Source organism: Pelodiscus sinensis, chromosome 29 (genome assembly GCF_052426305.1).
Source record: "Pelodiscus sinensis isolate ZL-2025 chromosome 29, ASM5242630v1, whole genome shotgun sequence".
Taxonomy (NCBI): Eukaryota; Metazoa; Chordata; order Testudines; family Trionychidae; genus Pelodiscus; species Pelodiscus sinensis.
The window spans coordinates 11,882,806-11,954,894 of record NC_143080.1 but is presented as its reverse complement, the minus strand read 5'-3'; positions in this window follow the sequence as shown (position 1 = coordinate 11,954,894).

Here is a 72,089-nt window from a genome sequence, read left to right as displayed (position 1 = left end):
TTCTGATGAAAATATTTCAGGTTCTAGCAGGCTGGGGGCCAAAAATGTTCCAGTTTGGAGGGTTTTGCTGAAAAGCCTTTCCATGTAATTCTCCCTCTTCCCTTATTTTCTGACCGGCTTTAATAGTTATATTTGGTCTTGCTGGGTACTCAATCAGGTACTTTTAGTTAAGGATCTCTTGAGGGCAGGGATCTATGATGTTTGTATGGAACTAAACCCATTATGGGGTGCTGTGCCCTGGTTATGAAATGACTAGCAGGAGCATCCACAATTACACTAAATAGAACTAAAAATGGACTAAGATGTAAACCTTCAAGCAGCAGGGCACCAATCAGTCATTGAGTGTCTGGGATCAGAAGGAGACATCCCTTAAGGGCAAATGATTGCACAATAAAAATAATGTTTAAAATATATCAATTAAAAGGTCACAAATCCCCATTTCAACGGGGATGAGAATGAAGAACAGCTCCGTGCTTTACTGCAGGGAAATGTTAGCTGGAGCGGTGAACGGGTCATAGCAAATTCCAGCTGCTGAGCTCGCAGGCGTCTGAGCCCAGAGCTCCTTGATGAGCTCCTTAGGCCCTTGTCCAGATATCTCAGTGTTTGCCTGTGGGAGTCTGTCAGAGGGCCGAGCAGCTGGGGCTGGCCTTGCTGCTGCCTTGTGGAGTGTTGTGTATCTCATGTTCGCTTGGTCTTGGCTTCGTACTGTGCTCCATGTACGAGCACAGTACGAAGAGACTGATGTCCAGGGCTGTGGTAGTGTGGAAGGATTCCCTTTGGCCTTGTGTGTCATCTGTGCCAGCAGTAGATTACAGTCAAGTGACATCTGCATCTTGACAATTAGGACCTCTCGCCACAGCGCGCTGGCTCTGTAATGTAGGAGTGCCCCTAGACAGCCTTATACAAATGTACACTGCACATGTAAACTGAGGCCAGTGCAAACAACACTACCCCCAGATGCCCTCTATGCGCACCCCCACACTCACCATACTTAACACACAGATACACACACTGCATACACACGTGCATTCCCATAGTCCCTTATACATATTCCTCTCACTACACAGCCGGGGGGGGGGGACGACAACACAGTCCTCTGCTGTGCCATTCTCGTGGTCAGTTCTGTCACTTGTTGTGTCTTTTTTGAAAGAATTGATGTTAAATACGAATCAGGGCTTGATATGAAAAAAAAACCCTGGTGGGACTTTTATAAGCTTCTCCCACAGTTCAAGTTATGCCCACTTGAGATGCCAGAAATGAGATGCCACTCACAACAAATTGTGCAGAGGTCCAAAATATGGGCTCTACAGCTCTTCTCAAACTTGGCTTCCCTTTGGCAGGTTCCAGTACAATCTAGGCACAGTAAACACATACCTAAGGGCAAGGTCCTGGCATGTTCAGACCTGAGAATCTCAGCTTTTGTGCATTTTATTTCTAGCCTTCAGAATTGTGAAGGAGGACTTGGAAATGTGAGCTGAAGCAGCATATCAGCCTGACTGTGCAGAAACCCAAACCCATCACCCTAAAAGGGCTGGGGGGTGACTCTGAGTGTGACTGAAGCTGTGACATTTGCCTGACTCTGCAGAAAAATGGAACCAATGGCTCTGAAAGGAAGAACTGACCTGTTTCTTCAATACAGTGAGGACTTCCTGAGTCTGCAGGCAAGTTCTAGTAGAGGGAGGAGCAGCAGCCCTGGCTGATGTCATCAGCTCCCAAGGTCTTTGCTTTGTCACTCCTTCCCTGTCGACCCCCATCCATGCTCTCCTTTATTCCTGTCTTTCCAGCTTCTCCCCCTTCTGTCTCAGCTTAAATATGGCTAAACTTGAACTTCTCATCTTTTCTCATGAATAGTCTCCCCTGCTCGATTTCTTTGGGTGAAAACCTCGTTCGTGGCAAGCTGGGGTGTGAAACTACTGCACAGTAGCCTGCCATGCCTAAGTGCCCCTGTAGCCCCCTTCATTAAATGTTTCCTCGTGAACTTTAATCTACCCCCATTTTAAAGCAGGATAGATTAAGAGCCCTACAGAAAGTTTAGTGCATAGTGGCGAGGTCTACACGGACATTTAATGCACACACACTAGGGCAGGGTACATATACCTTGAGCTTCCTATGAACTAGGTGTTAGACAAGCCTTTACCCATTGTTCACAACTCTACCGCCCCCTGGCCATGTGAGCTCACATCTGGGAGATACCTTTGAACTCTCCCCTCACCACCTTAGTTATTTCCTGACTCGGTTCTTTCTTGCACTGGGACAACTGTAACCTCCTCCTTTCAGTCTTCCCCCGTCTATCAGCGCCACCTCTGCCTCCTCCAGAGACTGCGCTCACCAGCTCATGGGCATCCCCCTCCCCACCCTTGCCAGCCCCTGGGGGAGCAGAAGGGATAGAGACACCCTGCTGTGTAACATCTGGACACCAGTGGTAGCATAGCACCAGAGCTAGCTCCCTGTGTTCCCAGAAGGAGGATGAAAGAGGAGACTGCAGACCCAAGCACAGCAGAATGCTGGGGAAGATGGGCAATCACACAATCTCCCCCTCTGGGAGCTCGCCAAGAGGACAACTTAGAACCGGATCTTGTCCCACTGCCAGGGTCCATGGGCAACTCAACAGAACCTCCTGGCCAATGGAGTGGCTGTTTTCAGTCACAAGATCCCAGACGGCTACATCTCTATCAAGATCCCAGACCTCTGCCCATTGTTGGATACCGTCTGTAAAATGGTTTATTGTTGCCTCCAGTCCATGCGTAGGCTGCGGTCAGACCGAATGGATCCAAAGAAGCCCAAAGTGGACACCAACGATTCCTCAGCCACCTTCACCCGACATGGAAGGTTAGAGCTATAGAAAGGTTGCCAGCACCAAGAGGTTGGTTCTTCATCAGGGGCCTGGCCACAACTCATTGGGGGGAAGCTGGCACTTTGCCATCTTTACAGAAGTGGTTATCAAACTTTTTGGCCCATGGCCCACCTGGCTCAATGGAAATCTTTCTGCAGAACACCAGTTGCTAAAGGAGACTCACCGTTAATGACATAACTACTCCCAAGTTATTTTGATAGTGCTGCAGCTAGGGAGAATGGTTTAATGTAAATTATTAAACAGATTAAGCGTTTTAATTTTCTCATGTTCGTTTATCAAACTTCATTTTAAATAAAGTAAAATATTCATTTATGTACAACACAAAAGGTTTCAATGTTTTCTTTATTTATGGCGGGGTGGAGAACCTTTTCGGATGTGGGGCCACTGACCCACAGAAAGATCAGTCAGGGACCACACAAGTGAGAAGCAAAAACACACCTCCAAAACCCCCCAACCCTCAATGATGTGTCCCCAACTGAGACACCTCACTCCTCTGGTGCTCCGGCTCTAAGGGGCGAGGGGAAGGGACAGGGAAGACTGAAGTTCAGGGCTTCTCTAGGCCAGATTTACTCTTCTGGGTTCCAGAGTTAGTGGATTTTTGGACTCCCTTAGGCTCTAGAGTGGGGACAAAAATGAGGGGTTCAGTGTGTGGGACAGGGCTGCCAGTGAGTGGGATAGGGATGGGGTACAGGATCTAGGAGGGAGTAGAGCATCTGGCTAGGCAGAGGGACCATTAGCAAGGGAGGGTGCAGTGTGTGGCCAGGAGGGAGGGTGCAAGGAGCATGGTGGGGGTAGGTGTCTGGCTGGGGAGCATGGGAGGGTGCAGGAGCAGGCTGAGGGTAGGGTGTCTGGCCAGGAGGAAGGGTGCAAGAGATGGCTTAGGGTAGGGTGTCTGGCCAGGAGGAAGGGTTCAGGAGCAGACTGAGGGTAGGGTATCCGGCCGGGGGCAGGGAGATCGGGGCAGGGGATGCCTGGGGATAAAGCTGGGGGGCAGAGTGGCTGAGGGGATCCAGGGAGATGGGGGGCAGGGTGTTCCTGGGAAGAGGGCTGGGGTCAGGATGTCTGACGGTTCAGGGAAATGCAAAACCCGGAAGGGCCCAGAGCCCCCACCTGCATCCTGCAGGTGTGGGCTTATGGCAGGCCCCTCTCGCCTGACCTCTTAAGTCCAAGGCCCTCCGCCCTGAGTCCAAAACATGCTTTAAGTCTGGTAGCGGGGACGCACCCCCAGGTAGGGGGATCTGAACCCATCCTACTCCACTGGGTCCCAGCCCAGGGCCCTGTGAGCGACCGGATAGCAGGTCACTCCCTCAGCGGGGCAATCTGGCCGAAACGCGCTGAGGTTCTTGGGGACGGAGAGGCGGTTCCCGCTCCTGCCTGGGCCGGCGTCTCCTCGGCGGGTAGTCCCTGGGTTGCACCAGCTCGCCTCCGTGTCCCCTCCAGCCTCTCCTGGAGTCTCCGGTGACAGCTGTACGGGAGTCCCCTTCACCGGTCCTTCTCCTCCGGCTGTCTTCCCCGACTGAGTCCTTCCCCAGGCTTTTATGGTGGAGCTACAGCCCGGGCATGCTCAGTAGGGCTGCAGGGGAGGGGCCTCTGCAGGCAGGTAACCCTGGCTGGGCCCTGCAGGCTCAGTGTGGGGCTGCCTCGCCCCGTCACAGGGCTCCTCAACCCAGCGCTGCCGTGTGCCGGGGAAGAGCAAGGCCCCCAGCTGCTCGCTCTCCATGAGAGCCTGCGGGAGCAACTGAGGGAAGCACCACCATTACCAAGGTGACCACAAGCTCAGTGGGACCTGGGTGAGGTAGACAACCATGGAGCTGGGCGAGGTGACTCTCCTCTACCTGTAGCTCTGCAGCCTGTGCAGGGCGGGGAGGGGGAGGGGGAGATTTTGGTTTCTTTTTCCACTTCTCAGTTGGATCAAAATGGTTTTGATCTTCCCAGAAACAAACATTTTCTAACCTTTCAAAACTGCCAATAAACAGAAAAATCCATTATTTGTTTCACTCACTCGATGACCCATAAAGCACTAAGGGAATATCTACACAGCAAAGAAAAAGCCATAGCACCAAGTCTCAGACCACAGGTCAGTTGCCTCAGCTCAGTCAGCTGAGGGGCTAAAAATATCAGTGTAGCCATTTCCACTGGGGCTGGTGTCCCAGCTCTGAGACACTCCTGCTCCAAGTGGAACGAGGTGTACCGGTAGTTCGAATTAGAGATCCGAATTCAAACTATCTACTCCGTGCCGCGTGTAGCCACGGGCATGGAGTTCGGACTAAGGGGGATTTAAAAATGGTGGCGCCTGGGAAGATGCAAATGAAGCCCAGGATATTTAAATCCCGGGCTTCATTTGCAACTCCGGTTGCCCTCATTTGCCTACCTAGCTCGAACTACCGAGCTAGTGTAGACATACCCCTAGAGCTTAGTGTAGGAGTCTCTACCGCTTGAACTAAAAGCCAACTAGCTCTCATCTTAGGCTGTAGGCTCCCTTGTTCTTATCTCTCACTGTAAGTGGTCTAACCATACTAGGTGTAAACTTAAAAAACAACAAATGGTCTGGTAGCACTTTATAGACTAACAAAACATGTAGATGGTATCGTGAGCTTCTTGGGCACAGCCCACTTCTTCAGATGTTTGGATCTGTGCGAGTTTCTTGTGAAGTTGAAACAAAAAACAGGACTATGTAGCACTTTACAGACTAACAAGATGGTTTATTAGATGATGAGCTTTCGTGGGCCAGACCCACCCTTGTGAAGTTGATGGATTTCCACTACATACAGCTAAATGCAGTGCCTTGCATGTTTAGAAACTTCAAAGGGTAGCTGATTTAGACTGTACAGGATGAACTTTTAAAACAACAAACAGTCCAGTCGCACTTTTTAGACTAACAAAACACACAGACGATATCATGAGCTTTCGTGGGCACAGCCTACTTCTCCAGATGTGGTGTAACATATTTCCCCTAACTGAGGACACACATCCCAAGAGCTTCAGAGACCCCTGTTGGGATCCCAGATGAGCCCCCACTTGTAACTGCCACCGGGCAGAGAAATTGAACCTAGTCCCTCTGGAGTTTAGTGTAGAAGCCTCTACTGCTTGAGTTAAAAGCTAGCTGCTTTTCTTTGCAGCAAAGACTTACCGGAAGTGGCCTGGGCCCATACTATTTGAGATCACTGAAGTATCTCTATGTCAACAAACAGGGATGTCCGAGCAGAAAGATGGAATGGTTGGGGGACAGGGCCGTCCTTAGGATTTATGGTGCCCTAGGTGGGATTATTAAACTGGCACCCCTATGCCTGACTTGCTCTTAGCAACACAAACATAAACTTACGGTATTGGTGCCCCAAAAATACGGGTGCCCCAGGCAACTGCCTATTCTGCCTATGGCTAAGGACGGCCCTGTTGGGAGATCATTCTCTGCAAGGGCTCTGGGACTCAGGAATTTGCTTGGTCTGAAATAGCCCAAATCTTGGTGACTTTCCAGGCATGCTGCAAAAGACAGGTCTTTGAGAAGACTTTTGGAGATGGGTAAGGGGTTGCTTTCCACAAGTGAGGGGCGGAAGAGAATTCTGTAGGTGGTGGCTCATGAGCTTCCTGTTGAAATAATCACGTTAATGCTACTGGGATTCTATTGAATTGTGTGTCAGCACGCCAAGAGTCTTGAACTGGTGTCTTTGTTGTCATCTTAAATCCAAATAGATTAATTAAAAATAAATAGTTTTTACTAGCCATGCTGGTCACATGGTCCCATTCACAGGTTGCAGGCTGTAGCTTAGCAGCTGCATTGCCCCCAGTAAATATGCAAGTATAGCAATCAGCGAGTATTTAATTAACCATAATTAGCAGCTCATTAGTTGTAAATGAAATCCTTATCCTGGGCCCTCCTATTGATCAATGATGCAGTTTTCTGGCAGTTTTTGCTGTTTGAACTGAAGAGTCAAAGGCATCTCAGTTCCAGCCTCTCAGGGCTCTGACTCCCCTGGCCAGGCTCATGTTAATGCTAATTTTTTCCATCTTTTGCTTGGAGATATTTGGTAATTGGCATTGCGGGAGTTATATTTTAAATTGTGTCCGCAGTGCTGTGTGTGTGAGTGTCTGAAACGTGCTCAGCACCACAAATCTTTCATTTTTTGAGCACTTGGGGTACTGTATTTTTAATTGTCATGTTGTTACTTTAATCATTTCAACTTCCGGACGACAATGCCAACAGGGGCTGAAGTTTGGATTAAACCCAATATACTGATCAGGTCATTTCTGATATCCACAGAATAGCAAGTTTCATTTTACTGGCAACTGTCTTGCCACTAGCTGGGGAAAAAAATCTCTTCCAAACAAGCTTTGTGCTAGTGATTTACATTTCCTTCTTTCTTTTCCTACAGTAAAAATAACAGTGAACGTCCTCTGGAATCACATGAGCCTGTCGTAAATCTAGTACATATGTATGTGAGCCATGTCCTCTTGGTGCGGAGTGCTGTCCCCCCTAGCAGTGGCTGAGCCTTGGCTAAGAAAAGAAAGAGGAAGGGGCATGAAATCATCTCAGAGGACTCATCCAAACATTTGCACAGCTCAGAGGCAGGTGCTGCTCAGGGTTAACAACTTGCCCCCAAGCAGGAGCTTTCATGAGGTGTTATCCTGCTTCCAGTCACACAAACGGTTGGAAAGAGAGCTCTGAAATGACAGGGTTGGGTGCTGGGATGAATCTCCCTCTCTCTGCAACAAAAAACAGGACTATGTAGCACTTTAAAGACTAACAAGGTGGTTTATTAGGTGATGAGCTTTCGTGGGCCAGACCCACTTCCTCAGATCAAATAGTGGAAGAAAATGTTCTTCCACTATTTGATCTGAGGAAGTGGGTCTGGCCCACGAAAGCTCATCACCTATTAAACCATCTTGTTAGTCTTTAAAGTGCTACATAGTCCTGTTTCTTGTTGCAGCTAGACCAGACTAACACGGCTACATTTCTATCAGTATTCCTCTCTCTGCAGTGCTGCCAGCTCTCATTATTTCCTCATGAATCTCCCGAGAATTGGATTTTTTTCTTAAAGCACCAGCTCCTGGAGTCATTCGAGAATGCCATTTTTAAATGGCAGTCAGTTTGTAGCCCTCTTGGTTTCAGAGGAAAGCTTGAACAGTGTGATCCACCCCCCAACTGAAAAAGCAGAAGGTGAATAAAAAATGCTGGGACCCTCAGGGTATGTCTAGTCTATATCCCTCTGTCGCCTTATGTACAAGGCATAAGGGATCTGTCGTCAAAGGCTTTAGTGAGTGACAGATCCGTGTCTAGACTGCCGCTTTTCGTTGCCAAAGCTCCGTGGCAACAAAAAGCGGTGGCCATTTTTATGCTAATGATATTTAAATCCCTGCTTCATTAGCAATTCCGGTATGCCTAATTTACATCCCTCTGTCGCCAGAGGGATGTAGTCTAGACATACCCTCAGGCACACAGCTGTCAGGGTTTAAAGCGCATTCCCTGTGGCTCTCTGCTCGGCAAGGAGGGGGAGGCTCCATGTAATCTCCCTGCCCCCAGCCCAATCCTCAGTTTGTATTGGCTGGAAACAACCACCCAATAGGACCTAACCCCAGCCAATGTCTCGAAACAACCAGCCAATAAGAGCTGAGAGATTGGCCTAGAGGAAGGGGCAGCACAAGCCTCTTCCCACTCCTGGAACTGAGAGATACATGGAAGGGGGAGCGTTCAGTTTAAAGTGATCTGGGGCTGCAGCAGAAAGGGGGCTCTGCCTTGAGGGTGCTGCAGGGCTGCTGGCCGGGAGCTGCTTAGATAAGCATCGCTCAGACAGACCCTGCCTCTGACACCCCAGCCCCTCCTGCACCCCAACGCCCTCCCCCAGGTCACCATCCAAACCCTCTGTACCCCCTGCCCCAAGTCACAAATCCCTTCCAGACCCTGTACCCCCTCCTACACACCTCCCTCAGGCCAGAATCATCTCTTGCACCCCAACATCCTCCCAGACCCTCCACCCCAATCCCCTGCCCCAAGTCACCACCCAAGCCCTTTGCCGTCTGCACCCCCTTTTCCCCTTCTCCCGCATCACAATTCCCTCTCAAACTTTGCACCTCCTCCTACAGCCCCTCCCCAGGCCAGAATCCTATCCTGCACCCATACTCCCTCCCTTACCTTACACCCCAATATCCTGACCCAGGTCACAACCCCCTCATAGAATCCAAGGGCTGGAAGAGACCTCAGGAGTCATCAAGTCCTGTGCCCTGCCCAAAGCAGGACCAACCCCAGCTGAATCATCCCTACCAGAGTTTTGTCAAGCCAAGAATTAAAAACCTCTAGGGATGGAGATTTCACCACGGCCCTAGATAACCCATCCCAGCGCTTCACCACCCTCCTAGGGAAAGAGTTTTTCCTAATATCCAACCTAGATCTCCCCCACTGTAACTTGAAACCATTGCTCCTTGTTCTGCCATCCATTACCACTGAGAACAGCCTCTCTCTATCCTCTTTGGAACCTCCCTTCAGGAAGTTGAAGGCTGCTCTCAAATCCCCCCTCACTCTTCCCTTCTGTAGACTAAACAAATGCAACTCCCTCAGGGTATGTCTACACTAGAAAGTTAGTTCGAATTAACTTTGATAGGCGCTACACTAGCGCTCCGTTAGTTCGAACTTAATTCGAACTAACAGAGCGCTTAGTTCGAACTAGGTAAACCTCATTTTACGAGGACTAACGCCTAGTTCGAACTAGCTAGTTCGAACTAAGGGCTGTGTAGCCCTTTAGTTCGAACTAGTGGGAGGCTAAGGCTTCCCAGGTTTCCCTGGTGGCCACTCTGGCCAACACCAGGGAAACTCTATTGCCCCCCTCCCGGCCCCGGAGCCCTTAAAGGGCCACGGGCTGGCTACTCACTTTGTGCCAGTTGCAAGGCTGCAAGCACCCGTGCCCGCACAGCCTGCACCTGCCACAGGATGAGCCAGCCATCCGAGGGCTCCCAGCCCTCCACTGCTCCCCAGGACCAGCCTGGCGGCTCCCGGGAGCCTGCCCGGGGGCGCAAAAGGCGGGCGCCCGCCTGGTCAAGTGCGGAGATCGTGGACCTCATCGAGGTTTGGGGGGAAGCCTCCAATGTCCACGAGCTCCGCACTAGCCACCGGAACGCAGCCGTCTACGGACGCATGGCTGCCAGCCTGGCCGCCAGGGGCCACCAGCGCAGCCGGGAGCAGGTGCGCTGCAAAATAAAGGACTTGCGGCAGTCCTACTCCCGGGCTTGCCTGCCAGAGGCCGACCTGGAGGCCTGCCCCCACTTCCATGCCCTGGACCGCATCCTGGGGCCTCATGCCGTCCCTGCCCCCCCGGGACGTAATTGACCCCAGGGCAGAGGGACCGCTCCTGGAGACAGAGGAGGAGGAAGAGGGCTCTGAGAGCCAGGAGCCTGCCGCCAGCCTGCCCAGGACCCGGGACCCCCGAGGCACCCCACAGAGCCGCTCGCCTGCATCGTCAGAGGCCGGGGAGGCGTCCACCTGTGAGTACCCTCGTGTTCCCCTTATGTGTACGGGGGGCTGGGGCAAGAGGGAGCCCCGGGACCGTGCGCCTGGGCCTTGCCCACCACGGAGCAGCAGCTGGGGATCCTGCAGGGGCCCTGGCCTCGCAGAGGGGAGCTGGGTTTCACACACCTGGGCCCCTGGGGAAATTGACCGCTGGTCTTCTTGCACCACAGCTGCAGCACCTGGGCCTGCAGGGCGCACCACACCGCCTGCAGCAGCCGCCCGCGCCCGGGCAAGCAGGACAGCCAGGAACCAGGAGGACTACCAGAGGCAGCATCTCTGGTTCCTGGACCGACAGCTCCGTCTCCAGGACCACTGGGTCCAGGAGGACCTCAGGCTGCGCCGGAGGAGTCTGGAGGCCCTGGAGGAGCAGGGCCGTGCCCTGCGAGGCCACCTCCAGAGCCTGCTGGACCGCTTTCCATTTCCTCCTCCCTCTGCTCCCCCTCTTGCTCCCCCTCTTGCTCCCCCTGCTCCTCCTGCTTCCGCTCCTGCTTCCGCTCCTGCTTCCTCCACACCCCCTGTCCCCTCTGCCCCCCCCTCCACAACCATTCCCCACCGACGCCCCCGGACCCGCAGTGTGGCGAGACGGGAGAGGCAGCCGGACTCCCACCCCTGAGCTTTCCTTTCCCTTCCTCCCTTCCCTCCCCTCCCCTTCCAGCTCCCTCGTCCCAGGTTTCCCCCTCCCTCCCCCCACCCCAGTTCTGTGAAATAAACAGATGTTTTTGTTGGAAAAACAGGTGTCTTTATTTGACAGTAGGTAGGGAAGGGAAAGGGGAAGGGGGGGGTAGGGTGGAAGAAGGCCCCAGTGGGGCATGCAAGGGAGAGGTCAGTCCTCCTCCTCCTCCACCTGGAAGCTCTCCCGCAGGGCTTCCCGGATCCGGATGGCCCCCCGCTGGGCTTCCCGGACGGCGGTGGTGCGGGGCTGACCGTAGTGTCCAGCCATGCGGTCAGCCTCAGCCATCCAGGCTGGCAGGAAAGCCTCCCCCTTCCGCTCACACAAATTGTGGAGCACACAACATGCCGCCACCACGGGAGGGATGTTGTGCTCGGCCAGGTCCAGACGGGTGAGGAGGCATCGAAAGCGGGCTTTCAGTCGCCCGAAGGCCCCCTCCACCACGATGCGGGCCCTGGTGAGCCTGGCATTGAAGGCCTGGCGGGAGGGATTGAGGTGCCCCGTGTAGGGCTTCATGAGCCACGGCTGCAGTGGGTAGGCAGCATCCCCCACCAGGCAGACGGGCATGTCCACGTCCCCGACCCTGATGTGGCGGTCGGGGAAGAAGGTCCCGTCCTGCAGCCGCTGGCACACGGAGGAGTTGCGGTACACCCGTGCGTCGTGTGCTTTGCCGGACCAGCCCACATTTATGTCCGTGAACTGTCCCCGGTGGTCACACACGGCCTGCAGGATGACGGAGAAGTACCCCTTGCGGTTCACGTAACGGGACGCCTGGTGTTCCGGGGCACGGATGGGGATGTGCGTCCCGTCGATGGCCCCCCCACAGTTGGGGAAGCCGAGGGCGCCGAATCCCCGGATGACGGCGTCCGGGTCGGCGAGGCGGACCACCCTGCGGAGCAGCACCCGGTTGATGGCCTTGACCACCTGCGGAGAGAGACACAGCAAAGCGCCAATCAGTGGGGTGCCCGGGTGGCTGGGAGCGTGCGTGTCCTGGCAGTGCCCCGCGCCCCACTCCCGGAAGCAACCCCCCTGGCGGCGTGTAGTACGGCCGGGACAGCCCGACCCCTCCGGTGCGGGGCGCTTTCGCCTCCTCCCGCCCCCCCTTTGTCCCTGGGGTGGCCCATCCCCTCCTCGCAGCCCCCCTCCCCCCCGGCTCGGTGGGCGACGAGTGCCGTACCTGCATGAGCACCGCTCCGACGGTGGATCTCCCCACGCCGAACTGGTTCCCGACGGATCGGTAGCTGTCCGGCGTGGAGAGCTTCCATAGGGCAATGGCCACCCACTTCTGGAGGGGGATGGCGGGTCTCAGGCGAGTGTCCCTTCTTTGCAGGGCAGGGGCGAGCCACTCGCAGAGCTCCAGGAAGGTGTCCCTCCTCATCCTAAAGTTCTGGGTCCACTGTCGGTCGTCCCAGCGCTCCAGGACGATGCAGTCCCACCAGTCGCTGCTGGTGTCCAGACGCCAGATGCGGCGGGGCACTCCAGTGCTGGGGCGCCGCCGCGGCTCCTCCATGGCCCCCAGGGCGGCCAGGCGGAAAGGCAGGGGGCTGACGTTCCCCAGGTGGTGCCAGGCAGCCTCGAGCCATTGCTGGCAGGCTTGCAGCAGCAAGTCCAGAACGTTCACCAGAAGGTGCAGGGCGAGCCGTGGCTCCATGTTGCCACCTGCGGCGGCCCCCCCGAAGGGAAGCACCGACACAGACGGGCACAGAGACCGACGCTTTGCTGTCCCTCGGCGAGGTTGGCAAGCAAGCAGGAAAAGCTGAGAACCGGCTGTCCAGGGGGGTCCCTTTAAGCACGAGCCTCAGATAGCCTCAGACAGCAGCCACACAAAGCAACTGCTGACCTGATGCCCTGCCGGAACCAGTTTCAGCTGCCCTTAAATGCCCCCCTGCGTCCAATCAGTGTGGACGCGCTAGTTCGAACTAGCAAAACGCTAGTTCGAACTAGTTTTTAGTTCTAGATGCGTTAGTTCGAACTAGCTTAGTTCGAATTAACTAATTCGAACTAAGTTAGTTCGAACTAGCGCTGTAGTGTAGACGTACCCTCAGCCTCTCCTCGTAGGTCATTTGCTCCATCCCCCTAATCATTTTGGTCGCCCTCCGCTGGACCCTCTCCAATGCTTCCACATCCTTTTTGTAGTGGGGAGCCCAGAACTGGACACAACACTCCAGATGTGGTCTCACCAGTGCCAAATAAAGGGGAATAATCACGTCTCTGGATCTGCTGGCAATGCTCCTCCTAATGCATCCTAATGTGCCATTAGCCTTCTTGGCTACAAGCACACGCTGTTGACTCATATTCAGCTTCTCATCTATTGTAACCCCCAGGTCCTTTTCTACTGAACTGCTACTTAGCCAGTCGGTCCCCAGCCTGTTTCAATACTTGGGTTTCTTCCATCCCAAGTGCAGGATTCTGCTCTTGTCCTTGTTGAACCTCATCAGATTTCTTTTGGCCGAATCCTTTAATTTGTCTAGGTAACTCTGGACCCTGTCCCTGCCCTCCAGCGTATCTACCTCTCCCCCTAGCTTAGTGTCATCCGCAAACTTGCTGAGGGTGCAATCCATCCCCTCATCCAGGTCATTAATAAAGATTCAGAACAAAGCTGGCCCCAGAACTGATCCCTGGGGCACTCCACTTGAAACTGACCACCAACCAGACATCAAGCCGTTGATCACTACCCATTGGGCCTGACAGTCTAGCCAGCTTTCTGTCTACCTTACAGCCCATTTATCCAATCCATACTTCCTTAACTTTCTGGCCAGAATACTATGGGAGACCGTATCAAAAGCTTTGCTAAAGTCAAGGTATATCACATCCACTGACATCCCCATGTCCACAGAGCCAGTTACCTCATTATAGAAGCTAATCAGATTGGTCAGGCACGACTTGCCCTTTGTGAATCCATATTGACTTTTCCTGATCACTTTCCCCTCTTCCAAGTGCTTCAGAATGGATTCCTTGAGGCTCCCCTCCATGATTTTTCCAGGGACCGAGGTAAGGCTGACTGGTATGTAGCTCCCTGGATGATCTCCTGCTCAGGGTTTAGCTGATCGCCATATTTGGGGTCGGGAAGGAATTTTCCTCCAGGGTAGATTGGCAGAGGCCCTGGAGGTTTTTCGCCTTCTTCTGTAGCATGGGGCATGGATCACAGCTGGAGGATTCTCTGCATCTTGGGGTCTTTAAGCCATTTGAGGACTTCAATATCTGAGATATAGGTGAGAGGGTTATTCCAGGAGGGGGTGGGTGAGATTCTGTGGCCTGCACTGTGCAGGGGGTCAGACTAGATGGTCATAATGGTCCCTTCTGAGCTTAAAGTCTATGAGTCTATGAGTCTCTTCATACCCTAATATTCTATGATTCTATTACCAGGTTTTCTATGACCTCATCTAGTCCCTATCTAGTCCATGCAGGATGATTTATTGCAGTATAATCTCCATTGTTTCACCCACAGTTCTAAGTGACAGGGCTTTGGTTTCCATTACTTGCCCCAGGAATTGTTAGCGGAAGGGTGCAAAAGCCGAGGGGATGAAGACTTGAACTCACAGCTGGAATTCTACCCTTCTTGCAGGGTACGCTGAGAGCTGTTGAGTTGGGCAGGAGAAGTGAGAGCTCTAGGCAGGATCGTCTCAACACACCCATCGACGACCACACAAAAGCTCTTAGCAGAGATTCCCTGCTTCCTTTGCACACCCTTGTCTTGGCTTAACTGGCATGCAAAGGTCTGTGTGGTTGATGTGTGTTTGCCCAGCACATCAGGTCCTAGGCTACTGCAAAATAAATAAGGAATGATGCAGAGTGATATCCATCAGCCACCATGCAGGGTGTATATCCAAGGCCTCTTGTCCTGCCTGCACCTCAGTGGTGTAGCAGAAGAGCAGCACTGAATTATGGGTCACTCAATTGATCATGAAACCACTCAGCCCCCCAGAGCAGTCAAGAAATTCACTGCATGCCGTGAGCACATATCAAAAGAATTTGGCTGTTTGTGTGGGAGCAGGCGGCTCTCCTGCCATTTCCTGCCATTTTTGCAATGGGCAAGAATGGAATAAAGAAAAGGAGCAATGGAGGGAGGACTGCTCTTCGTGCCCCTGTGTACAAGGGAGCTAGGGATGGCAGCTACAGTGCCGAGCTTGAAATCCTCCCACAAGACTTCCAGTCTCTGTAAACATAGGGCCCCAATCTATCACTGGCTGCCCCTCCTCAAGGCTATGTCTACACTGCCGGCTTTTGCCAGCAGAGAGTATGCAAATGAAGCACTGATTAGCCTATTTGTCATGTTCATTTGCATAATCTATTTGAGCCGTTTTTGCGCAAAACCAAGCAGTGTGGATGTTTCCTAGAGTGACGCAGCTTGGTGTGGCACTAAGAGCCATGGCGAGGGCTCCCGCATTTCCTAGCTGTGCCCACGTGCCAGCTTTGCAAAGTGGATGCTCACACCTGGGATGGGCTAGCCTGGGTGTGTAGCGCCAGGTTGGCTGCTGTGAAGATCAACTCTCAGAGACAGTCCAGGAAGGCTGGTGAAAGTGGGCCAAGGAGTCACGTGAGCCATCCACTCCCCTGGCCCACCTATCCCTGATGCCCCACTAAGGGTATGTTTACACTACCCTCCTAGTTCGAACGAGGAGGGTAATGTATGCATACCGCACTTGCAAATGAAGCCTGGGATTTGAATTTCCCGGGCTTCATTTGCATAAGCGGGGAGCCGCCATTTTTAAAACCCCGCTGGTTCGAACCCCGTGCAGCGCGGCTACATGGGGCACGAACTAGGTAGTTCGAACTAGGAAGCCTAGTTCGAACTACCTAGTTCATGCCCCGTGTAGCCGCGCTGCACGGGGTTCGAACGAGCGGGGTAGTGTAGACATACCCTAAAGGACGGGTTATTCCCTGTGGGAGTCCTGTGGCAGGCTGCTGCCACATGTGGGTCGAACTCAGCCAGACCCAGTTATGCATTTTAACAACATCTCTGCCCTTTGCATGTGAGCGTGCTGCATGTTTTCCTGAGATGCTCTAGACCTCTAAGCACAACGGGAGCAGGCAGAGCCTCGCGCTTCATTAATTCTCACATCAGCACATGGGGCCGTGCTCGCCTCCATTATCATTCATTTGTGTTCAGCCTGGCGTATTGTACAGCAGCAGAGATGCTCTCCAGGCAGGCCAGGAAGACCAGCACAGCTCCTTGGTAATTAATGTGACTCTGCCTTCAGCCTTAAGATGGGCTACAAGGCTAAGAGAATAATTAATCATAAAATTTGTATTTAAAACAGCCCCCTCCCCAAAGCATTTAAGTGATCTTTATGGATAAAGATGAGCACATGCCTCAACCGAGTAATGGATCAGTGCAACCCCAGCTCTTTGCCTTGATTGCATTCTAGCTAGGACTGCACCGCAAGTGCTGGGGCCAAGGGCCACCTGGTGAAAGCGTATTGGACTAGGTGCTGTGCCTTTCCAAACGCTGTGAGCTGGTGTGTCTATCCAGCAAGGAAAACTCGCAGCCAGCCTGTGCCAGCCAACCTGGACTCACGGGGCTCAGGCAGGGGGGCTGTTTTATTGCTGTGTAGACTTCTGTAGTCTGGGCCCTTGGACCCTCCCCCCTCTCAGAGTCCTCGGCACCAGCCCAAGCCCAGACTTGGACACATCAAGGGAAAAGCCCCACAGCCCAATCTCCTCAAGACAGGGCCAGTCACAGGTCTCTAGTTGTTGGGTAGACATACCCAGGGTGCTGGATCTAGCTGGGCCTGTGTGTGTGTATAGTCAATGCTGTTATTTGGGACCCATCTGTATCGTTTTTTGTTTTTGTTTTTTGTCGCATAAAGAGGAAAAGACGTGACTGGTTTTAAACTGCCTGGCATGTTTTGTTACTAGTTAATGGGAGGCCACATGGCTTAATGGACAGAGCACTGGGGCAGGGTTCCGTCTCATTTTTTTCCATCCATGTGCAGAATAAATGTTGTTATGTGTACTGAGACATGTGCACTCATTCACCACCAGTAGAAATACACGCTGCCAGCTGTGGGCACTGTGGCCTCTCTGCTAATCAGCTGAGTGTCATTTGGATCTGATGGGTGGCCAAATGGTTCAAACTTTCAGCCCTAAAGTTATGTCTATATGGGTATGTCTACACTACCCTCCTAGTTCGAACTAGGAGGGTAATGTATGCATACCGCACTTGCTAATGAAGCCCGGGATTTGAATTTCCCGGGCTTCATTAGCATAAGCGGGGAGCCGCCATTTTTAAATCCCCGCTGCTTCGAACCCCGTGTAGCGCGGCTACACGGGGCTCGAACTAGGTAGTTCGGACTAGGGTGCCTATTCCGAACTACCGGTACTCCTCGTTTCACGAGGAGTAACGGTAGTTCGGAATAGGCACCCTAGTCCGAACTACCTAGTTCGAGCCCCGTGTAGCCGCGCTACACGGGGTTCGAAGCAGCGGGGATTTAAAAATGGCGGCTCCCCGCTTATGCTAATGAAGCCCGGGAAATTCAAATCCCGGGCTTCATTAGCAAGTGCGGTATGCATACATTACCCCGCTAGTTCGAACTAGCGGGGTAGTGTAGACATACCCTGGATTCCTAAGTGGCCATATGTATTACTCAGTGTCAAGTGCTGAGCACCTAGATCTCTCATTGTCTTCTGTGGGAATTCAAAGGCATCCATCCTCCTCTGAAAAATGAGTCTGATTTTTAGGTGCTTCGGTGTGGATTGATGGAAAGGCGCCTGAGTGGGAATATTTTTGGTCTAGAATTTTACTATATGTTTTGTTTGGGATTTGTCTTGTCCATTTAACTTGAACCTGGATTTCGTTTTCCTGACCAGACAGGTGCCCCTGCTATAAAAATGATAAAGAGTCTGGTGTGCAAATCATTATTCCTCCTATGCCTGGTATTCCTAGGGGATCAAAGCGAACAGCAGCTTGGAACTTGTCCCAAGTCAGAGCTCCAGCATCTCCTGTTCTCATCCGTGTCCAGATGGCCCAAGATCTTTGGCTGAGTTGTACACTGCCCCCTAGCACCTTCCTGAACTGTTGCACCTCAGAACTGGCCAGGCTCTCGGGTAGTGCTGAGGAAAGGGCAACGCAAGATCTGTGCTTCTAACGTGGCTACAGAGAGATCAGTCAGTGCCATGTATCAGGCCGCCCACACAGCAGCAAGAAATAACGTGAGAGCCATGAGATCCTTGAACATCAGCCTGCATGGCTCCGGGCTGTCAGCCTTTCCCTCTATCTCTGAATCTGGCTGTGATTCTGAATCTGGGAGAGGGCTGTGAGAGCAAAGCCCCACAGAAGTGGCAGGTACTGGCTAATTAGGGAATGGAAGGAATTAGCTGAGGGAAGTATAAATAAAGGCTCCTGGCAGGGAGGAGACTCAGGCTATGTCTAGACTACATTCCTCTGTCAACAGAGTAATGTAATTGAGGCAAATCGAAAGTGCAAATGAAGCACAGATTTAAATATCCCACGCTTCATTTGCATATTCGCGTCCAAGCGCTTTTTTGAAAAAGGGTTTTTCGAAAGTGAAAGCGCAGTCCGGATGGGGCTCTTTCAAAAAAAAAAAAAAACCCTTTTTTTCAAAAGAACCAGAACCCCAACTACACTTTCAAAAAACCCTTTTTTGAAAAAGCGCTTGAACACAAATATGCAAATGAAGCACGGGATATTTAAATCAGCACTTCATTTGCACTTTCGATTCGCTTCCTTTACAGTCTTCTTTCGACAGAGGAATGTGGTTTAGACGTGCCCTGAGACTCACTCTTGCTCTATGGGTGGAGCAGAAGGAATCTAGCTGCCAGGGATGCTGGTGGCTTCCTGACTAAGAGCAGGGCTGCAGAAAGGCAGGCAGGGCTGGGGAGCTCCGGCCAGGAAAACATCCAGGCTGCAGGGCCTGAAGCAATTCCTCAAGGTGCTAAGGCTGCAGAGACATAGCCAGGACAGCAAAAGGCAGCCGGCCACACCCCCTTGCCAGTGATGAGTGGCCATGTCAGACTGCAGTGTGCCCCTGAGGTAAGGAGCTAGATGCTAATCCGCAGTGGGTCACTGAGGCAAGATGGGCATAGGGGGTTGGGGGTTTCCTGAGGGGGAGGATCCCAGAACATGGGGGCACTGTGTTAGGGCAGTACCCAGAAGTGGAGAAAAATAGGTAACCGTAGATGATACACTGGCCAAAAGGGGGTGCTCCAGGGCCGAATGAGCTAATTCCTGGGTGCCGGCAGGAGGTGACTATGGCGGTGAAGCATGCCCAGTTGCATTGCAGAAAAGGGGCGTCTGCATGGGGCATGGGGAGGTGGGGCCTAGAAGGGTGCCACTGATTGCAGCAGGTTGGAAAATTTTTATCCTAAGTTTTCCAACTCTTTTTGTTAAAATCAATGTGTTTTGAAAAACACATCAATTCCAGCTAGCCTTTGTTTGGGGGGGAAGAGAGAAGAAAAAACTAATTTGTCATTTCAAGCCAGTCAAAAGGTCCTGATTTGTCATTTTCAGACAGGAACCTTTGCGGGGAAAGGGATAGCTCAGTGGTTTGAGTATTGGCCTGCTAAACCCAAAGTTGTGAGCTCAGTCCTTGAGAAGGCCATTTAGGGATCTGAGGCAAAATCTGTCAGGGATGGTACTTGGTCCTGCTGTGAAGGCAGGGGACTGGAGTCAATGACCTTTCAAGGTCCCTTCCAATTCTAGGTGTCGTACCTTGGTGTTCTAGTACCTTTGATGGTCTGGACTGTCAGTGTCAGCATCGTCTGGTCAGGGTTGTCCTGGCGTGCTCCTGACAGGACCTCTACTCCGTTGATAAACTTTCGGCTGCATGCGTAACAATCGGTACTCCCTTTATCTAGAGTGTTAGACCCCGTGTAGAGTGTTAGACCCCGTGCACTTGGGTCAACACAAGAGATCTCTGAGAGGCCCCGGAAACGACAGATGCAGGCAAGGTTTGAAATCAATCGAGCAGGTTTATTGTCAAATGCGAAGCTCTACCAGTTGGTAACAGAGATCGGTACAACGTTACACCACTGGGCACTATGGCCCACGTTGACAAGGTACCAACACCAGGCAGGCCTATTGCCATATATCAGATATTAACAGCAGTTAGTCAAAGTTAAGCTACTGTGCGTTCTATAAGTTCAGGCAATGACACCTGCCGTTCAGGCGCCTAGAGCGCCCCGCCGAAGGTCGGCCGGAGAGCACCCTCTGCGGTGTCCTTTTATAGACAGGTACAAACAACTTACATCATTTCTTTACGTACCAGGTTACCACCCTCTGTTGCCTAGTTACCACCTCTCACCTTATGAAAGGGGGGCTTATTTACTATCCTTCATGCTGTCAATCTTGACCCGGTCCTGAACCTAGGTCGGTCTGTGCATTAGTTTTTAGGGAGTTTTTGTACCAAGACATTTCTTATTAAGATGTTCCATTATTCCCCTTTGGCTTACAGTCTGTACCCAGTGCCTCCCTGTGTCCTTCCATGCTCGACCTAACTTACACAATCACACAATTATCAATAGGGCTTCTTTCTTGGCTCCTGTGCTTCTTTCTTGGCTCCTGTGTTACTGAACCAAAGTCTTGCTCACTAGATTGCAAGCCGGTTGCTGTTTCCATGTTGCAGGCCTCTATTTAGGCCTGCTGACCCCATGTTATTGACCTTCAACTTACTACACTAGGAGATAGGTATCTCCATTCATATAATGAACAAAAAAATTAACCCAATGTGGGTTTGTTTGTAGAAAAAGACGCTTCAAGTAGGCTAAAAGCCCAAAAGAGAATATTGCAATATACTTGAAACAATCTGTTTAGGGATTTCATTTAGCTGGAAATTTCCGTGTTTTCTTTCCTTCCATTTTGGATGTATTATGGAAATAATGGAATTTCCTTAAAACAGAAATGAAATTCTTGCCCAATGGCAACCTTGATACCCAGGACTTACATAACATCCACCTGTGGAGCTTTTAGCGTTAGCTAAGCATCAGCTACCTACCTCTAGCATCACCCATAACAGAACAGAGTTCCCTCTGAGTACACACACATGGATTGTGCATCCCATGGCTGTGCAGCTCCACACACCTGAGCTCATAGCTGTGGGCTATGGACACATCCAAGCCTTTTATTACTTGTGTGTCAGGAAACACTTAAGTGTTTTACTGAGCTCTTTTTAGAAGTAACACAAATCTATGTATCAGTTCAAAAATAAACCCGGCAGCCCAACCTTTTAAATAATTTGGAGCTCCCAGAAGAGTCTTCTCCACAAAGAAGCCGGAAGTTCATGTAGGGAAAGATGAAATTATAACCCCAAAGCCCCTGCTGGAGAAGAGAGGCTCATACTTCAATTATTTATGTTGGCTTTAAATATTTAGCTTGGCACTTATACCCTTAAGGAAACCATAGTTACCACTTCATCATTACAAGCCGCCTATCATTTATTTATGGAATCAATAGAAGAACAGAACAACAGTAACGTTTCATTCTGCTGCATGTGTCAGGAAGTGGGGGCACTTACCACATCTCTCCATCTGTTCAGAAGGGGCAAGAGGGTTTTAAGGTCAGACTAGATGCTTGGGAGCTGGTGCCTTGTCTTCAGGGGTTTTTACTGAGAAGGATATGTTCATAAGAGGACAAATAAGCAACAGTACAGAGAAGCCATGACGTGGATCTGCAACATGCACTGGGATTATATATTTCATTGGTTTATTTTATGTACCTTGGGAAGGTTCTGGGCTGACAGTCGTGTGGGCTGGAATGCTGTATTTATCCACACATTGGTCTGACCAATGAACTCTGGTTCTAAAAGCACCGACTCTTTTAGCCAAGGCTGTAGCTATCTCATTGACTGCTCTATGTGGTCCAGCCACCAGTAGAGGGGGACAGAGCCACATGCAAACTTCCCCTAACAACGATAGGGCTCTGCCCGGAAGCAATCACCCATAGCTGTAAAATGGGTATGTCCACTCTCACTGGTCCTTTGCTTGCTCGCTCTCTTTTTGATGAAACTCTTAGAATAATAATACCTGGCACTCTCAAATTCCTTACCAGGAGGTCAGCATCATTGTCCCCATTCTACAGAAGAGGCAACTAAGGTGCAGAGAAGCAACTAGACCATAGTGACCTAGCAGCAGAGCTGAGACGATAACCTAAGATTTACTGACTGTTAGGACGTGCTGTTGGCCACTGGGCCCAGCAGACACCAGGGGAGCTCAGTCTTGTTGAACGATTCTCTGAAAAATAGAGGAAGTTGCTAGTCATAAATATAAATCCAGACATTGGGAATTGTAGAAAATTGGTAAGAGAAGCAAAGAGAGAAAAGATGAATTTATGGCCTGCAGAAGTAAGGACAACAAGAAATAGATTTTAAAAATATATTAGGAATAAAAATAATCCTGACAATGATATTTTTCAGTAACGGATGGAAAGGGTAGAATTATCAACAATAATTCAGAAAAAGCTGAAGTGTCCAACCAATGTGTCTGTTATATATTTGGGAAAAAACAGATGATGTAGACCCGTGGTCGCTAACCGGTCGATCGTTAACTTGCAGCCCCTCTTTGTTAACTTGCCAGCTGGGAGGGAGGAAGAGGTACTAGGAGCATCCCTGCTCTTGCCTCCTGCTCCAGGAGAGGGCTGGCGGCTGACACACGTGGTACGCTGGGGACAAGGCTACCCCATGCTGTTCCCCACAGGCTGTGTGCGGGGTCTGAGAGCCACCTTCCCCATGACCCCACTGCGCCCAGCTGGGCTGTGTGCAGGTTCAGAGGGCTCCTTGCCCAGCACCTTGCTGCATCTGGCCCAGCTGAAGCCAGCCCTGGGTTCTGCTGCCCCAGCCCCAGAGCCGCAACCTGCAGGCATAGGGCTGGGCTGGGCTGAGCCAGGAGAAAACTCTTTCCCCTCCCCCTCACCCCAGGGCTGCTGCTCCCTGGAGGCTGCAATTCCCAATGCTGCTGTCCTGCCAGTGAGTGCGCTAGGGGTACAGGGACGTAGAGGTAGGAAGGGGGTGAAGGAGGATGCGGCGCAGGATGGGAGGGGACGGGGTGGCACCGAGGGGCATGGGGCAATGCAGGGGATCAGGCTGTGGGGTCAGGATGGGAGGGGCAGGGTGGCACTGAGGGGCATGGGGCAATGCAGGGGATCAGGCTGCGGTGGGGAGGGGATCATGGGGCTGAGGGGAGCGAGGCTGGAGTGGAGGGAAGATGTGAGGGGGGGAAAACAATTTTACTTTGCAGAAGTTGCACTTTCCTTTACTCCTCACTTTTTTGCCTTCTTCCCCAGCGAGCTATTTGGCTGCATTCTCACCCTCTCACCTTTTCTGTGTTACTGCCCCAACCCCCTCCCGCCCCCAAACTCCTTCTTGTACCTCCACCCCACACCCTCTCCTGCTGCTAAACACCCCTCCAGACCCTGCCCCCACCTCCCACCCAGATCCTGCATCCCAATCCCTTTCGTGGGCAGCCCTGTCCCACACATTGAGCCCCTCAATTTTGTTCCCACCCCAGAGCTTAAGGGGGCCCACAAAATCCACTGACTCTGGAACCCCAGGAAAGTAAATCTGGCCTGTGGGAAGCCCTGAACCTCAGTCCCTTGTGCTTGGGTACTGGAGAAGCAGAGGAGTGAGGTGACTCCGTTGGGGGCCACATCTGAGAGTTTTGGGGGTTTGGGGAGGAGTTTTTTTGCTTCTCAGTTGTGTGGTCCCCAGCTGATATTTCTTTCGGTCAGAGGCACCCGACCCAAAAAAGGTTCCCCACCCCTCCCTGCCATAAAGAAAGAAAACATTAAAACCTTTTGTGTTGGACATAATGTTTTACTTTATTTAAAATGAAGTTTGATCAACTAACATGAGAAAGTTAAAATGCTGTAAAAATCTGTTTAATAATTTAAATTAAACTGTTCTCCCCAGCTACAGCACTAGCAAAATGGCTCAGGTGTAATTATGTAATTAACGGTGAGTTTCCATTAGCAACGAGTAGTCTGTGGAAAGGTTTGGAGGGGGCGGGGCCTCAAGAAAGGGTGGGGTCTCGGGGAAGGGATGGGGTAGATTCTGGCTTGCCTTGACATTTAAAAAGTGATCTTGGGTATAAAAAAGGTTGGAGCCCACTGATATAGACTCATCATATGGCGATGATGACACTCTTTTGTATTCCTCTGGAGAATATTACACAGAAGCGACTAAAGTTGGACTTTTTAAAATTAATAGACCCAGAAAATTTGCATCCAAGAGTTTTAGAAGAGTTGGCTGTACCGATGCTATTTAACACTTTTTTCAATTATCTGGAAGAAAATATCAGCTCATCACTGAAAAGGCTGCAGATGGCACAAAAAAGGAGAGGTGATAAATAATGAAAAGGACAGGTCACTGATTCAATACACATCACTTGGTCTACTGGGTGCAAGCAAAAATATACATTTTAAATGTAAATGTAGACACCTGGGAAGAAAAAAATGGAGGTCAGACTTACAGGAGCAAGGCCTCTCTGTGGGAAGAAGTGATTCCGAAAGAGATTTGGGGGTCGTGGTGGCTAATAAGCTGAACCTGAGCAGCCAGTGTGACACTTTGTCCCAAAACACTGTCATCCTTGGATGCCTAAACAAGGGAATCTCACATAAACATAAGAACATAAGAACGGCCGTACTGGGTCAGACCAAAGGTCCATCTAGCCCAGTAGCCTGTCTGCCGACAGTGGCCAGCACCAGGTGCCCCAGAGAGGGTGGACCAAAGACAATGATCAAAAGATTTGTCTCCTGACATCTTTCTGCAGCCTCTGACAAACAGAGGCCAGGGACACCATTTCTATCCCCTGGCTAATAGCCTTTTATGGACCTAACCTCCACGAAATTATCTAGCTTCTCTTTAAACTCTATTATAGTCCTAGCCTTCACAGCCTCCTCTGGCAAGGAGTTCCACAGGTTGACTACACGCTGTATGAAGAAGAACTTGCTTTTATTAGTTTTAAACCTGCTACCCATTAACTTCATTTGGTGTCCTCTAGTTCTTCTATTATGGGAACTAATAAATAACTTTTCTTTATCCGCCCTCTCCACACCACTCATGATTTTATAGACCTCTATCATATCCCCCCTCTGTCTTCTCTTTTCTAAGCTGAAAAGTCCCAGTCGTTTTAACCTCTCTTCATATGGGACCCTTTCCAAACCCCTAATCCTTTTAGTTGCCTTTTTCTGAACCCTTTCCAAGGCCAAAATATCTTTTTTGAGGGGAGGAGACCACATTTGTACACAGTATTCAAGATGGGGGCGTACCATAGTTTTATACAGGGGCAGTAAGATATTCTTTGTCTTATTTTCTATCCCTTTCTTAATAATTCCTAGCATCCTATTTGCCTTTTTGACCGCCGCTGCATACTGTGTGGAAGTTTCCAGAGAACTATCTAAGATAACTCCAAGATCTCTTTCCTGATTTGTCGTAGTCAAATTAGTCCCCATCATACTGTACGTATAGTTGAGGTTATTTTTCCTGATGTGCATTACTTTACATTTATCCACATTAAATTTCATTTGCCATTTTGTTGCCCAATCACTCAGTTTGGAGACCCTCACAGTCTGCTTCTGTCGTGACTATCCTAAACAGTTTGGAATCATCCGCAAACTTTACTACCTCACTGCTTACCCCTTTCTCCAGATCATTTATGAATAAGTTGAAAAGGACTGGTCCCAGGACTGACCCTTGGGGGACACCACTAGTTACCCCTCTCCAATCTGAAAATTTACCATTTATTCCTACCCTTTGTTTCCTGTCTTTTAACCAGTTCCCAATCCAAGAAAGGACCTTTCCTCTTATCCCATGGCCATGTAATTTACACAAGAGCCTTTGGTGAGGGACCTTGTCAAAGGCTTTCTGAAAATCCAAGTATACTATATCTACTGGATCCCCCTTGTCCACATGCTTGTTAACCCCTTCAAAGAACTCTAATAAATTAGTAAGACAGGATTTCCCTTTACAGAAACCATGCTGACTTTTGTCCAACAAATTATGTTCTTCTACATGCCTCACAATTTTATTCTTTACTATTGTTTCGACTACTTTGCCCGGTACTGAAGTTAGACTTACCGGTCTGTAATTGCCAGGATCGCCTCTAGAGCCCTTTTAAAATATTGGTGTCACGTTGGCTACCTTCCAGTCATTAGGTACGGAAGCCGATTTAAAGGATAGGTTACAAACCACAGATAATAGCTCAGCAATTTCCCATTTTAGTTCTTTTAGAACCCTTGGATGAATGCCATCCGGTCCCGGAGATTTGTTAACATTAAGTTTTTCTATTTATTCCAAAATCTCCTCTAATGACACTTCAATCCGGGACAGTTCCTCAGATTCATCACCCACAAAGGACGGTGCAGATTCGGGAATCTCCCCAACGTCCTCAGCCGTGAAGACTGAAGCAAAGAAATCATTTAGTTTCTCCGCAATGGCTTTATCGTCCTTGATTGCTCCTTTATATCTCGATCATCTAGGGGACCCACAGGTTTTTTAGCAGGCTTCCTGCTTCTAATGTACTTAAAAACATTTTGTTATTTCTTTTTGAGTTTTTGGCTAGCTGTTCCTCAAAATCTTTTTTTGCTTTTCTTATTACATTTTTACACTTGATTTGACAGTGTTTATGTTCCTTTCTATTTATCTCACTAGGATTGGACTTCCACTTCTTAAAAGATACCTTTTTGTCCCTCACGGCTTCTTTTACATGGTGGTTAAGCCACGGTGACTCTTTTTTAGGTCTCTTGCTATGTTTTTTAATTTGGGGTATACATTTAAGTTGGGCCTCTATTATGGTGTCTTTAAAAAGTTTCCATGCAGCTTGCAGGGATTTGGCTCTAGTCATTGTGCCTTTTGATTTCCGTTTAACTAACCTCCTCATTTTGTGTAATTCCCCTTTTTGAAATTAAATGCCAGGGTGCTGGACTGCTGAGGTGTTTTTCCCACCACAGGAATGTTGAATGTTATTATATTATGGTCACTATTCCCAAGCGGTCCTGTAACGGTTATCTCCTGGACCTGATCCTGTGCTCCACTCAGGACTAAATCGAGAATTGCCTCTCCCCTTGTTGGTTCCTGCACCAGCTGCTCCAAGAAGCAGTCATTTAAGCCATTGAGAAATTTTATCTCCGCTTCTCTTCCTGAGGTGACATGTATCCAGTCAATATGGGGATAATTAAAATATCCCATTATTATAGAGTTCTTTATTTTGGTAGCCTCTCTAATCTCCCTCAGCATTTCAATGTCAGTTTCGCTGTCCTGGTCAGGTGGTCAGTAATATATCCCTACTGCTAATTTCTTATTATTGGACCATCGAATTACTATCCATAGCCATTCTATATGAACATGTTGATTCACTTAATATTTTTATTTCATTTGATTCTACATTATCTTTCACATACAGTGCCACTTCACCACCCACCCGGCCTGCTCTATCCCTCCGATATATTTTATATCCCGGTATGATTGTGTCCTACAGATTTTCCTCTTTCCACCAGGTTTCAGTGCCTATTATGTCAATCTCCTCCTTTAATACGAGGTACTCTAGTTCACCCATCTTATTAGTCAGACTCCTAGCATTTGTGTAGAAGCACTTTAAAAATTTGCCACTGCTTATTTGTCTGCCCTTCCCTGATGCATTGGATTCCTTTATATCAGGTTGTTTGTCTCCTCTGCCTGTGGTTTGTCCTCTCCCCTCTTCTGTTTCTGATTACAGCTTAGAGAATCTCTATCAATGGATTCTCCTCTAAGAGAAGTCTCCATTCAATTTACGTGCATCTCCACACCAATCAGCTTTTCCCCATCTCTTAGTTTAAAAACTGCTTTACAGCCTTTTTAATGTTTAGTGATAGCAGTCTGGTTCCACCCTGGTTTAGGTGGAGCCCATCCTTCCTGTATAGGCTCCCAAAAGTGTCATTGAGAAAGTGTCCCCAGTTCCTAATATAGCCAAACCCCTCTTCCCTACACCATCGTCTCATCCACGCATTGAGACTCTGAAGCTCTGCCTGCCTACCTGGCCCTGTGCGTGGAACTGGAAGTATTTCCGAGAATGCCACCATAGAGGTCCTAGATTTCAGTCTCTTTCCTAGCAACCTAAATTTGGCCTCCAGGACATCTCTCCTACCCTTCCCTACATCACTGGTACCTACATGTACCACGACCACTGGCTCCTCCCCAGCACTACACATAAGTCTATCTAGATGCCTCGAGAGATCCGCAACCTTCACACCAGGCAGGCAAGTGACCATACGTTTCTCCTGGTCATCACAAACCCAACTATCTATGTTTCTAACGATCGAATCACCCACTACTAACACCTGCGTCTTCCTAACTGGCATTCCCTCCCCCTCAGAGGTATCGTCACTGTGAGAGGATACCGCAACATCCTCTGGGAGGAGGGTCCCAACTACGGCATGGTTTCCCTCTGCTCCCATTGAATGCTCTGTTCCCTTGAGACTTTCATCCTCCTTAAGAGCACTGCGGCTCTCAGACTGGAGGTGGGACAGTACTACAGTGTCCCGGAAAGTCTCATCAACATAGCTTTCTACCTCCCTTAGCTCCTCCAGTTCAGCCACCCTAGCCTCCAAAGCCCGAACTCAGTTTCTGAGGGTCAGGAGCTCCTTGCATCGGGTACACACATACACCACCCCCCCACAGGGCAGGTAATCATATATGTGACACTCGACGCAATAAACAGGATAGCCCCCACTCTGCTGCTGGGCTTCTGACTCCATTTTCTTATGAATAAGTTTTAAGTCTAAACTGGGCTTATTGATTATAAAAGTTATGTTTAAAGAAGGTCAGAAGTCACTAGTGCCCTGTAACCTCCCCCTCTAAACTCCCTCTCCAAACTCCCTGTTAGCTGCTCCTGGTCACAAACTCCATGTTCGCTGACTCACAGGCTTATAAAGCTCTGGTAGCCCCTCCCCCTGACTGAGGCTCAGCCAATTAACAGAGGCTTCTAGATTTAAAACCTTTTAGAAGCTCCTTCAAACAAACAAACAAACACACGCTCAGGATACAGCAAATAACACCCCCCCCCCCCCCCCACACACACACACACACACTACAGACAGCCACTTACCACAAGGGTCCCGTATTTACTCCTCTTTTACCTGGAGAACTCCCTCTCCAAACTCCCTGTTAGCTGCTCCTGGTCACAAGCCAGGTCACATGGGAGTAGACAGGTTATTTAACCTCTGTACTTGGTGCTGGTAGGAGTGCTTCTGGAATCCTGTAACAAGTTTTGGTGCCCACTCTGCAAGAAGAATGTTGATATCTTGGAGAGAGCTGAGCCATGAAAATAATTAAAGGATTAGAAAACCTGCCTTCCAGTGACAGATTAGAGCTCAATCCATTTAGTTTAGCAAAGAGAAGGTGACATAATTACAGCCTGTATTGATATGGGGAATAAATATTGAATAATAGGGAAAGGTGAAGGATGGTTGAATGGCTGGAAGTTGAAGCTAGACAAAATCAGACTGGAAATAAGGTGTAAACATTAAACATTGAGAGTGATTAACCCCTGGAACAACCACGCAAGGGTTGTGGTAGATGCTCCATTAAATCAAGACTGGATGTCAGGAAGTGTTAGGAAAGGGCTAGATAGTGAGACAGCAGATCTCATAACTCCACTGTATGAAGCCATGGCTGTGGACAGTTTGGATGTTCTGTTTGTAGTTCTCTTACTCTAAAGGGGCCTCTGTTTTATTCTGAAAAGACCCTGTGTGCTACAATCCAGACTACAATTCCCACGAGCCCTTGGGAAAAAACAGGAAGGAAGGACTCTGGTGGGAGAGAGGGCTGCTCTCTCCATGTGCTTGAAGAAAGAGGCCTGCCAAGGACACTGACCCAGTGCAGGGGCTGTTGGATGCAGCTACTAGATGCCTGTTGGAACTGGGAGTTAGCAGGCTGCTTCCGATAGGCACAGCGTGAGGCAGTAAGTTTGGGCCTTGTTGGAAAAGTGCTGCCTGGGACAGAGCTGCTGTCTAGCCTGGACCAAATCCTCACTACAGCTGCAACATCAGCGCGCCAAGGCAAGCAAGTCTGGGACTGAGTCTAGGGGTGTGCACACTCTGGGGTGGGGTCACTATTGTCTAGCTATATAAGCATAAATTATTGTTATGTTTTGTAAATGCTATTCACTTCTAATTCTGCTAATCCCTGTTTATTTAAGTTAAGTAAAGATTGTTTATTTTAAAGTATTCTATTAGATGTATATGATTTGTAGTTGTTCTGGAATTAGATCCAGATTTATGTTGGGATGAGTATATTCCTGGAGGCTCTCAAGGCACACCAGTGTGTGTACAAGGCCAGCCAGGTGGAGGCACTGCCATTTTACATTCATTGCCAGCAAGGGACTGCAGCAAGGGGGTGGATAGGGCTTTCCCCAACTAAACACCATCCCCACTGGGGTGCTCAGGATCTCTTTTGGGTTAAAACACCAGGCGCCCAGGCACACCTGTGAGTGTGACCTGCTCCCCAGTAACCCGGGGAGAAAATAGGGGGTTACATGTCTTTAAAAGATATATTAGAACTAGGAAAAGTACAAAGAAAAGCAAGACAAATGATTAATGGAACGGCACGGCTTCCACCTGAGGTGAGATTAAAAAGATTGAAATTGTGCATTTTGGAAACAGGATAACTAAGAGGGGATATGGCAGTGGTCTATCAAATCATGAATGGAATGGAGAACATGAGTAGGGAGATGTTATTTACCCCTTCACATAATACAAAAACAAGGGATTGCTGAATGAAATTAATAGGCTGTAGGTGTAGTATGTACTTCTTCAGACAATCCAGACTCACTCTTGGTGTGTCTACACTGCAGGGCTTAACAAGAAGTAAGCTATGCAAATTGAGCTACGTCAGTTGCATATCTTATTTCAAAATAGGGAGCGTCTACACGGCACTCATTTCGAAATAGAGCCCTCTTCCTCCGACGTCCCTTACTCCTCGTACAATGAGGGTTACAGGAGTCAGAGTGAGAAGTCCGCCAGCTTAACAATATTTTCACACTGTTTCAAAGTAACTGCCTGCTGTGCAGACGCGGACTAAGCTATTTCGGAACAGGGCTAGTTATTTCCCGATAGTGTTGCAGTGTAGACGTACCCTGGGTGGGATTCATTAGCAGGGGATGTTGCGAAGGCCACAAATATTGCAGGGGAAGTGGAGCTTGGCAGCAGGGAGAATGGAGCAGGCTGCTGGGTTGCTCTAGCTCCTGATGCTACAGTGAGTGAGTGTGGGGGTGACCCCTGCTGTTGCTCTATGCCAGGCCCCCCGGTAATCCGCTGGGCCACCCTGGCCCTGACCATAGGACAGATGAGGCAGCCACCACAGGCCCCCCAAAGTGCGGGGCTTGGGGTCACTGCTCCAAATTGTCCTGTGGACTAGACGGCTCTGGCTAGAGGGACCATTGGTCTGTCAGAATGGCCATTTGTATGTTAGGAGCTAGGACTCCTGGGTTGGGGGGTGCAGGGAGGGCAGAGGGTCTGGGGCTCCCCATTCTCCCTCCCCCTGAGATGGTGCCAGGTTGCTGCTTGCTCAGGGAGCGAGAGGAAAGTGCCCAGCTCACCTGCCCCCTGCCCTCTCCAGTCAGAGTGTGAGAAATGCAGCAAACTGGGCACTTTCCCCTCGCTCCTTGACAGTGATGCAAGGAATGTCCTATTATGAATCTCGGGGCGGGGGAGGGGAATTCAGCCACCCTGATCTCCCAAAATGATGCTGGGGGAGGGTCGTTCAGGGCTGGGGCAGACCCAGACCAGTGGGGCGCATGCCCCCAGCTGGTCCCTTTCATCGGCCTGCTCCTTAGTGCTTCAGCCTGAAGGGTAGCCCCGTGAGCCAAGCTGGGAGCACATCGCTATCCTCACGCAGCTGAGTGCTCCACCCGCCAGCTCCTTACTGGCTTACATTCATCTCCGCTTGGCAGCCAGCCGGATACAACTTGACACTGCGTAATACAGGCTGGATTTCCCTGGACCTCCTGCAGCCGGGCTCCTGGCTGCCGGTTGCCCTTTGCCAGCCCGGCTAGGCTCCCAGGCCCTGCAGGGCTCCAGCTGCCAGCCCGTCACCAGCACTCAGTATAGAGAGCTTCAACCTGTATTTGCATGGTGATTGGGCATAATTAATCCATATTTTTATACAGAGGCATTACCATTGTCCATTATATGCAAGATAGGAACATAATGGAAATTAATCGTGCCCAAGTAGGATGAGGGCAGGTGCTGGGAGGTTCCCAATGGAGCTCGTAAGGGAAAACACAGACCCTGAGGCAATAAAGAGTAAATGTATTAATTACTTAGGCACTAATATTGGTCATAATGAACTTACATTTTTATGTGATTGAGGTTTGAAATTCCAAAAAGGTTTCCAGGGTGGGGGGACTTAGGGTTGCCAATGTTGGCTGGATATATTCCTGGAGGTTTCATCACACGGCATAAGCTTTAATTAAAGATGAATCTTTAATTGCTGAAGTCTCCAGGACAATTCTGGGGTTTTGGCTGCAGGGAGCAGGCAATGAGCAGCAAGCTCATATAAAAGGAACCGTAGGGCCAGCACGAGTGCAGGTTGCTTGCAAGGAAGAAAGGATAAGAGATGCTCCTGGTTGGCTGCAAGAGCTGAAAGGGCCTTTTTCGATCAGCCTGCTAGCAGTTGTATTATCTTCATTTTATAGATGGGGAAGCAGAGGTTATGTGACTTGACCAAGGCCTCAGAGCAAGTGGCGGAGTTGGAACAGGAACCCTGGAGCTTCACCACCTACAGAACCCTATTATTATAAACTCTCAAGCTCCCTTCCTATCCCCTGGGTATTTTGGAAGAAGCAGCAAAATATGTTACATCTGCAACTCAGCTGGGCTTTCATGGAAAGGTGGGAGGGGAAAAGAGTTTACTAGGCTGACGGGTCTGGGGCTCCCCGTTCTCCCTCCCCCTGAGATGGCGCCAGGTTGCTGCTTGCTCAGGGAGCGAGAGGAAAGTGCCCAGCTCACCTGCCCCCTGCCCTCTCCAGTCAGAGTGCGAGAAATGCAGCAAACTGGGCACTTTCCTCTCGCTCCCTGACAGCGATGCAAGGAATGTCCTATTATGAATCTCGGGGCGGGGGAGGGGAATTCAGCCACCCTGCTCTCCCAAAATGATGCTGGGGGAGGGTCGTTCAGGGCTGGGGCAGACCCAGACCAGTGGGGCGCATGCCCCCAGCTGGTCCCTTTCATCAGCCTGCTCCTTAGTGCTTCAGCCTGCAGGGTAGCCCCGTGAGCCAAGCCGCATAATACAGTAGTTAGCAGGTTAAGACCGAAGGACCAGACATGTGGAGAATTTATGCACTGAAAGCAGACCGGAGCCAGCTGTCTTGGATGGTTTAGATGCAACAAATTCTGCACCTGGACAGGGGGCCAGACAAGATGCCCCTTTCGCTCCATTCTAACCCTAAGAGTCTATGATTTGTACCCGTTGCTGTTAGACTGACCTTTATGGCCACAATCTCCCCTCCTCTAGTACACGCCAACCATCAAGAGATCTAGTGTCACCGTTGCACACCTGCAAAAGTGCCTGGTGCGCTGCAGTTGTAATATATTTCCCACGGTAGCCAAGTAGCCATTGAGACTTTTATCATATTTACTTGTGAGCCTACTTTGCATAGGAAGCAATTGATTTCTGGGACAATTCAAAGGAAATCAGCCCCCAGATGCCTGGTCTTGAAATGTAAATGTAGAGAGCCTGTGTAGAAAGGGCAGATGGTTTTGTATATCAAACAAATTGCCGAGAAATCCCCACTGCAAGGATGACAGAACCTTGGAGAGTGACTGGAAGTAATGAATCATGGCAAGTGACAAGTGTATCTGACTGAACTCATATAGTATCAGCGTCAATCACTCCCGCTCACTCTTTAATTGGATTACAGAGCCGCTCTGCCATGGGGAGAGTGAATGATATTTTTTCCAAAAGCCCCCCTGCCTGGGTAGATACGACACAAGGCTGACGATAAAGGTCCTGCAATCAGAGCTGAAAGTAACTTAAATGTTTTACAGGTACATGGGGCCTGACTCCAGGCCCCCAGAAGGAGCAAGGCCTTGAGCAGCAGAGGTGGGGTTGTCAAGGGGTACGTCTAAACTACATGCCTCCGTCGACGGAGGCAAGTAGATTAGCCAGATCGGCAGAGGGAAATGAAGCCGCGATTAAAATGCCCCATTTGCTGTCCCTCCCACCTCTCTCCATTGGTCCTTAAAACACTGGCCATACTGGTAGCCACTTTCACAGTGCACTGAACAGTGAGCATCATCGGTGGGAGTCTGCTATGTATTACACATGCCGGCCATCAGTAGATTTCTTAATGTGCTCCCAATTCCATGAAAAAAATAGGATCAAACTCAATGTTTTGTCTGAAACATTTTGTTTTGATTTTCTTCATTTTTAACATTTTTTTCATTAAAAAGGAAAAATTGGGAAAGAGTCACTTTAACCAAAAGTTTTATTTACAGAAATGTCCAAATGGCATGACTGAAACAGTTTGGTGAAATTGACATGAAATTCCAAAATGGTTTGGTGTTGCTCAATGTGCAAAACAAGTTGTGCAAATAAGCAGCCGTTCAGCAGAAAAGGACCTGGGGATTACACTGGATGAGAAGCTGGGTTTGAGTCAACAGTGTGCCCTTGTAGCCAAGAAGGCTAATGGCATATTAGGAGCTTCAGGGGGTAGCTGAGTTAATCTGTTACAGAAAAAAAAACAACAAATGGTCTGGTAGCACTTTATAGACTAACAAAACATGTAGATGGTATCATGAGCTTTCGTGGGCACAGCCCACTCCAGATAACTGGAGTTAAGAGTTTAAGATGTGCAGACCAAAAATAAATAGGAGAGGGGAAGGGGAGGAGGGAGGAAAAAAAGGGAAGGGGGGGGTGGGAGACAGGGAGCTAGAGGGAATCAGTAAGTATCTCAAGATTGGGTAGTTAGAACGAAGCAGATAAGAATCAAAGTCAAACGGCATGTTAGGGTGCATTAAAAGGAGCATTGCCAGCTGATCTAGGGAAGTGATTATTCTCATTTATTTGGCACAGGTGAGGCCAGATCTGAGCTATGTCTATATTGGCATGATCTTGCGCAAATACTTTTTAACGCAAGAGTTCTTGCATTAAAGTATTTGCACAAGAGAGCGTCTACACTGGCATATGCCTTTGCGCAAGAGATGTGCTTTTGCGCAAGAGCATCCATGCCAGTGTAGATGCTCTCTTGCGCAAGGAAGCTCCAATGGCCATTTTAGCCATCAGGGTTTCTTGCGCAAGATATTAATGTTGCCTGTCTACACTGGCCTCTTGTGCAAGAACAGTTGTGCAAAAGGGCTTATTCCTGAGCGGGAGCATCATAGTTCTTGCACAAGAAACCCTGATTTCACACATTAGAACGTCAATGTTCTTGCGCAAGAACTCCCCGCCAGTGTAGACAGGCAGCATGTTTTTGCGCAAAAGTGGCCCCTTTGTTGCAAGATTGCGCCAATGTAGACACAGCCCTGGAGTATTACTGGGATGGGTTCTCTAGGGAGGGGGTGGAATCTCCATTCCTAGAGGTTTTTAAGTCCTGGCTTGACAAAGCCCTGGCTGGGATGATTTAGTTGGGGTTGGTCTTGCTTTTGGGAGGGGGTTGGACTCAGTGACTCCTGAGGTCTCTTCCAGCCCTGGGATTCTGTGACTCTATGACTCAGTCACCGCAGTCTCTGAGGTGGAGTCCAACAATGGAATGTGCCATCAGCCATAGCCAGGTGAAGCTCCCTGTTGAGCGAAAGCTGGCACTGAGCAGCCTAGCCCCTGCACACATCTATTGCATCAGTTCTGCCTCCAAATTAAAAATCACAAGTTGAATATCCCAGGCCCTCCTTCACTCACCATCCTATTGACCAACATTTGCAAACTAGTTGCCTTGAGCATCCCCCTGCAGCCTCACCCACATGCCGCTTCCCTCCCTGCTAGCCTCACTCATGATCAGAACTCCCCGGCTATCGCCTTGTCTCTCCACCAACAGCACGTCCAGTCTCCCTGCCTCCACTCCCGAGTCCCTTGCACTCTGTAGAACGCACAGGGAAGAGAACAGAACTGACGTGTGTGTGGGCCACACTCACACGCACAAGCACATGCACACGCGCATGCACTCCCCAGAGGAGGTACAGTGAGCAGACCTATACGCAGTGTTGGGGAAGACAGGCGACAGGTACCAACAGTCACAGGGTGTTTGCAGCACAATAGAATCAACCAGGCCTGGCCCTTCCCTACTGGGCCAAATTCCAGGAGAGGGGGATGCCTTGCCCCTCAGTTATCCCCTACCCACTGCACCCAAAGGCCTGTGAAGAATGGGGCATGAAACTCCCAGCCTAACCCCCAAACCTCATCTGCTATATTGAGTCCACTGTGAGTGGGGCTGTTTCCCCCACACCAGCTCCCGGCTGTAGTCATGCCCTGGGGAAGAAGGGAGCATGACCCCTCCCTAACATACTGACCAGCCAGTCATCTAGTACCCGGATCTACCTCATGGTACCTATCTCTGCGCCATCACCTTGGCCCCACTCTTTAGTTCTACTCCCTTCTCTGTCCTGCCATTGGCTCATAAGCCTGGCTGACCCTGCCCCACCTGCACTCCCATTGGTAGAAGCAAAAGCAGAGCTGAAGGCAATAATGATACACAGAATCTTATGTGTCAGCTGCACACGCTCGAGTCACTCCATGACCTGGCAAGAAAGGCCCATGTTGAGGTGCGGCTGATACATGGGATTCTGCGGACCAGGAAATGACATTATTAAATCTGGAATTGGGAGTGTCTGGGTTCAAGCAGGACATCGCAGAGGCTTGGTTTCACTGCTCACAGTGTACACCGGCGCATTGGCCTGGGCGCGCAAGGGATTCTGCCCATGGAATGGATGTGCAGCCACGCTAACTCGCACGGTCACCTTACCTCTGTGAGAAGCCCCAGGTCTATTTCAGTGAAATGCTACTCGTGATGCAAGTTACTGCTCAGTTTAAGTAAGGATGGGCCATTATGAGCACCACTGAGGGCCATTTGGGAAGCTCCTATGAAACGAGGGAATGTTTGCTACAGCCAGTCCTGCTAACTGTAGACCCCAGCTGAGGCTGTATTTTGGACTGCACGGTTCCTGAAGGTAATGACCAGACCACAGATAGTCCAAATGAGCCTGTTGCAAGATTGCTGGGCTTCTCTGTGCAACAATTAGCCTGGTATTCATTATGAGCCTACTAACGAAATAGCTGATCTAGGATTCCAGAAACAGAAAGGATGGGAAATGTGTCCTTCAAGCTATTCAGCTATAACACTGCAGTGACAACTCTCTACCTCATCTCACTCGGAGCTGGAGAGACCACCCTCAGGGCTGGGTAGGGACCCTCTGTGGCCCGCTCAGTCCTTGGGTCTTTAAGGAAACTGGTAGCCAGGCTGTCACTCTGTTCCAGCTGCTCAGGCCATGTGCTACAGGTGCCCTTTTTGAACTGTAAGGTGCCAATGGGGTTAACAGCCATTAATACTGAGTGGATTGGAAACCAGAATTCCCAGTCTGTGGGGAAATGGGGATATTTGGATTGTTTTCCTCATGACGTGTCCAAACATTTCACACCATGAAATCTTCAGAACAAAACCTATTTGTTCCACCTCCTGCTCATCCCCGTTGGCCACTACGGGCTTGCTCCACAGCTTGGCTTCATCTCCATTCAGGCCTGAACAACTACAGGGCCAGAAGGGACCACGGTGACCATCTAGCCTGACCCACGCATAACACAGGCCCAAGAACTGGTCTGGAATCATTCCCAGGGAAGATCTCTTAGAAAATAAAAAACCATTTTGATTTTAAAATGATCAACAATGGAGAATCCACCATGGCCGTTAGTAATTGTTCCAAAGGTTAATTACTCTCGCTGTTAACATTTGACACCTTATTTCCATTCTGAATATGTCTAGCATCAATTTCCATCCATTGGATCATGTTAGGCCACTCTCTACTAGATGAAAGAGCTCATGATCAAACATGCATGCTCCAAGCAGAGACTTGGGCTGTGTCCAGACTCAGGGGTTTTTTCGGGAAAAGTAGCCTTTTCCCGAAAAAACTTCCCCTGCATCCAGACTCAAGCCGCGTTCTTTCGAAATTAATTCGAAAGAACGCGGCTTTTCTTTCGATGGCGGTAAACCTCAATTTACGAGGAAGAACGCCTTCTTTCGAAAGTTCCTCTTTCGAAAGAAGGCGTTCTTCAATGTAAATAGGGCGTCTTCGAAAGAGAGCATCCAGACTCACTGGATGCTTTCTTTTGAAAAAGCAAGCCGCTTTTTCGAAATTTCTCCGTGCAGTCTAGACGCTCTCTTTCGAAAGAGGCTCTTTCAAAAGATGCTTTTGAAAGAGCTTCTTTCGAAAGAAGCCTGCATTCTAGACATAGCCATGTAGAGCACCACTTTCACCTTCTCTTTTGTAAACTAACTAGAGGGAGCTCTTTGAGTCTGTCACCACAGGGGGCATTCTCTAATCTTTTAATTGGTCTCATGGCTCTTCTCCAAACCCACTCCAGTTTATCAGCATCCTGTTAGAACTGTGGGCACCCGAACTGGCCGCAGGGTTCCAGCACCCCTACCATTCACAGAGGTAAAATAACCTCCCCATTCCTGCTTGAGATTCCCGTTTATTCATTCCAGGATCCCACGAACTCTTCTTGGTCACACTGGCAGTTCATGTTTGGCAGATTATCCAACATGACCCCCAAATCTTCTACAGAGTCCAGCATGGGAAATCTGTGGCTACCAGTCATTTTATACATGTATGTATTCTGGCCAGGAAGACTGGTCCATAGGGAGGAAGAGGATGCAGGCAGGAGGTACCCAAACTACCACTCCCATGAGGCAGAGCGATCGCTCAGGCCAATGCAGGCATTTATGTCACACAAATAAGAAATATTCCAGTTTGATTTTCCCAATACATTTTTTTTTGTGAATTCAGCATTTTCTCGTGTAAACATTTGATTAGGTTGAAACCACAATTTCTATTTAAAAATGCATTGAAAGAAAACTCCTGACCAGCTCTTAGAGCATAACATCTGATCAGCATGTGAACCAGGGACTTAGCTCCATTGTCCATCCCCTCAGGTCTCAGAGGCATCCCTTTCCTTCTCTCTGAAGGTGGGGTCATAACTGGCTGGAGAAAGGTTCTCAGAGAGTAGTTATTAACCGTCACAGTCCTGCTGGAAGGACATAACAAGTGGGGTTCCACAGAGGTCTGTACTGAGACCGGTTCTGTTCAATATCTTCATCAATGATTTAGATATTGGCATAGAGAGTACGATTATTAAGTTTGCACATGATACCAAGCTGGAAGGGGTTGCAAGTGCTTTGGAAGATTGGGTCATAATTCAAAATAATCTGGAAAACTGGAGAAATGGTCTGAGGTAAACAGGATGAAGTTTAATAAGGACAAATACAAAGTACTCCACTTAGGAAGTAACAATCCATTTCACACATAGAGAATAGGAAGTGAGTGTCCAGGAAGGAGTACTGCAGAAAGGGATCTAGGGGTCACAGTGGACCAAAAGCTAAATGTGAGTCAACAGTGTGATGCTGTTGCAAAAAAAGCAAACATGATTCTTGGATGCATTAACAGGAGTGTTGAGAGCAAAACACGAGAAATCATTCTTCTGCTCTGCTCTGTGCTGATTAGGCCTCAATTGGTGTATTGTGTCCAGTTCTGGGCACCACATTTCAAGAAAGATGTGGGGAAATTGGAGAAGGTCCAGAGAAGACCAACAACAATGATCAAAGGTCTGGAAAACATGACTTAAGAGGGAAGACTGAAAGAAATGGCTTTCTTTAGTTTAGAAAAGAGAAGACCGAGAGGGGACATGATAGAGGTTTTCAAGTATCTAAAAGGGTGTTACAAGAAGGAGGGTGAAAATTTGTTCTCCTTGGCCTCTGAGGACAGGACAAGAAGCAATGGGCTTAAACTGCAGCAAGGGAGGTTTGGCTTGGACATTTGGAAAAACTTCCTTACTGTCAGGGTGGTTAAACACTGGAATAAGTTGCCTAAGGAGGTTGTGGACTCTCCATCACTGGAGATATTTAATAGCAGGTTAGACAGACACCTGTCAGGGATGATCTAGGATGTTTGGTCCTGCCATGAGGGCAGGGGACTGGACTTGATGACCAGAGGTCTCTTCCAGTTCTAGTGTTCTGTGAAATAATTCCTGCTTTCTTTGTGCTCTAAACCTGCTTCCACTGATTTTTTATCTGATTTTTCTAAGTCCGGATGGTAGTTTTCAAGGTTCTCCACCACACTTTTAGCAGAGATAGTGCATTGCCTGGGCCCTGGAACATAAAATACATCTGGGTCTGATCCTGTGAATGGCTCTGCAGGCTGTGTCATTGTGCCAGGTGAAGGACGGCCAGTGGAACATGTCTGACAGACAGCAATGTAACGCAGCGGCTGCTACAAAAAGAGGGTGGTCCTGAATCAGGACGTCATGTGGAATGAAAGATGTGCCAGGGCCCAAGCAATAGTTTTACATTCATAATGGACACAGTCAGCTTGGCGGTGCTGGGGCTCAGTCCTGACAAGCCGTGGCACACATTAAGCACAGTCTTCAATAATTGTGTACATGTTTTCTTTCTTTCCAAGCAGTGCGTGCTCATTTTGCTGAAGCTCTGTGTTCTTGTAAGGCGATAATTACATCCGTCTCACTTAGAGAGAAGATAAACTGTCACGCTCTAATCTGACACAGAGGAATATTAACTGGATACCAGATTCTGTTGATAAATGACAGGCCTATAACTAGCTGGCTAGTATGAGCTCCTGCAATACACCAATGAACAATAGTGGTTCCAAAAAACAAAACAACACAAAACAAAACAAAACAAAACAAAACAAAACAACCTCCAGACTTCTACTTCCCAGCAGGCAAGGAAAGCCAGGGTCATTGCATAGTAATTGTGCATACAGTAATTCCTCATTTAACACTATAGATGCGTTTCTGAAAATGTTTGTGCTAAATATAATGGAAAAGGTGGGGGTTGCGTTCCAGGTGATGGTGGCAAAGTCAATTTTTTGTTGGTGCTGGGTCGTCAACGTCAACAGTCGATATCTAGCAACACAAGTCACCGCAGTTTGTTAAAACACAAAGATGAACACGTGAGTGAGCGGAGGAGCGCTGTGACTACATGTATTCATCCGCTCATGAGTATTACCACTGTTTTCACCAACTTATACCGCAGCGCAAAGTAGTCCGCCACTTGATTATTTTCGTGTTATTTTGGGGACAGTCGTGTTATTCAAAAAACGTCCCCCCCCAAAAATCGTGCTATTGCGAAAACGTGTTAAGTGGGCACATGTTAAATGAGTAATTAATGTATTTGCTTTTCACTGCCACTCCAACAATGCAAAGGCCTTGCCTGTACCACCAGTCTGCGCAATGTAATGGTTTCAGAGACATGTAGCACACAGGCTGCTGCACTGTCTGGCTACTGCTACACCACAGACTCATCAGGTAAATTGGACGTGTCACTCCTCAAGCTGCTGCTTGCCCTGCTAGGATCAAGCATGGCTCCTGCATGCGGGAGGGGATAGGAGGCAGGAGTGGGCTGGTTTTGTTCATTTCTGACAGTGCCCACCATTAACTGGTCTCTCCCCAGACTCTGAAGAAGAGATAGTTCTGCTCTGAGGCACTGTATCTATCCTGTCCCCATTACCACAGGTTCTGAGTGTCTTACACTCTGCAAGAGAGACAATAGCTCTTACGGGTCATCTTCTGTTGGTGGAAGGCACGCAGCTACAACAGCTCCCCTTACAGTCTTCAATGCCTTTACCCACACGCACAGATCAAGTTGCCAGTGTGGTGGACCTGTAGGTTTCTCTCTCTAATTTGCACCTGTAAGTTGCTCCTCAAACCTCCTGTGTCAAGATTTCCCTGGCTGTGGTGGTGGGGGGGGGGGGGAGGTCTCTTGTTTCTCGGCAAGATTCTTGAAGCTAAATTTAAAGGTGTGTAAGGATAGAACAAGAAAGGCCTCCCTTTGCCATCACTGGAGAGCACCCCCTTCTGCTTTGCAGTGAATTGGGGAACTGCGAACTGATTCTTTTCTAGCTCACACGAGCAGAATTAAATACAGGACTATGTAACACTTTAAAGACTAACAAGATGGTTTAGTAGATGATGAGCTTTCGTGGGTCAGACCCACTTCCTCAGAACAAATAGTGGAAGAAAATAGTCACAACCATATATACCAAAGGATACAATTTAAAAAAAATGAACACGGCTACATTTCTATCACTATTCTACTAGCAGAATTGATTGACTTCAGCGGAGTTACTCCTCATGTCAGCTGTAAGACAAAAAGTGTTGCAGCTGCAGTGACAAGGGTGCACCAGTGCTGTGGCCTGTAAGCCCTCTGCTATTTCAACCCACCCACATTGCCTGCTTTCCAGACACGCACTAATTTGCTGACAAGCTTGGGTGCCACAATCCCTACTCTGGCAGGCATCTGAAATAGGCATAGAATCCCAGAATCCTAAAATCCGAGGGCTGCAAGAGATCTCGGGAATCACCGAGTCCAGCCCCCTGACCAAAGCAGGACCAACCCTGAATCAATCATCCCAGCCAGGGCTTTGTCAAGTTGAGACTTAAAAACCTCTAGGGATGGAGATTCCACCACCTCCCCAGGGAACTCATCCCACCTGGTGAAATAGCTTTTCCTAATATCTAATTTAGACTTTCCCCACCGCAACTTGAGACCATTGCTCCTCGCTCTATCATCACTGAGAACAGCCTCTCTCTGTCCTCTTTGGAACCCCCCGTTAGGTAGTTGAAGGCTGCTATCAAATCCCCCCTCACTCTTCTCTTCTGTAGACTAAATTAGCCCAAATCCCTCAGCCTCCTCATCATTTTGGTTGCCCTCCGCTGGACCCTCTTGGTCCTGGTATTCAAAATACCTCTGGTCAGAACAAGAATCTCTGCTAAGCCACAGAAATTGCTTGAGTGGAGTAAAAACTGGAATTCCAAGAAATTCTGACAGTTTGACATTTGCTTTCACCCTGGATTGGGACAAATGCCCACATTTTTCACTGAGCAAACCTTCTGGATTTGGAAAGGCTGAAAAGTTTTGATTCATTAGCTCAGCATGACATCACAAGGGCCCAGCCCCAAGAGCCATCTACATGACAGCCAGCTGGGATGCCGTAAACCAGCGTGGCCAATAGGGAGCCAAGGAATTTCAGGGGAAGCTATTTCCATGGCTGTCTCCATCATGTCAAACAGCAAAGGGAGTGACTCTTAAGCTGAGGGCCTGATTCTCTTCTTTACTTACCTTCAGTGTTACTCAATTAATTTTAATGATATTACCCTTGATTTACATCCATTGGGATCAGAATCAGACCCAGACTGTTTCTCGGGGTATGTCTATATTGCATTTGAATACGTGATTGCAGCTCAGGTAGCCAGCTAGATTGCAGCTAGCACAGGTAGGCCAGCCGGCCTGCAACCCCACCTGCAATTGCAATGTTTCCCAGGAGGATCCTTAGCTCATTCTGTTTCCTTCCTTGTAACTCTGGCTGGAAACTTCCCCCGCAGTGAGTACAACAGCATCAGCCCCTGCAGAATGAGCTCTCAGCAATGTCACTGCCAGCGTTCACCTCTTTGATCGTCCTTGCAACTTCCTAAACTAAACCATTAAATTATCCCTTCACAGACAGGAGGAAAAGAGAATTACAGTAGTCAGCGAGATTGCAAACAGATGGGAAAGGTGGGATCTGTACAAGCCTCTGCAATCAAAACGGCTACATCGTTAATTCTTTCTTTTAATGTCAAATGCAACGAGAAAATCTACCACTTAGTTTAGCGGCATGGTTAGTCTGAAGTTCTGAACACAACGGCTTTTGGGTTCTGTGTGTGGCTTGTCCACTAAATGTATGTGAGAAATCTGCTTTGTGGAATTGGGACTTAGCTCTCTGGCCTTGCTCTATTATTACTTTACCTCCCCTCTGTGAACCAGGAATCCTGGTCTGCAACATTCTACTGCCCTCTAACAAACTGCTGTGAAAGCCAGGGTCTGGGAGCAGCCTGCTTGGGTGGCTGGTCAGTCTGGAGGGGTATGTCTACACTACAAAGTTAGTTCGAACTAACGTCCGTTAGTTCGAACTAACTTTAATAGGTGCTACACTAGCGCTCCGCTAGTTCGAATTTGAATCGAACTAGCGGAGCGCTTAGTTCGAACTAGGTAAACCTCATTTTACGAGGACTAACGCCTAGTTCGAACTAGCTAGTTCGAACTAAGGGCTGTGTAGCCCTTTAGTTCGAACTAGTGGGAGGCTAGCCCTCCCCAGGTTTCCCTGGTGGCCACTCTGGCCAACACCAGGGAAACTCTATGCCCCCCTCCCAGCCCCGGACCCCTTAAAGGGGCACGGGCTGGCTACGGTGCCCGTGCCAGGTGCAAGCCTGCCAGCACCCAGCTAGCAGACCCTGCACCTGGCACGGCACAGAGCCACCCACCCGATGCCCCCCAGCCCACCCCCTCTTGCCGGGACCAGGCTGGCGGCTCCCGGGAGCTTGCCCTGGACCGCAAGAGGTGGGCACCTTCCTGGGCTAGTGCGGACATCGTGGACCTCGTCCACGATCTCCGCACTAGGCACAGGAAAGTGGCCGTCTAGGGCAGGAGAGCTGCCAGCCTGGCCACCCAGGACCAGGTGTGCATGAAAATCAAGGGGGTCCACTGAGACCCCCGACACTGAGCCCTGAGCTTACAATGGCCGTACTGGGTCAGACCAAAGGTCCATCTAGCCCAGTAGCCTGTCTGCCGACAGCGGCCAACCCTAGGGACCCTGGAGGGGATGGACCGAAGACAATGACCAAGCCATTTGTCTCGTGCCATCCCTCTCCAGCCTTCCACAAACTTTGGGCAGGGACACCACTCCTACCCTCTGGCTAATAGGACTCCATTGACCCAACCTCCATCACTTTATCTCACTTCCCTTTAAACTCTGTTCTAGTTGTAGCCTTCACAGCCTCCTGCAGCAAGGAGTTCCACAGGTTAACTATTTGCTTTGTCAAGAACAACAACTTTCTCTTACTAGTTTCAAGCCTGCTACCCATTCCTTTCCTTTGGTGTCCTCTAGTCCTTCTTTATGGGAACTCAGGAAGAACTTTTCTGAATGCACCCTCTCCACCCAACCCCTGCTTTTAGAGACCTCTATCCTGTCCCCCCTCCGTCTCCTCTTTTCTAAGCTGAACAGTCCCAGTCTCTGTAGCCTTTCTTCATCTGGGACCTGTTCCCAACCCCTGATCATGTTAGTTGCCCTCCCCTCTCCCAGCCTTTCTCTTCCCCTCTCCCACCTCCTTTTCCCAGTCTCCCCCAGTTTTTTTCAATAAAGACAGAGTCAATGTTGGAAGAAACGTTATCTTTATTTTGTACATCAATAAGAAGGGGGGCTAGGGAAGGGTAAGTGGAAGGAGGTGAGGGAGGAATGGGGTACGAGCCCCCAATGGGGAGGACTGGGCTGGCTCTGTGGGCTTCTGAGGGTGGAAGCTCTCCTGCAGCCCCCCAATTACTCCCTCTCCCCAGATGGCAGCCTGCGGCAAGTGCAGCCGGGCTGATGGCCGAGTGGTGTGATGTGCCCAGTGTGGGCACTCAGGGCACTCCAAGCCAGAACTTCTTTGCAAGCGGGGCACCCCTGAGAACTGTGTGTCCGGGGTGGGGGTCGGGACCCTTTAAGCGCAGCCCTCGGCTAGCCTGAGACAGCATCTCCATGCTCTAAGTCCTCCTTTTATGCCCTGCCAGCACTGCTTCCGGCCATCCTTAAGCTCTGTTCAGAGTCCACTCAATGTGGACTTGCTAGTTCGAATTAGCAAAACGCTAGTTCGAACTAGTTTTTAGTTCTAGATGCGTTAGTTCGAACTAGCTTAGTTCGAATTAACTAATTCGAACTAAGTTAGTTCGAACTAACTTTGTAGTGTAGACATACCCGAGGTGACTAGTTGGCCCTGATCAGCGTGAAAGGGAGTGATCTCATCCTGATGCAGCATGCAGAGTGGACACTCACATCGGGTATGTCTACCTAGTTCGAACTAGGGTGGTAGTGTAGACATACCCATATAGATTTAAATCTGGCTTATATGAGTTTGGCGAGCACCTGCAAATCTTAGCGCGCCAGCATATAGTGAAACTGATTTCAGTTAAACAGGTGCAAATTATATATCTTGCAAAGCTCTTAAGAGTGCCAGTGGCATGAGGCTGTGCTGTGCTCTTTCAGATCTGAATTGCTGAATACTACTAAAGGCTTGGGCTCAGATGGGGGAAGATATTTCTTACTAGGGCTGCCTAGAAAACAGCCATCCTGTTTTGAGGGCTTGACATTTGTTTTCATTCTGCATGGAAGTGAAAATGAGACCTTTCAAAAATGTTCATTGGAATAGAGTGTCTGAAAACCGGATTAATTCTCTGTTACCTAGTGATTAGGTACCTGGGTTTGAAGTGTGGAACACCTGGGCTGTGTCTAGACTGGCAAGTTTTCCCGCAAAAGCACCTGTTTTTGCGGAAAAACTTGCCAGCTGTCTTCACTGGCCGCTTGAATTTCCACAAGAACACTGACTTCCTACTGACTGAAATCAGTGCTTCTTGCGGAAATACTATGCTGCTCCTGTTTGGGCAAAAGTCCTTTTGCACAAAGCTTTTGCGCAAAAGGGCCAGTGTAGACAGCTCAGATTCGTTTTCCGCAAAAAAGCCCCGATCGCGAAAATGGCCATCGGGGCTTTTTTGCAGAAAAGCGCATCTAGATTGGCACGGACGCTTTTCTGTAAAAAGTGCTTTTGCAGAAAAGCGTCCGTGCCAATCTAGATGCTCTTTTCCGAAAATGCTTTTAACGGAAAACTTGTCTGTTAAAAGCATTTGCGGAAAATCATGCCAGCCCTGAGGTATAACTGCTGTTCTTCCTGAGCTGCAGCAATGGGAGGTGAAAACCTCCTCAGGTAAACTGTAACTGGGATCAGATGCTGGGTTCCATAGCCTAGTGTGCCGCTGTCAGTACAAACCATGAAGTTTCTCTCTGGGAACCTGCTGTGCTTCTGGCACCATTCCGGTTTCAACACCATGACATTTTTCAATGGGAAAAGTTTTGTTAAAAAGTTTCCAGCCTGCTCTAGTCCCTTCCTGCTACAAGATGGAATTTCTGGTTTGGCTGGTTTCTTTCTACTTCAAATATCAGCTTACGTTGTTCACACGGGGAGAAAATATGCTGAAAAAATGGTTAAAAACCATTTTGATCACTTTAATTATGGCCTGGCACTCCACAACACTAATGTCCAGATGCTGGCCATGTGATACTGATTTCAGTTGCTTGGGTCATGTACCAGCTGGTTTGGAGACTGAGTATTATGAGGGCTTTAGAGAAATGGTCTCATCTTCTCTGATGGCAGCCAGTGGCTTCAGTTCGATTGGAGACAATGGGGAAAGGCGGCCATCTTTACTGCTGCTTGGAAGGACATTCTCCAGCTGGGTTGCATTACTCCCAATGTAAGGGTGTGTCTAGACTACTGAGTTTTGTCGACAAAAGTGGACTTTTGTCGACAAAACCATACCTGCGTCTACACTACCGCTGAGTTCTGTCGACATAACGTCGACAGAACTCAGCAGTTTTGTCGACTCTGGTAAACCTCATTTTACGAGGCATAACACCTTCTGTCGACAGAGTTCTGTCGACAGAAGGTGTTATTGCCTGTAGGGTTGCGTCTAGACTACAGGGTTCTGTCGACAAAGCAGGTTGCTTTGTCGACAGAACTCAATGTGTCTGGACGCTCTTTGTCGACAGAAGTTTTGTTGACAGATACTGTCGACAAAACTTCTGTCGACAAAACGCGGTAGTCTAAACGTACCCTAAGGTACAGAACAATTACACAGTGACCAGAGGGGCAACGTGTGACTGTAATGGGAAAGAGAAAGGGAAAGCAACTGTTGATAACTTTGCTTAACTGCAACATCTTTTCTTCAGAAGTTCATTCATCAACAGCTGTGATAGACTTTTAACTGCATTGATAGCATGAAGGATGACAAATGAGCCATTTGTTAGCAAAAGGCAGCTGAAAAGGGACAAAAATCGGGGTATTTTTTGACTTAAAGGTCCATTTTTAATGAATTGTAATTCATGCACTAAGCAACAACTCAGCTGAAAAGCCCCCCCAAAACAGTTCCTAGCCATAGATTGTGGTCTAAATTTGGGGAAAATACAGTGTATTCATCAGACAAAAGGAAAGGATTGCATTATAGCTCCGAAGAGCAAACCAAAACTCAATCTGAGTACAGATGCACGATCGCGGCTTCATATTGGATGATTAGGACTTATTGATTTCATTGCAGTAGCACAGAATACAAAAACAGTCCCTGCACTAAAGAATTCAAAATATATGATCAAATCCTGAATCCATTCTTATTGATCCTATGCACAGAGATTTTTTTCCGCTCATTGAGTGATGATCTCAGAATAAATCTTGAGTAAGAACCTCTAATTTGTACAATGAGCTGGTACCTTTGAGATCCTTCTGGATAGAAGGAACAATGTAATAGCAAGGTGATTATCATCATCATTGTGATTCTGATTGCAAGAACTGGATACAATCAGCCCTAGCAGGAAAGAACATTTATAAATCAACGGAACAGGCAACAGATTATAAAACACACAGTTTGTCATATTTACAATCACCCCTTAAACTTTCTGCTTTCCCCCATCTGTTCATCTCTTGGTCCTAAATAGCAAGAAACAAGACAACTAGAGAGCCTAGATGAGAGAGAATTATTTTTAGAGAAAAATAAAACAGCAAGGATTTGTTCCCTGACCTATCTGTGCTCTTTTTAGAATCTGACTTCTGCTTACGCCATGCATTTCTTTTGTAATTAAACACGAATGTCCTCCAAAGCAGCCTGGCATCTTGGGATTAAACTTTAATAGCTGTAAAATACTTAGTAAGGAAACATTTTTTGCTCATGCAGAGATCCTTGCTTCAGATGAGATCTGAGGCTGCATTGATTGCATTTATTAATAAAATAACTATGTCTCTGCATGGAGGTATCAAGAGATATCCTGACAAATACACATAGAACAAACAAAGGATGGACTATTGCCTGGTGTAAATTGTCATAACTTCACTGACATCAGTGAAGCCATGGCTTGTAGAGGTGGGCTAATAACAGATTTTATTTATTTATTTATTTAGATTTACTGGCAATTTAAAAAAAGTCAGGAAGAGGAGGTCAAGCCAGAAATGGATTTAAAAAAAAAATCAGCACACCAAAGATTTGAAAAAAGAACAACAACCCTGTTTCTGCAGCCTTCCATTTTGAGAAAACAGAAACTCGTTGCTGAAATGCTGACCATTTTACAATGTCTGGTTGCTGGGATAAAATCGAAGGAAATTTTGAAACAAAAAGTCATTTTAAACTGAAAAATTGAAACCCTGGGAAAAGATCCAAATGAAATATTTTGATTTGTTTCTGACGTTGCTTACTTTCTCTCTTTGCTTTTCTGTTTGTTTGCTTGCTTGCTTCTTTGTTTTCTTTCTCCAACTGAAACAATTTGGCAATGTGAGTTCACAACGTGTTTCTGTGTTGCCTACTCTGCATCTCTCACCAAATAAAGTTTTGCGCACAAAATCTCCCTCAGCTCTAATAACAATTTAGCTCAGTTCAAGAGCTTCCTCTTAGAACAGAGGGTGATGCACTGGGGGAGGGATACAGGCTGGACCAGATTTACACCTTATGCACCCTTAGGAACAGCATCTTCAGTATCTTTCCCTTCCCCCTTGACCTACAGCTAAGTGTTGTGTTTTCTTAAAAAATGGAAGGGTCAGGAATATAAACAAAGCCCCCCAGGAAGGCACAAGACCCTCCGACACGTGCAGTGTTCCCAGTCTGCCGGGGTACAGCCCTCCCACCTCAGGCAACACAAGAGGGGGACCTGTACCTCCTGTCAGGGTAAGCAGCCCCTCTCACAGTCTGGTGCAGCAAGCTGCACTCCAGCTCTGCTTGTGCCAGTGAATGAGGGGCCAGACGTGCCTCTCTTTCTGCCTCCCCGGCAAAGGATGGAGGTGGCAGAGCAGCAAGTTTGGGTAGGGGCCGGGGCTGGGATGCTCCCTACACCTTCAGCACCTGCCCCACCCACCCGTGGCTGACAACGACCTCAGCGGGCTGGCTCAGATGCTCACCCTGCATCAGCCCCACTCACCAATCCCACCAGGAACCTGGCTGCTGATCTGTTCACTTTCAACCCACTTTTCACTTTACGTGCCCCTAGAAAGCTGGCACCCCTAGGCACCAGCCTACTGTACCTAATTTGCAAGTCGGCCCTGTGTACAGGGCAGTGTTCCCACAGGCTGGAGCTAAGGAGGAGAGATTTCACACTAGCTAGAGGAGACTGGCTGGCCTGAGTTTAACAACGACCGGGTGAAAAGTGGGATTCCTGGATGCTGAAGACCCAGAAGAGTGACAAATAACAATAGTCCCCTACACTACCGCAAAAGCCAACAGCCAGGCACAGATGAATCTGTTACTTGCATGCACCTCGGTGCTCAGCCATTTCTTACCTGTTCACTCACCTACCCATGGGACAGCGAATGTCTGAAAAGTTTTATTCTTGCCTTTATCATTACCCTTTTGTACCCAAAGCTGCCCCGGCTCCATGACAAGGCAAGATCCCCCGCGGCGAGGGGGACAGAGGAATTCTACGGCCATCTAGCTCCTGCCACTCTGATCCTGAGGCCAGCACAACTCAGGACTTCTCTGGGCTTCACTCGCTTGTGACAGCCCTGTGCCTATGGGGCTCATAGCAGGGACTCAAGAAGGGACTGGGAAGTAAATGGAACCTGTTCTCATGGCTTTACCCAGGGCCACCCCCAGCGTGGGTATGATCGAGCTTCCAATGCAGGAGCAGGAATAAGATGGCCGAAGGTTCTCTCGTGCCGAGGCTGGGTTCAGAGTGTCTAACCCGGGAGGAAGGGGAGGGGAAGTGTACCCAACAGGGTAATCTCAAGGATCATAGAGCCCTCGATTTCCAGGAAGTGCTTGATGAGCGAGGGCAGGCGGAAAGGGGGAAGGAACAAAGTCTGCATCTTGCACGGCCTTAGCTTTCTCTGGGTAGTGCTTAGCCACTGACAGAGCCTGGTTTGTGGGACTCTGGTTCCCACTGTCCCGCAGGCTAGTGCCGTAGGAACCAATCAGTCCCGTCTTTCTTACCCTGGCTCATGCAGAAGACCAAGGTGCCCATCCTGAGAAATGAATGGCACGCCCCTTTCCCTTTCGGGCACAGCCATGACCCTTCTTATAGAAATGTGCACAGCCATGTAATACTCCTCCACCCAGCCTTAGCTCAGAGTCCCACAAGCCGGGCTCTGTCAATGGCCAAGCGCTACACGGAAAACCAAGGCCATGCAAGGTGCTGACTTTGTTGGCAACATAAACCGATCCCCCGGCGGTCAGGGCACGGGTGGGAGAGAAGCAACAGGGTTATTCTGAAGCATTTACCTTTCTTGGGCGCATCAGGTGTTGCCTGCTGCTGGCAGCAGGAGACTAGCTTTGCTAGGCCAACTGCAATAGAGACAATCCTGTGTTCCAAGCGAAGACCTGAATGCATGTGTCTAATGTGTGCTATGCCTTGTGCCAGTCCAGGAATGCGGGCGGGCCGGGGGAGAGATTCACAATAGGCTGGAAAATCAAAGAAACCCTAATTGTGAAATAATGACTTTCACACTAATTAAGCTCCAGGAAAAAGTATTTTCAATTAACTAATATAAACATAATGTCTAGTTACACCATTAAGCATTCTGCAAAGTTTGCTAATTAAGGTCTTGAACTCACAGAGCATTGGGGTGGAACCTAGAATGCCACTGAACCACACGGAAACCAGGTCTGGCTCTGCTGCACCTAATCCCAGGGCACTGGAGAGCCTGGCCCCTGGTGGCTGTGGTTTCTGGCCCAGGCTTCAGAGGGGTCAGTTCATGGATGCAACCAGAAGTACAAGACAGTTCTGCTCTCCTGCATGAGACTTGTGGGTCTGGAGCAAAGAGCTACTGCAGCATCCCCTTCACGTCACCTCTCCGCACACTGTGACCCCATGGAGGCCAGTCCCTTGCCTGGACTTGTTGCCTGGACTCCCACTCATGTTGCAAAGTCCCTCTGTCCTCCAAGGTTTTTTCGAGGGAGGAGCTGGTGAGCGGTTGGTTTCTGGAGCTGGGCACTGGCCACATTTGCACTGTGCAAGCTTTGGCTACCACCGTGCAGTAACCTAGGGTACGTCTAGACTACAGGCTTCTGTCGACAGAAGTTTTGTCGACAGATACTGTCAACAAAACTTCTGTCGACAAAGAGCGTCTAGACTACATTGAGTTCTGTTGACAAAGCAAGCTGTCGACAGAAGGTGTTATACCTCGTAAAATGAGGTTTACCAGCGTCAACAAAACTGCTGAGTTCTGTCGACATTATGTCGACAGAACTCAGCGGTAGTGTAGACGCAGGTATAGTTTTGTCGACAAAAGTCTGTAGTCTAGACACACCCCTAAATTCCACAGGATTAAGCTCGTGCCAACAAGAGGAGAGTCAGGCCCTTCCCAGCAGCCTTTGCTGGACGAATCCCACTTTCTGCTCCCTGGCTGTTACTAATTTTATTTGTTAACCATTGGCAGCCTGCTAGACAGTATAGAGGATGCCGACTCCTCCCCCAGACGCCGACAGGCCCAAAGCATGAGGATCTATCCATCTGAGGCTATGTCTACACTGGTGCAATCTTGCGCCAGAGCTATGCAAATGAGACTAAGCGTGGACTATTGCCAAGCCTAATTTGCATATCTGATGAGCCACCCATTTTGCGGAAGAGGCTCTTGCTCAAGAAGAAGCTGTCTACACTGCCCCTCCTTGCACAAGAAAAACCCTCTTGCGCAATGCCGTTATTCCCGAAAATAATCAGTGTAACAGCATTGTGCAAGAGGGTTTTTCTTGTGCAAGGAGGGGCAGTGTAGACAGCTCTTTCTTGTGCAAGAGCCTCTTCTGCAAAAATGGCGGCTCATTAGCTATGCAAATGAGGCTCAGCGATATTCCACACTTATCCTCATTTGCATAGCTCTGGCGCAAGAGCGCACCAGTGTAGACATAGCCAGACTGTGCAGCGAGAACAAAGGGGAAGCTGCCATGTGGCTCTCAGATTTGCCATCAGTCCAACCAGACTCATACACAACATTGAAATAGGCAAATGATTTCATTGGCCCAGATTCCTCTCTTCCCTGGAATTGTGCACCAGCGCTGTGCTTTTGGCATTCCTGGTGTGAGGCCTGGTCTGTCCGTAAACATCGACTCCACCTAGCTCCGTTGCTTGTGGCTGTGAAAAATGTCATGCCTTGTGCAGCAGAGTTAAGTTGACCTTTCCCCGCTGTAGGTGCAGCCAGGACAAGAGCCATAGGGCAGACATAGCAGAATAGCAGCATGCCCCTGCTAGAGGCGGTTTCGTTGCCCTGTGTTATTGCCAAATGTGCTTCAAACGGACGGCATGTCCTCACCGGTGTCGGGGAAAAAGCGTGTGGCAAAGAACCAATGCATTTGAAGTGATAGGGGGATTGGCTGGGCTGCATGCTGATTGGAGTGACACCAGGGCTGTGTCTAGACTGCATCCCTTTTCCGTAAAAGGGATGCAAATTAGACACATCGCAATTGCAAATAAAGCGGGGATTTAAATCCCCCCCGCTTCATTTGCATAAAAATGGCTGCCGCTTTTTTCCGGCTCGGAGCTTTGCCGGAAAAAAGCGCCAGTCTAAAATAAAGAATAAGGGATCTTTCAGAAAAGGCTTTATTTTCCGAAAGATCTGCGTCTAGACTGGCGCTTTTTTCCGGCAAAGCTCCGAGCCGGAAAAAAGCGGCAGCCATTTTTATGCTAATGAAGGGGGGGGATTTAAATCCCCGCTTCATTTGCAATTGCGATGTGTCTAATTTGCATCCCTTTTACGGAAAAGGGATGCAGTCTAGACACAGCCCACCAGAGTAACTACACTGTGACCAATCAGGAAAGGGTCCTACAGAGGCAATCCCTTCAAAACACCCGCTGAACTACATCATTCAGATCAGAGTGTGAACCACTTGCTTGGATGGTCAAGAACTTACTCAGATGAGGAACCTCACTGATGCTGTGACTTACAAAGGAAAAATAACACCCCCCATACCTCAAGGCCTACGTAAACACACACCATTTCCCTTCAGCCTGCATGATTAACCAAGCTTTGGTACCTGGCAGGGCATTTTGGTCCATTCTTTCCTGGGTTGCTTAGGAAGCCAGAAAAGAGCAGGAACTGAATATTGGTTCTCCCTCATGCCAGGCTAGCAGGCCAAGCTCCGGCCTTCTTAGCAAGGACACCTCAGCAAACTGGAAAGAGCAAAACAAAAATACTGCTGGCGTAAGCTGCTTTTGAAAGTTAATCAAAGGCCAGCAGTAATTGAATCAGTGCTATTGACTCAGCCTCTTTTGGGCTCCACAAATAGCAGCTCCTGATGCCAACTTCAAGGTGGAACGAAAAAGGAGTCACCTGCCTGCTAATGTGGGTTTGTGATTTTTCTCTTTTCTCTGCTGGTTCAGCAAATGTGTCGCTAAGCTGCTTTGATGGTCTGTGATGTGGGGGGCTTGGAAGTGGGGAAAGTGGGGAAAGTGCAATAAAGGAGAGAGAGCTGGGGAGGAAAGATAGCAGTGAATGAAAAGGCAGTGGGGAAAAGACGAGGAAGTCAAGTGGAGCCATGATGTCATAGCAGGGAGGGGATAAGTGATACTTATATGGTAGGTAAAGAATATAGTATGATGCTCCCACATTCTGTGCTTGGTTGAGTCTCTTCAGGGGCTGGGGCAGCAACAGGAGTCATGGAAGGGATGTTTCTTGTAGGCATCTCATTGCTCTTTGTTTCTTTTAGGACATTTTCATTTTCCTCCCAGTCACCAACAACAGACACAAGCTAGGAACAAACCTCACAGGCTCTTCCTCTCTTTCCTTGCAAACAGCAAAGAGCAAAAACCTATTTCCCGGAAGCAGCTACAAGGCATGCCAGGTGCACGGCAGGTTTTTAAAGAGCTCCTGCGAGACGTCAGGCAGCAATGGCTTCCACACAGGGGAAATGTGCCACCGTGTTTGTACAAAGGGTCACACAGGCCTCTTGAAATTCTCAGCAGGGATCATTGTGATCATCCAGCCCAATTATTCCCAGACTTTCCCCCCAAGGACCCTTTGGCATCTTACCAAATGTCCCAGGCCCCTTTCATTTCTGGCAATACTAGAAATACTTTGGTAGCACTTTAGAGACTAACAAAACATGTAGATGGTATCATGAGCTTTCATGGGCACAGCCCACTTCTTCAGATGACTGGACATCCAACACTCTGGTCATCTGAAGAAGTGGGCTGTGCCTATGAAAGCTCATGATACCATCTACATGTTTTGTTAGTCTTTAAAGTGCTACCGGACCATTTGTTGTTTTTTAAGTTTATACTGTACAGACTAACTCAACTACCCTTCTGAAGCTTTTGGCAATACTAGGACACCCCAACTAGCATGGGAATAGAAGCAATACTGCGTGGAAGAGACCCGCTGGGAACAAACTGGCATCTTCCATCCAACAAAACTGCTGGAATGCTTTTCCAGTGTATTCTGGCCCTGGGCCGAGGGATGGATGTCTGCCTAACCTCCATAGGGGCCCCAAGAGCCCAGAGACCCAACATTGGGAACCATTGATCCAATCAGAGCTCCTGTATATACGGGCCATAGAAGTTTCCCCAAACAATTCCAAGAGGAGATCTTTTAGAAAAATAATTGAATCTCAATTTTAAAATGTACAGTGATAGAGAATCCACCCCAAAGCCTGGAAATGCCTTGGATACAGACGGTCCCATTTTTAATTTAAAAAAATATTCATCAAAATTTGAACAAAGAAGGAGGAAAAGATCATTTCTCCACTTCCCCACCCACTCCTTTTTTCAACAGAAGTAACGGCATGAGCCTCAGGTGACCAGTCCGACCTCACAAGCAGAGCTGCATGAATCTTTGATGTTTCACTTCTCTGGCAATTCTGAACAATCAAAATAATTCATTTTGGGTTGTCCCAATGTGGAGTTTTCTCAAAAACATTGATTTAAAAAGTTGTGAACAATGTAATACGGATTTTGAGATACATTAGCTTTCGTAAGAATTCAAGGAAATCTCAAAATGGAAATTTATTTCAAATAGAAAGATTAATATATTTCATTTAAAAATGTCAAAAATGTTTCATTGACCCCTCCCCGCATGGTTTTCCCTACCCCACGCAAATTCTATAGACAAAAATATATTTTCAGAAGGTGCCTTACAAATTGGAAATATGAGACACATTCATAAAAAGTCTCAGTGTGGAAAAATTCCAGTCAGTATTAAGTTCTAAATTCATTGCTTCAAATGACTGTTTAAGGCACAGACAACAATGTCAGCTGCAGCACTACCCTTAATGCAAACTCCTCTCTGTGTCCTGTCTCAGCAGGTTGCGTGAATTGAGCCAGATTTCTGGGACATATTTGCAGGTAAGTTTCCAAATCCATTAACAGGTTTGGAAGAAGGATCTGATAAACAGAATGCTGCAGGCTGTATCATCATCCCCTTCCATCCTGGTTTCTAGCTGTCTGCAAGCCAAGAATCATTCATGAAGCAGAAAGGTTGTCCATTTGTGGAGCAGCCTGTTGTGCAACAGGAAACACACAACACTCCAATCACCAGGCTGATAGCAACAGCAGTAGGCAGTTATCCTGGGACTTTTCCATTACTGGTTGTGTTTGCTTGGGGATTTGTTCTTCTTAGCTCCGAGGGGCAAGACATTGGAGCTAATCCAGTTTCTGTCTATTGCAATGGAGAGGTCAGGTCAGGCAGAGAGGCCTCTGTCCTGGGCAGAGAACAGAACTGCTGAATACTCAATGGGGAAACAAGATGTGGCCAAGTTGCTCGTTTGAGGAGATGCCAACTTTGGGGAGGGGTAAAAGCCTAGCAATAGAGGGGAAAGGACACCGAGGGTAAATCTAGACTGCATCCCTCTCTCGGCAGAGGGATGCAGATTAGGCAGGTCGACATTGCAAATGAGGCAGGGATTTTTCGACAGATCCTGTAAACCTCCTTGCAGGAGACAAAAAGGCTTTCTTTCTCGACAGATCCCCCTCTAGACTGCTGCTTTTTGCTGACAAAGTGCTGAGTCAGCAAAATGCGGTGGCCATATTTATGCAAATTAGGCACGGGATATTTAAATCCCTGCCTCATTTGCAATGTCAACCTGCCTAATCTGCATCCCTCTGCTGACAGAGGGATGCAGTCTAGACATACCCTGACAGAATAAGTGAGTATGTGACAGGTCATCCCACGGTCTCTGAGCCAGAGTCTGTTACCACCCAGGTCACAAAATGTGGCCCTGAAGCTCAAGCTGTAGCAACTCCTTTATTCAGCTCTGGAGTTTCCCAGTTCAGTCCAACCTCCAAGGGTTGGGTACTTGTGGTATGATGCTGTTTGTTTGTGCATAGAGAGAGAGAAATTATAACTGGGTCCCTCTATAGCTTGGTTTCTTAACACTGTTGGAACTTGCTTTTGTCTGTCAACCTGGCCAGGCAAAAACTGTGTTGCTATGCAACCATTCCTAAGGGTGACAGGAAATCACACATTAGCAAGTTTTCTTTTCCCTATGCTAAAGGGGTCCTAAAATGTCAGGGCACATCTATGTTAGCAGGGAGAACGCTCATATTCTGGCATTCGATTCAGTGGGTCTATAGACCCCTACATCGATTGCTGAGGGCAGCCCCTGCTGGCATCTGGTTCGCTTCCTTTTGTGAGGAGTAAGGGAAGCCAATAGGGAGCATTTGCTCCTGTCTACCTCCTTCAGTGTGGATGCCGCCAAGGCTCAGCTGGAGTAAGCCGACTCCAGCCATGTAGTGTAGAACGGCCTCAGTGTCTGGGAAAGGATTATTTGTACCCCAGCAATTTGGACCTTTCAGACAAAAAATACCTTGAATTTAGGTTACAGGAAAAAACATGAAAAAAGTAACATCTGGAAAGAGCACAATGTGTGCTCCTCGTAACAAGCTAAACCAACCCTGGGAACAAAATGGTACCTGTGGAGATCTAGTACAGAGAGAACAAAGGCACCATTTCAAATGAAATAGACAAAGTTACTATGTTCCTATTGGGTGAACAAGAAGTTAAGGCAGACTTAAATGCTATATAGACTTGAGCTGAATTTCACCTAACGCTGCTATTATTCTGAGTAACCTTAGTAACCTTCGAACCTGATCCCTTCCCAACCAGGATCAGATCCTGGTGGTGCTAGGGGCTGTACACATGCATAGGAAGGTGACCCCACTGAAGTTATTACCAAAATGTACTATTTGTAATTATGTGTACTTGCCTGGCTTAGCTCTGTTGTTAAATGGACATAATTATCCTCTGAGCCTTGCTATTCACGTCCACAGCAAACAACTGTGGAAAACTATTCAGGTGCAGAAGCCATTAAATCCCTAGGAGGCAAAGATCCTGTTTTCTTGCAAACGTTTCTCATACTGAAGAGTAATAAAGCAAAGCCGTGGACTGCATAAAGAAACGTTTCTACAGGGGTTTGTGAAAGAGACTTCAAGGGCAAAATCCCAGTCAACAGGAGTTTTGCCATTGACTTTAATGGGGGCTGGTCTTCTTCCCAATTCTCAGGGATTTTTGAACAATACCAACTCCTTCTGTACTTTCCTAATTGGAAGCAAGCTGTCGTTCTGAAAGAAACATGCTCTCTTCATCCAGGTATGTGGGTAAAGGACATGTAGTTCCAAGTGCAATCAAGCCCTTGTCTCATGCTAGAAAGATTTAAGAAAATAAAAAAGTTACATTTAAATATTGTTCCCTCTAATGATCCTAGGAATAAAGAGAGATAAGAAAAGGGAGATGAATTTTTTAAAATCTATGGCTTTGGGCCGTGGGTTTCTCTTAGCACGTCTTGCTTGAGTCAAGGAAATTAAGTTGTGATATTTTATTTCTTTTCCTACCAATAATTACATATGCTCTCAGATTCGCATGAAAATACAGGATCCTGTTGTGTTTGAGATTTCTTGGTCTTCAGGGGACTGTTAAGAAACCCTCTAAAAAGGTAGTTAATTATATACCTTCCTACAATTATTATTAACAATAATAACCATTAATTAATTATCCTTAGCAATAATGTAGCCCACCCTTGCAATGTGGTGCTCTGTCCCCCTCTAGTGGTTGTAAAGCCACATAGAGAAACTGATGAACCTACCATTGCTGTGTCTTTTTTAGCTCAACACTTGAGACTCAAAGTGATTCAGGATTCAGTCCTTCCCCCCCTCTCAGTGGTATCAGGTTACAACAGTGGTCATAGCCATTCATTTCTTATTGTAGTATTGTTTTCTTTGATAGGCAGAAGGTTTAAAACAAACAAAAGGAAGCATTTCTTCACAAAACACACAGTCAACCTGTGGAACTCCTCGCCTAAGGATGAAGGGTAAGACAATAACAGGGTTAAAAAAAACCAAATAAGTTCAGGGAGGATAGGTTCATCAAGGCAATTATCTAGGCTGGGCAGGGATGGTGTCCTTTGCCTCTGTTTGTCTGAAGCTGGAAATCGGTAATAGGGAGGGATCATGTGAGGGTTACCTGTGCTGTTCATTCCCTCGGAAGCACCCGGCTTTGGCCACTGTCAGAAGACAGGACACTGGGCTAGATGGGCCTTTGGTCTGACCTAGTCTGGCCGTTCTTCTGTTCTTATGTTTATTACAGTAGCACTTTGATGCCCCAAATGAGATCAGAATTCTAGCATGCTAGACGCTATAGAAACTCATAGAGCCTGAGTGTCACTTAGACACAGGCCAGCACTTTTCACCACTCTGGCAATGTGAAGGGGGTTATATACATGCACTTGAAGGCTGATGTGGTGTAAAAAGGCCTCAGTGTAACAGCGAATCAGTCCCAAGGTTTTCTATCTAATTTCAATGCTGCTTCTGTTCAAGTGCCCAGAGCAGCTACTCCTAGGTGTAATTTTCAAAAGCATCTGAGGGCCAGTTTCTTAAAGGTATTTTTATAACTCACCATGTAGACCAGTCCTTAGGGGACCCGAGAGTCAATGGCACTGGGGCTCTTTAAGTATTTTTGAAAACATCACCTTTAGTTATCGAGGAATGTTGTGATTTTTAGTAAAGTTCCATATTTCATCTTCACTTTCCAGTGGATGTTAAAATGGCTAAAATGAAGATATTTGAGAAGGCAACAATTCCTGTTCCAAGGAGAGGAATCCAACTGAGAAGAACATAATCAGCCCATGTGTATTCTTATGATATGCAACTGCTTCCCATTCTTCCAGTAAAGAACCAGTGCAGCTTGAACACAGATTGTTTAATTCAATGTTTAACTTTCCATTCAGGAAACCTAACATTGCACCCCTTTTTACAGGATGTTGACTGTTCTCCTGACCTTCAGAGTTCCTCGAGTGATGGGAATTGGAAGTATGACAGATTCCTTGTTATTCCTTGTTCGTTGCCCATGACATAGCAAAGAAAACAACTGTGATCTCCTAGTTTGTGATGAAAGTGGAGTAAAAGTTCTCTGCCTCTCAATGAAAGCCTAGGGGTACGTCTAAACTACATGCCTCTGTCGACGGAGGCATGTAGATTAGCCAGATCGGCAGAGGGAAATGAAGCCACGATTAAAATAATCGCAGCTTCATTTACATTTAAATGGCTGCCCCGCTCTGCCGATCAGCTGTTTGTCGGCAAATCGGGGCAGTCTGGACGTGCCGCGCCGACAAAGAAGCCTTTCTAGATCGGCACAGGTAAACCTGGTTTCACGAGGCATACCTGTGCCGATCAAGAAAGGCTTTTTTGTCGGCGCGGCACGTCCAGACTGTCCCGATCTGCCGACAAACAGCTGATCGGCAGAGCGGGGCAGCCATTTAAATTTAAATGAAGCCGCGATTATTTTAATCACGGCTTCATTTCCCTCTGCCGATCTGGCTAATCTACATGCCTCCGTCGACGGAGGCATGTAGTTTAGACGTACCCTAAGGCTGTGTCCAGACTCCATGCCTCCGTCGACGGAGGCATGTAGATTAGCCAGCTCGGAAGAGGGAAATGAAGCCGCGATTAAAATAATCGCGGCTTCATTTAAATTTAAATGGCTGCCCCGATCTGCCGATCAGCTGTTTGTCGGCAGATCGGGAGAGTCTGGACGCGATGCCCCGACAAAGAAGCCTTTCTTCATCGACACAGGTAAACCTGGATTCACGAGGTTTACCTGTGTCGATGAAGAAAGGCTTCTTTGTCGGGGCATCGCGTCCAGACTCTCCCGATCTGCCGACAAACAGCTGATCGGCAGATCGGGGCAGCCATTTAAATTTAAATGAAGCCGCGATTATTTTAATCGCGGCTTCATTTCCCTCTTCCGAGCTGGCTAATCTACATGCCTCCGTCGACGGAGGCATGGAGTCTGGACACAGCCTAAGTGTATTCATGACTCCACTGTCATCTCCATTCTTCTCAGACAGCTTGGGCTAATTTCAAATAACTCTCTGTCTACCAGTCCCAATTGCATAATGGAGTGAATTTTTCACTTCTTGACTATTACTGTAAGAGGACAATTGTGATCAAGCAGCCTGTTTATCTGAAGCAGCTATTGTCATAGAAACGATGCAACATGACAAAGGGTAGGAGGGGAGTGGCAGCAGGAGAACGGTTGGGATAGGTCAGATGGACCCCGGCTTTCACTCAGAATTCAAGTTCACCATAGATGCAGTTTGAAAAAGTTCTGCTGTACTTTGCTGGGATTTTTTTGCATGTATTATTTTTCATCCTGAACCCATCATGACCCTTTTCACAATGCCTCTGAAGCACTGGAATGCTGCTAGGGCGAGGCAAGCTCCGAGTTACAACTGGGTGACAATAAAGCCCACACAAATTAATACTCGTTTTGTTATGTTGATTTACATCTCTTTGTGACGGTTTGCATGACAGGGTTTCATTGCTTCCAGTTAGTCTCCAATCTACCGGTGTCATTCATGCATCTGTTTGCTCACCTTTGGAGCTAATGCAAGCTTTGGACTCTGAAAAAGGAGTGTAAATATCCAAGATTCAAAGCCAACAAATGGTTTTCTGTTAGAGAATGAAATCAACTGCTTGTTTCCTTGAAATATCCTTAGTGAATGGGTTAGTTTCACCATCCCTTGTTTCACCAGTCTATTCATCTGAACTACACGGAGTAGGAATGTTTTATTTTCCCTTTCCATTACTCAAATTCTAGCTGCCACGAAGGCCATATCTCCACCTGGTGGAGGATTGACACTCTGGTAATCGATCCTCTGGGGTTTGATTTAGCAGGTTTAGTAGAGACCCTCCAAATTGAATTCTGGGGGCGCTCCTGTCGGTGCTGTCACAAGGAGTAAGGAAACTCAACGGGAGCACTCCTCCCATCAACCTCCTGATAAGGGGTCACGCTAGAAAATCAGTGCAAGGTATGTCGAGACTGGCTACACAATTCTTGTAGCTGGAGTTGTGAATCTTACATCGATTTTCTCTGCCAGTGTAGAGCTGGCCTAAAAGGTGAGAAATTAACTTCCTGTCTTCATGAATGGTGTTTAGACTTGTGTGTAGTAGCAGGCCTAGCTATATTGCTAATGGTCCATCTGAGGAATGGGATTGTCTTCAGGTCATATTCCAATTTATTGAACATGGTGACAGCCCAACCTCCATAGGTGCTGGAACTAGGGATCCTGTGGGGGGTGCACTGTCATACCCCCCTGACTTGAATTGAATTCTATTATGTACAGGGTTTACACTGATTCAGTGGCTCTTAGCACCTCAGCTGTGGAAATTGTTCCAGCACCCATGCCTACGTCCCAGCTAAGGCCTTCCGGAATAAATCTGTTAAACTTTGTTTTTAAACCAAATCACTTATATGGGAACCCTTGCTCAAGGCTTTCCAACTGTGTCTTTTCTGTTTTCTTTCATTCTGTTAGGGTATGTCTACACTACCCCGCTAGTTCGAACTAGCGGGGTAATGTAGGCATACTGCACTTGCAAATGAAGCCCGGGATTTGAATTTCCCGGGCTTCATTTGCATAAGCGGGGCGCCGCCATTTTTAAAACCCCGCTCGTTCGAACCCCGTGCAGCGCGGCTACACGGGGCACGAACTAGGTAGTTCGAACTAGGCTTTCTAGTTCGAACTACCGTTACTCCTCGTGGAATGAGGAGTAACGGTAGTTCGAACTAGGAAGCCTAGTTCGAACTACCGAGTTCGTGCCCCGTGTAGCCGCGCTGCACGGGGTTCGAACGAGCCGGGTTTTAAAAATGGCGGCGCCCCGCTTATGCAAATGAAGCCCGGGAAATTCAAATCCCGGGCTTCATTTGCAAGTTCAGTATGCCTACATTACCCTCCTAGTTCGAACTAGCGGGGTAGTGTAGACATACCCTTAGACAGTAGCCAATCCTGTTCAGATACTGCTTTCATTTTGTTTCTCATAGCACTGAGCATATTCTTGGCATTGAAATAATTATAATAATTAATAATGTCATTCATTTTGACATTTTGATTGCACATACATATGATCTTCCTGGCTTCTAGCAACTGCATAAATGCCAGAAAATTCTGTTTATCATTTCTGTGTATCATGAGAAACGAGCCTCCTACACCATAGGGCTACGTCTACACTGGCATGATTTTCCAGAAATGCTTTTAACGGAAAAGTTTTCCGTTAAAAGCATTTTTGGAAAAGTGCGTCTAGATTGGCAGGACACTTTTCCAGAAAATCACTTTTTCCGGAAAAGCGTCCGTGACCAATCTAGACGTGTTTTTCCGCAAAAAAGCCCCGATCGCCATTTTCATGATCAGGGCTTTTTTGCGGAAAACACTACTGTGCTGTCTACACTGGCCCTTTTCCAGAACAGTTTTCCAGAAAAAGACTTTTCCCCGAACGGGAGCAGCATAGTGTGACGTAGTGGGGGTACCTGGCTGGTTTCTATGCTGCTGGCTCTGGGGGAACCCCCACTGGCTGCCGTGGGTACCACGACCCAGCAAAACAGGATGAGTCACTATGCAAACCAGTGGCCAGACACCCCCCATGGAGAGGAACAAAGGAAGGTGGAATGCTGCCTTGGCTTGGGGGCAGGGCTGGAAGTTAGTGAGTTGGTTGCTGGCTGTCGGAGGGCATGGAGGAGAGCCTAGGGGAAGGGGCTGGAGTTTAGGGGCCCAGTCTCCCCCATCTCAAGGGGGCCTGAGGCATCCTAGCCCAGTTCCTGTAACCAGATTACAACTGTGCTGTGCTGTGCTGGAGGAGCAATAAACCACCCTCAATTCCACTGGCTGGTGCAGTCTGTTTGTGCCATTTCGGGGTGCAGGAGACGGGGAACCCCCAACGCGCCGTCACACTGGTGCCAGGGGTGGGATGCACTGCACCCCGTGGATGGAGCTTCCAGCAGCGAGCGACAAAGCGCAGTAGAAGCAAGAGCCCTGGAGCCAGGCGTGCTGGAGACAGAGCGAAGCGGTTCCTGGGAATCGTGGGGCGCTGCAGCACTAGACTGGTGAGTCTGCACCGAGGGGCCCAGCGGGCAGATGGCCTACGCCCGACTCTTGAAGGCAGAGCTGGTGGGGCTGTGCAGAGAGAGGGGCTTGCCTGTGTGGAAAGCAACCAAGGCCCAGCTGATTGCCCAGCTGGAAGAGAATGACCAGCCACGGGGCCAGGATCTTGTCCCCAGGGGAAGCAGCCAGACCCCCCCTGAGAGTGTGTCAGGCTCAGAGAGGGGGAGGAGCGCTGGAACCCACCGGAGAGATGAGACAGCGTCTCCCGGGAGGCCTGCAAGCCGTAGCCCATCTAGGGCAGGGGCCAGCCCAGTGGAGCTGCGGCGGCTGGAGATCCAGCTGCGGATCAGGGAATTGGAAGTAGAGGACCGAGAGAGGGACCGCCAGGACCGAGAGAGGGAGCGCCAAGATCGAGAGAGGCAGCGGCAGCATGAGCTGGCCATGGCAGAGCGGAGAACCGGCGGGGCCCCGGCTGCGCCAAGTGCGGATGGGCCCCAGGGTCCCAGGACTGCCAGATGCTTGGAGAGGCTCGTGGTGGCCCAACTGAAGGACATGGGTGACATAGACGGGTTCCTCAGTGCCTTTGAGAGGGCCTGTGGACTGCAACGGGTTCCCCCAGCTGACTGGCTGCAGGAGCTCATCCCCGCACTGAACCAGGAGGCGGCCGGAGTGCTCAGCCAGCTGGAGGACCTACAGCCAGGGGATTACAACCGAGTCAAGGAGGCCCTGCTGCACAAGTTCGGGCTGACCCCCGAGATGTACAGGAAGAAGTTCCGGGGGGTACAGAAAGGGCCACGGGAGACCTATGTGGATCTGGCCTCCCGCCTGTCGCAATACTGCCGCAAGTGGGTGTCTGGAGTCGGAGCCCAGACCGCAGGGGAGCTGCTCAAGCTGGTCATGATGGAGCAGTTCTATGAAGCGTGCCCACCCAAACTGAGGCTGTGGCTCAAGGACCGGAGACCAGAGAACCCCCAGGAGGCCGGGAGACTGGCGGATGAGTTCACGGAGAGCCGGTCCGGGTGTGAACGGGAGTCCCGGAGAGAAAGGGAACCGCTCAGAGACCGGATCTCGGCTGAGCGACGGAGGGAGTCAACTACGGGGCGAGACCAAGGAACAGGTCGTCTGCGCCCCAGAGAACCAGCCAGGGCCTGGACAGAGACAGCCCAAAGCCTAACTTGCCAGCGCTGTGGGCAAAAAGGCCACAAGAGGGCTCAGTGCACCAGGTCCCAGGACCGGGGACTTTCCAGGGTTAACTGGCTGGGGCGGGAGGAAGGGCAGGCTGCCCCAGAGGCAGGGGCTGGCAGGCAAACCTCAGCTCAGAGAGAGGGGAAGGATGCTCAGTGCACCTCCCCTGGGAGGTCTGACCCTCGGGAGGCGGATTTCTCCGTGTACCGGGTGGGGGCAGGACGGCCCCTGCGGAGCGAGTGCCTCATACCCCTGGAGGTGGATGGTAGGAAGGTGACGGGCTTCTGGGACACGGGGGCGGAGGTGACTCTGGCCCGATCCGACATAGTGGCCCCGGAGCGGATACTACCCCACGCGCAGCTGACCCTGAAGGGCATAGACGGGTCCCCGTTTAAGGTGCCTGTAGCCAGGGTGCATCTGAAATGGGGGGCGAAGGAAGGCCTCAAGGAAGTGGGGGTGCACCCGCACTTGCCCACCGAGGTGCTGATGGGGAATGACCTAGAGGAGTGGCCCCATGAATCCCAGCGGGCTCTAGTCACTACCTGGAGCCAGAGCCAGCGGGGGGCTGACAACGTGGGTCCAGGGAAGGACTCCTGGCAGCATCCTCAGGGTCCCATCCCAGTGGACACGGGGTCCAGCCAGGCTGGGACTCCGGACCTAGGCAGAGGTGGGGGACAGGTCCCGATCCCTGCCTCAGCAGCTGAATTCCAGGCTGAGGTGCAGGCAGACCCCTCCTTGCAGAGGCTGAGGGACCAGGCTGGCCTCCGTGCAGCTCAGCCCCGGGGGAGAGGTGGCCAGGAGAGATTCCTGCGGGAGCGTGGGCTCCTGTTCCGTGAGTGGCTCCCCCCCAGGAAGGCGAGGGCATGGAGGGTAGAGCGGCAGCTGGTCGTCCCCCGAAAGTATCGCCTCAAGCTGCTGTATTTGGCCCACGATGTCCCCGTTGGGGGCCACCGGGGGATCCGGAGCACCCGGCTGAAGCTGCTCCAGCACTTCTATTGGCCGGGAATCTTTACAGCCGTGCAGCGGTACTGCCGGTCCTGTGACTCCTGCCAGAGGGGCGGGAAGGCCCAAGACAGGAGGAAAGCGGCTTGGGGGTCTCTACCCCAGATAGACCCTCTGGGCTTGCTGAGAGAGTTATGGGAGGGGAAGTCCTCCCTGGATGGAGCATCGGGGGTGGAAGCCGCCCTGGCTGTCCAGAGAAGGCTCGCTGGGCTCATGGCCCCGGCCCGAGAAACCCCGGCCAGAGATCAAGGCCAGCGGAAGGGTGGGTGTGACCCCCGAGGACAGGCCTGCGCCAGTCGCCCTGGAGCGGGGCGGCGAGTGGACAGAGGGAAGCCAATTCATGTGGGGCCTCGCCACGGCCGGCCCGAGTCAAGGGGAGCACCCATGTCCCCGGGGCGGGTTCCCACGCAGAGGACCCGAACTTCCCCAGGTCACGAGCGGAGTGACCCTGCTCAGTTCGCTCTCGGAGGGGGGAGAACTGTGACGTAGTGGGGGTACCTGGCTGGTTTCTATGCTGCTGGCTCTGGGGGAACCCCCACTGGCTGCCGTGGGTACCACGACCCAGCAAAACAGGATGAGTCACTATGCAAACCAGTGGCCAGACACCCCCCATGGAGAGGAACAAAGGAAGGTGGAATGCTGCCTTGGCTTGGGGGCAGGGCTGGAAGTTAGTGAGTTGGTTGCTGGCTGTCGGAGGGCATGGAGGAGAGCCTAGGGGAAGGGGCTGGAGTTTAGGGGCCCAGTCTCCCCCATCTCAAGGGGGCCTGAGGCATCCTAGCCCAGTTCCTGTAACCAGATTACAACTGTGCTGTGCTGTGCTGGAGGAGCAATAAACCACCCTCAATTCCACTGGCTGGTGCAGTCTGTTTGTGCCATTTCGGGGTGCAGGAGACGGGGAACCCCCAACGCGCCGTCACACATAGTTTTTCTGGAAAAGCACTGATGATTTTACATTAGATTGTCAGTGCTTTTCCAGAAATTCAAGCAGCCAGTGTAGACAGCTGGCCAGTTTTGCCAGAAAAGTGGCTGATTTTCCGGAATAACTTGCCACTGTAGACACAGCCTAGAGGTATGAATGTTTTCCCGACTTTTTAATCTTACTCCAAAAGTTACATTGTCCAGCTCAGTGGCTCTCAACCTGTCCAGACTGCCATACCCCTTCAGGAATCTGATTTGCCTTGCGTACCCCTGTTTCACCTCAATTAAAAATTACTTGCTTACAAAATCAGATATAAATATATGAAAGTGTCATTGTACGTTATTACTGAAAAACTGCTTACTATACCATTTTGCCATATAATAATAACATAAATTGATTGGACTATAAATGTTGTGCTTATCTTTTAGGGCATAGTATATAGGCCAGTATAAACAAATCAGTGTCACTATAAAATTTTAGTTTGTACTGAATTTGTTAGTGTTTTTGTTAAACTAAACAATTATCTAGGTGCATTAGGGTGCGTCTACACTACACCGTTACCTCGAAATAAGCTATGCAATTTGTGCTATGCAAATTCTGTAGCTTATTTCAAGGTAATTTTGAAATAATTACCTCTATGCAGCACCAAATTTCAAAACAACCCGCTATTCCTAAATTCCCCTTAACCCTCGTGGAATGAGGGTTACTGGGATGTTGGAATAAACCACCGGCTATTTTGAAATCTATTTCAAAATAATGGGCTGCTTCAATTGACATGGAATAGCTATTTCGGGATACTTCCAGTCTCCCAAAATAGCTCCTCAGTATAGACATAGCCTTAAGTACCTCCTAGAAGGCTTCTGCGTACCCCCACAGGTACACATACCTTTGGTTGTGAACCATTGGTCTAGGTTCTACTTCAAAGAGGTGACAGAAGATGGATATTTGACAAAATGGGATTTTTCAATAAAAGCTCTTGGAAATATTTGTTTTCCGTCCCTCAAAAAAGCAACAAACCTGTTTCCCTCCTGACTGTAACCCCTTAAAATCTATCTATCTATCTAGTTTACCGTGCATCTGTCTGTCTGGGTCTGTTTGTCCAAGAATTACTAATCGTAAGAGCTACGGCCACCAAATTTGATATGCAGCTTCCTCTTCTCCTAACTTAAAGCAAGGTCAAGGTTTGGTTGTGCCAGGACAACAGAAGCACCAGGAAATGGCTGTTTTCCATAACATGCAAAGGGAGAGGCTGCTGTTCTGAGGGATGTGATATGAGAGTGGCCACTGGGGACAGCAAGCGTGCAGGGGAGAGCTACACTGCAGAGTGGCCACTGGGGGCAGCCGCAACACCAAAGGTGTGGCCAGCATGTCTGGGGCTCTGCCATCGTGCCTGCCAAATAACCCACGCACCTACTAGCACTTACACCACTCCCATGTACGGTCACTTAGATCGGACCTCTGCCCTGAGCCCTTCCTTACCCCCAAATCCTCACTCTTGCACCCCTCTCCCACATATCCCCAAAACCCTTTCTTGAATTCTGCAGCTGGCAGTTCCCTCTAGGTACCCATGCCCCTGGCAGTGGGAGGAGACTTTGTGTGTTCCCCCCTGCTGCTCCAGGCCTGGGGAGGAGGAGCACAGGAAGTCTCGTGCTCCCTGTCCCTGCCCTGCAAAGGAGGGTCATGCTTAGAGTCAGCATGCTGACTCAGAATCCTACTTCAAAGGCCTTTTAAGACTACACTTGAAAGAGAATCCTCTGAACTGTCATTTATGCTTAAATTCGACACTTTACACCTAAGTTTGAATAAAGACGCTAATTATCTTACCCATTACAAAGATAGCTTCCCCAATTATCACCTCTAATATCATTAGCTCACAGACATTTACCTCCCCCCATCTCCCTTCTGTTCTGAAATTTGATTTGTCCTTTTCATATGTGTTCATTTTTTTAATTGTATCCTTTGGTATATATGGTTGTGACAATTTTCTTCCACTATTTGATCTGAGGAAGTGGGTCTGGCCCACGAAAGCTCATCACCTAATAAACCATCTTGTTAGTCTTTAAAGTGCTACATAGTCCTGTTTTTTGTTTCAGCTACACCAGATTAACACGGCTACATTTCTATCACTATTCTTGAATAATAAACCTTCATTTCATGAAATTGCTCTTTCGAATTAGTGGTAGTGTGGACGCTCCACTGCTGCTATATCGAAATAGCTCCTCCCCAGACCATTCAAAGTAATTACTGCCCGGTGCTTCCTCGGGCTCCGAGGGTACATCTGCACTGCAACACAATTTTAAAATAACTAGCGCCATTCCAAAATAACTTAATCCGCGTCTGCACAGCAGGCAGTTATTTTGAAATAGTGTCACAATACTGTCAAGCTGGAGGACTTCTTACTCCAACTCCTGGAACCCTCATTGTACGAGGAGTAAGGGGAGTCGGAGGAAGAGAGCTCTATATCAAAATAAGTGCTGTGTAGATGCTCCCTATTTTGAAATAAGATATGCAATTGACAGCTCAATTTGCATAGCTTATTTCGAATGAAGCCCTGTAGTGTAAGCCCTGCAGTATATTCTGAAATAGTTATTTAGAGAGTTATTATTCCAAAATAACTTATCTTGAAATACGTTCATAGAGTAGACACCCTGAGGTGCTACAGGACTACTCCTTCTATGAAAAAAAAATCGTAAAATGATCTAGCTCTAGGACTTATCAGACATCAGTGTTGTCTTATCATTTCCTTTACAGGTGATGGGTAAATAACATAGATCTCGGTACTAAAAAAGTTCCCATCACTGTTCTGTCTGAGCACCTACAAAGTATTTATAGATGGCTCCTCCCAACATCCCTTGCTGGTAGGAAAGAAGCTGTATCCTTGTTTTACAGGGGAGGGGGCGTTGAAGCATAGAGAAATTAAGTGACTTTCCCAAAATAACGAAGAGCAAGGAGCTGGACCTCGCTGTTTCAAGTCCCTAAACGTGATCCTTTCTCTCAATCGTAGGCAGTCTAGTCCAGCAAGATTGGGCAATGGTTTGGGATTCAAGAGTGCTGGGTGCTATTTACAGCTCTGCTACTTGACTTCAGGGAAGTCACGTCACCTTCCCATGGCTCAGTTTCCCCAGGTGCACAAATGGGACGAACAGTGTTCCCCTCCATTGTAAGTACACTGAGATCCATTGATGGAAAGTGCTATTTAAGAGGTAGGTGGTGTTCTAGAAATACCTGCAGCTAATTGGAACCTCCTTCTGTCTTCCTTTAAAGAAATTTTCCAATATACTTAGAATTTATTTTGGGCTTCGTACTAAAATTGCTTAACTCCCACTCCCTCAGCAATGTAAAATAATCTGCAGGAAGCAGGATCTTCCACCAGTTACTGATACAACAAGGATACCTGGAGAAAGATTTTCAGCAAGACAGGGTAATACTAGAGCTGGCTAACTAGCAAAGACTACTCCAAACAATCTCCCTCTTTCCCTCCAAACAAGACCCTCAGCAACACTAATGAATCATATTCACACCTAGAAGCACTGTGTTCCTTTCACTGGGGTGCATGTGGACATATTATCCGGCATTTTTTAGCTGACTCATGAAGGATCATGAAAGTGTCTATGAACTTGAACATTTCACAAAGTTGAGCACAAAGGACAGTGTATGTGAAAACAAGCACTAGAAACATTATTTACTTCTAATTATTTTGCTATTCGATGTTAGCAACTAGCCGTCCTTCCTCTCCTCCTTGCCCTGCAGAACCAGAATTCATTGATGCCATGGATTTTCAGCCTTTAGTAGAGAAGATAGGAAGAGACTAGTCCAGCAGATGAAAAACAAACTCCCTTGCCCAGGCATATTGAAGAACTTACAAGCAAACTCCTGGATCCTCAACAAAAGAGTCCTTTGAGACCAGTGAGTTATATTTTCAGTGGCAAAGTCACCAGCTCTTATAAATATTGTGCATTCTGCTTCCTTTTGCCACTTTCAAGAGAAAATTCCCCCAGTTCATGGGAGAAATCGACTTAAGAGGTCACCCTTCCACTCATAGACTCAAAGTTCTAAATTAGCATGGATATTCCGAAGAAGGGGCCAGTGTAGACACAGCCATAGATTTTAAGGTCAGAAGGGACCATTCTGATCATCTAATCTGACCCCCTGCACAGTGCAGGCCACAGAATCTCACCCACCCCTCCTAGAATAATCCTTCCAGGTCATCTTTGTCAGGGCAGTATTCATTAGCTTAAAAGTTGGTTTCCCCAGAAGAGGAAATGTGTTTAACTCAGAGGAATAGCAAAAGGGCTGCTATGCAAGAGGGTAATATACAGACACAGGGTATGTCTACACTACCCTCCTAGTTCGAACGAGGAGGGTAATGTAGGCATACCGCACTTGCAAATGAAGCCCGGGATTTGAATTTCCCGGGCTTCATTTGCATAAGCGGGGA